The sequence below is a fragment of the Salvelinus alpinus genome, chromosome 3, assembly GCF_045679555.1.
Source record: "Salvelinus alpinus chromosome 3, SLU_Salpinus.1, whole genome shotgun sequence".
NCBI lineage: Eukaryota > Metazoa > Chordata > Actinopteri > Salmoniformes > Salmonidae > Salvelinus > Salvelinus alpinus.
In genome coordinates this window covers 2,115,949-2,188,037 of record NC_092088.1, presented here as the reverse complement: position 1 = coordinate 2,188,037, position 72,089 = coordinate 2,115,949, and the positions used below count along the sequence as shown (strand labels likewise).

The 72,089-nt window shown below is 44.9% G+C and overlaps 2 protein-coding genes across 8 annotated transcripts in view; one reads left to right on the top strand and one right to left on the bottom strand.

Annotated features, from left to right (window-relative positions):
- Positions 1-1,464, top strand: part of gpr137ba (G protein-coupled receptor 137Ba) — a 22,975-nt gene extending 21,511 nt beyond the window's left edge. For all 4 annotated transcript variants that reach the window (XR_011673975.1, XM_071391264.1, XM_071391263.1 and 1 more), the window contains one exon: positions 721-1,464. Coding sequence is in view for 3 of the 4 variants with exons in the window: in XM_071391263.1 (XP_071247364.1) it covers positions 721-790 (70 nt within the window). In the remaining variant the exon portion in view is untranslated. The remainder of the gene's footprint in view (positions 1-720) is intronic.
- Positions 1,465-17,541: 16,077 nt separating this feature from the next.
- egln1a (egl-9 family hypoxia-inducible factor 1a) lies at positions 17,542-67,918 on the bottom strand. Of its 4 annotated transcripts, none has more exons than XM_071391259.1 (5): positions 66,796-67,917; positions 33,912-34,031; positions 23,057-23,229; positions 20,027-20,094; positions 17,542-19,002 (listed from the first exon to the last, which is right to left on the bottom strand). In XM_071391259.1, the coding sequence occupies exons 1-5, from the start codon at positions 67,549-67,551 to the stop codon at positions 18,947-18,949; spliced, it is 1,173 nt and encodes a 390-aa protein (XP_071247360.1). In that variant the 5' UTR covers positions 67,552-67,917; the 3' UTR covers positions 17,542-18,946. The 4 variants fall into 4 exon arrangements, with proteins under 4 accessions (XP_071247360.1, XP_071247361.1, XP_071247363.1 ...); XM_071391260.1 differs by having other exon boundaries at positions 23,057-23,193; XM_071391262.1 differs by having other exon boundaries at positions 23,057-23,099.
- Between the last annotated feature and the right edge of the window lie 4,171 nt (positions 67,919-72,089).

The window sequence follows — 72,089 nt, the reverse complement described above, 5'->3', positions numbered from 1 at the left end:
TGGTCAGAGCGTTGGGCGGCAGGTAGCCTAGTGGTTAGAGCGTTGGGAGTGGGTCTAGGATTTCTGGGATAATGCTGTTTGTGTGAGCCATGACCAGCCTTTCAAAGCACTTCATGGCTACAGATGTGAGTGCTACGGGTCTATAGTCATTTAGGCAGGTTACCTTGGTGTTCTTGGGCACAGGGACTATGGTGTTCTGCTTGAAACATGTTGGTATTACAGACTGGGTCAGCCAGTTGACCAGCACATGCTCTGAGTACACATCCTGGTAATCCGTCTGGCCCTGTGGCCTTGTGAATGTTTAAAGGTCTTACTCACATTGGCTATGGAGCGCGTGATCACACAGTCACACACCAGGGACATTAAAAACACAGACAACCAGGTAAACACAAATACACACATGCCGCTGTCAGGTATTACACGTTTTAATATCGAAGTGAGGACCATGACATGCCAGTGGAGAAGCAAGGACCGGGCTTTCCAATAGAGCTAGATACATACTGACACCGCAGCTCAAATAGTAGAAGTTCTGATCCTAGATCAGAACTCCACCTGTCCGTGTTTTTCATCTTACAGGGCAGAACTGATCCTAGATCAGAACTCCACCTGTCCGTGTTTTTCATCTTACAGGGCAGAACTGATCCTAGATCAGAACTCCTACTGTGAGACTTTGTGAATATGGGCCCAGGAATGTAATGTTTATTTTGTCTTTGTCCTCAGTTTGACAGCAGACAGCTATGACTGCAGCAGCAGCACAGCCCCGCCCCTAGAGGAGCTCAACCCTTATTGAAGACTTCCTTTTGGTCCTGAACCTTATTTAAGAGCTCTGATTTGTTCCGGAACTTTTACAAGAGCTCCTATTGGTCCGGAGCTCTTTTTGAAGTCTTCCTGATGGCCCTGTCTCTTTTTTTTTTGCACACGCCTACACTGATGACCTCACACCCGAGGGCCTCGGATCGAGACACGGGGGTGAATATCATCATGGATTTTATTCATTCTATTTTCTACTATTTTGATAAATAAAGTCTTTAGTAAAAAAGTTCATACATATTTTCTAAAGGGCAGTAAGTATTGAGATGATGGTCTTAGGGGGCATACATAACTTTCACAAACAAATAGGAATATGTATAAAGGTTTATAATCAAGGTGTACAACATTGGCAGCTAAGAGCTGAATTGCACTTTACAGTCCATCTGAATATGCATTACCTTAATCCACTATTTTAAAAACATGTTTACTGTTTAGAAGCCAACATGACGTATAAGATAACTCCTATACAGGTGTTTCCTAATCTTGTATGTAATATGTATCCATTTGTATTCTCAATGTCTCCTTTTCATGTTTTTAACACAAGCCGCTAAAATGGTTGACAGGCATTAGGGAGGAGATGTACTGTACATGTGTTCTGGTCTTTACAATCCTCTCTCACATTGGAGTCTCCATAATAAAAACAATTTTATAAAACACATTGATTGTGCTTTAGGACAGTGTGGTGGAACATTCTAATTCTATAGGTGGAACACATTCTCGTTCTATAGGTGCAATACATTCTAATTCTATATGTGGAACACATTCTAATTCTATAGGTGGAACACATTCTAATTCTATATGTGCAATACATTGTAATTCTATATGTGGAACACATTCTAATTCTATAGGTGGAACACATTCTCGTTCTATAGGTGCAATACATTCTAATTCTATATGTGGAACACATTCTAATTCTATAGGTGGAACACATTCTAATTCTATATGTGCAATACATTGTAATTCTATATGTGGAACACATTCTAATTCTATAGGTGGAACATATTCTAATTATATAGGTGCAACACATTCTAATTCTATATGTGGAACACATTATAATTCTATAGGTGGAAGATTCTAATTCTATAGGTGGAACATTCTAAATCTATAGGTGGAACATTCTAATTCTATAGGTGGAACATTCTAAATATATAGGGGGAACACATTCTAATTCTATAGGTGGAACATTCTAATTCTATAGGTGGAACATTCTAATTCTATAGGTGGAACATTCTAATTCTATAGGTGGAACACATTCTACTTCTATAGGTGGAACATTCTAATTCTATAGGTGGAACACATTCTAATTCTATAGGTGGAACATTCTAATTCTATAGGTGGAACACTTTCTGATTCTATAGATGGAACACTTTCTGATTCTATAGATGGAACACTTTCTGATTCTATAGATGGAACACTTTCTGATTCTATAGATGGAACACTTTCTGATTCTATAGATGGAACACTTTCTGATTCTATAGATGGAACACTTTCTGATTCTATAGATGGAACACTTTCTGATTCTATAGATGGAACACTTTCTGATTCTATAGATGGAACACTTTCTGATTCTATAGATGGAACACTTTCTGATTCTATAGATGGAACACTTTCTGATTCTATAGATGGAACACATTCTGATTCTATAGATGGAACACTTTCTGATTCTATAGATGGAACACTTTCTGATTCTATAGATGGAACACTTTCTGATTCTATAGATGGAACACTTTCTGATTCTATAGATGGAACACTTTCTGATTCTATAGATGGAACACTTTCTGATTCTATAGATGGAACACATTCTGATTCTATAGATGGAACACTTTCTGATTCTATAGATGGAACACTTTCTGATTCTATAGATGGAACACTTTCTGATTCTATAGATGGAACACTTTCTGATTCTATAGATGGAACACTTTCTGATTCTATAGATGGAACACTTTCTGATTCTATAGATGGAACACATTCTGATTCTATAGATGGAACACTTTCTGATTCTATAGGTTAAAGATATTTTTGTCTGTCTTCAAGACCCTACCAGCAACAGTCTGTGATAGCCACTGCTGGGAATCTGCACTCCGAGAGCCAGTCGTAAAGCAAACCACTGAATACAGTCCATACATGTGGTCAGATAGGAATCTGTCTCTTCAGCTCTTTCCCAAGGATCATAGTCTGTTTGGAAAGACATTTATTTCTGATAAAGTCAGCATATTGTCGCTACATTTCTGCATGATGTCTGACCAATGAATCGACAGCAAAATGGATCAAGTGTAACGGACAATCAATCCATCAAGTCCTTTACAGAAGTACAACATTCATACTAGTCTGGAATTGTAATTGGCATTAACAATACAACTGTAATTGGCCTTAACAACACAGTTGTAATTGGCATTAACAATACAAATGTAATTGGCCTTAACAATACAAATGTAATTGGCCTTAACAATACAAATGTAATTGGCATTAACAATACAAATGTAATTGGCATTAACAATACAGTTGTAATTGGCCTTAACAATACAAATGTAATTGGCCTTAACAATACAAATGTAATTGGCATTAACAATACAAATGTAATTGGCATTAACAATACAGTTGTAATTGGCATTAACAATACAAATGTAATTGGCCTTAACAATACAAATGTAATTGGCCTTAACAACACAGTTGTAATTGGCCTTAACAATACAAATGTAATTGGCATTAACAATACAAATGTAATTGGCATTAACAATACAGTTGTAATTGGCATTAACAATACAAATGTAATTGGCCTTAACAACACAGTTGTAATTGGCATTAACAACACAGTTGTAATTGGCATTAACAGCACAGTTGTAATTGGCCTTAACAATACAGTTGTAATTGGCATTAACAATACAAATGTAATTGGCCTTAACAATACATGAAATGTTCAGATTGAGAATACTTTGAATGGTTGTAGTAAATAGTGCTGGCAGTAATGACATTGACTGTAACGTGTGAGATGGTTAACTGTTAAGTCTGGTGGATAAATAGAGTATTATTGTTTCACCTAGCAACAACCCTGAACAACAAGCCTGATGTGGAATACGACAGTTCATGTCTCCACCGTGAAGAGCCTGTAGATAGAGGACAGACCAACACAGAGGACTGGCTGCACACAGATGACAACAGTAGCTGATACAACAGCTCCCTGTTGACTATGTCAGCCCAGAGCAGTGCTGCCATCTGCAGGCTGGAGTTAAAGGTGACTATGTCAGCCCAGAGCAGTGCTGCCATCTACAGGCTGGAGTTAAAGGTGACTATGTCAGCCCAGAGCAGTGCTGCCATCTACAGGCTGGAGTTAAAGGTGACTATGTCAGCCTAGAGCAGTGCTGCCATCTGCAGGCTGGAGTTAAAGGTGACTATGTCAGCCCAGAGCAGTGCTGCCATCTACAGGCTGGAGTTAAAGGTGACTATGTCAGCCCAGAGCAGTGCTGCCATCTACAGGCTGGAGTTAAAGGTGACTATGTCAGCCTAGAGCAGTGCTGCCATCTGCAGGCTGGAGTTAAAGGTGACTATGTCAGCCCAGAGCAGTGCTGCCATCTGCAGGCTGGAGTTAAAGGTGACTATGTCAGCCCAGAGCAGTGCTGCCATCTACAGGCTGGAGTTAAAGGTGACTATGTCAGCCCAGAGCAGTGCTGCCATCTACAGGCTGGAGTCTATCAGTCAAATTCAACATACGTTTCATCAAAAGTCTCATAATCATTTAATATTTATTATAATTTGACAGTGTACAAACAATTATTGTAAATCCTGGCAAGGAGTGAGGGTTAGAGAGAGGGAGGAGAAGGAGGGATAGAGAGAGGGAGGGGGTAGGGAGAGGAGGGAGGGATAGAAAGAGGGAGGGAGAGAGAGAGGGAGGGAGAGGGAGAGAGAAGGAGAAGGAGGGAGGGATAGAGAGAGGGGGAGGGAGGGATAGAGGGAGGGGGAGGCATAGAGAGAAAGAGGGAAGAGGTGACTTCTAGTACACATTAAGATAAGGGAAGAGGTGACTTCTAGTACATATTAAGATAAGGGAAGAGGTGACTTCTAGTACATATTAAATTAAGGGAAGAGGTGACTTCTAGTACATATTAAATTAAGGGAAGAGGTGACTTCTAGTACATATTAAGATAAGGGAAGAGGTGACTTCTAGTACATATTAAATTAAGGGAAGAGGTGACTTCTAGTACATATTAAGATAAGGGAAGAGGTGACTTCTAGTACACATTAAGATAAGGGAGGAGGTGACTTCTAGTACATATTAAGATAAGGGAAGAGGTGACTTCTAGTACATATTAAGATAAGGGAAGAGGTGACTTCTAGTACACATTAAGATAAGGGAAGAGGTGACTTCTAGTACATATTAAGATAAGGGAAGAGGTGACTTCTAGTACATATTAAGATAAGGGAAGAGGTGACTTCTGGTACATATTAAGATAAGGGAAGAGGTGACTTCTGGTACATATTAAGATAAGGGAAGAGGTGACTTCTAGTACATATTAAGATAAGGGAAGAGGTGACTTCTAGTACATATTAAGATAAGGGAAGAGGTGACTTCTGGTACATATTAAGATAAAGGAAGAGGTGACTTCTGGTACATATTAAGATAAGGGAAGAGGTGACTTCTAGTACATATTAAGATAAGGGAAGAGGTGACTTCTAGTACATATTAAGATAAGGGAAGAGGTGACTTCTGGTACATATTAAGATAAGGGAAGAGGTGACTTCTAGTACATATTAAGATAAGGGAAGAGGTGACTTCTAGTACATATTAAGATGAAGGGAAGAGGTGACTTCTGGTACATATGTGAGAAGAGGTGGAATAACGGAGGATGTAGTAAGGCATTTGGATACATATCACATTCTACTAAGGTAGGATAGACAACCACATATCACAGTCATTACATTACAACTAAGGTAGGATAGACAACCACATATCACAGTCATTACATTCTACTAAGGTAGGATAGACAACCACATATCACAGTCATTACATTCTACTAAGGTAGGATAGACAACCACATATCACAGTCATTACATTCAACTAAGGTAGGATAGACAACCATATATCACAGTCATTACATTACAACTAAGGTAGGATAGACAACCACATATCACAGTCATTACATTACAACTAAGGTAGGATAGACAACCACATATCACAGTCATTACATTACAACTAAGGTAGGATAGACAACCACATATCACAGTCATTACATTCAACTAAGGTAGGATAGACAACCACATATCACAGTCATTACATTCAACTAAGGTAGGATAGACAACCACATATCACAGTCATTACATTACAACTAAGGTAGGATAGACAACCACATACAGTGGGGAGAACAAGTATTTGATACACTGCCGATTTTGCAGGTTTTCCTACTTACAAAGCATGTAGAGGTCTGTCATTTTTATCATAGGTACACTTCAACTGTGAGAGACGGAATCTAAAACAAAAATCCAGAAAATCACATTGTATGATTTTTAAGTAATTAATTTGCATTTTATTGCATGACATAAGTATTTGATCACCTACCAACCAGTAAGAATTCCGGCTCTCACAGACCTGTTAGTTTTTCTTTAAGAAGCCCTCCTGTTCTCCACTCATTACCTGTATTAACTGCACCTGTTTGAACTCGTTACCTGTATAAAAGACACCTGTCCACACACTCAATCAAACAGACTCCAACCTCTCCACAATGGCCAAGACCAGAGAGCTGTGTAAGGACATCAGGGATAAATTGTAGACCTGTACAAGGCTGGGATGGGCTACAGGACAATAGCCAAGCAGCTTGGTGAGAAGGCAACAACTGTTGGCACAATTATTAGAAAATGGAAGAAGTTCAAGATGACGGTCAATCACCCTCGGTCTGGGGCTCCATGCAAGATCTCACCTCGTGGGGCATCAATGATCATGAGGAATGTGAGGGATCAGCCCAGAACTACACGGCAGGACCTGGTCAATGACCTGAAGAGAGCTGGGACCACAGTCTCAAAGAAAACCATTAGTAACACACTACGCCGTCATGGATTAAAATCCTGCAGCGCACGCAAGGTCCCCCTGCTCAAGCCAGCGCATGTCCAGGCCCGTCTGAAGTTTGCCAATGACCATCTGGATGATCCAGAGGAGGAATGGGAGAAGGTCATGTGGTCTGATGAGACAAAAATAGAGCTTTTTGCTCTAAACTCCACTCGCCGTGTTTGGAGGAATAGAAGGATGAGTACAACCCCAAGAACACCATCCCAACCGTGAAGCATGGAGGTGGAAACATCATTCTTTGGGGATGCTTTTCTGCAAAGGGGACAGGACGACTGCACCGTATTGAGGGGAGGATGGATGGGGCCATGTATCGCGAGATCTTGACCAACAACCTCCTTCCCTCAGTAAGAGCATTGAAGATGGGTCGTGGCTGGGTCTTCCAGCATGACAACGACCCGAAACACACAGCCAGGGCAACTAAGGAGTGGCTCCGTAAGAAGCATCTCAAGGTCCTGGAGTGGCCTAGCCAGTCTCCAGACCTGAACCCAATAGAAAATCTTTGGAGGGAGCCGAAAGTCCGTATTGCCCAGCGACAGCCCCGAAACCTGAAGGATCTGGAGAAGGTCTGTATGGAGGAGTGGGCCAAAATCCCTGCTGCAGTGTGTGCAAACCTGGTCAAGAACTACAGGAAACGTATGATCTCTGTAATTGCAAACTAAGGTTTCTGTACCAAATATTCAGTTCTGCTTTTCTGATGTATCAAATACTTATGTCATGCAATAAAATGCAAATTAATTACTTAAAAATCATACAATGTGATTTTCTGGATTTTTGTTTTAGATTCCTTCTCTCACAGTTGAAGTGTACCTATGATAAAAATAACAGACCTCTACATGCTTTGTAAGTAGGAAAACCTGCAAAATTGTCAGTGTATCAAATACTTGTTCTCCCCACTGTATGTCATTACATGACAACTAAGGTGACTTACATTACATCTAAAGTAATTACATCTCCTCTTCACAGCGAGACCCTCCTCAACATGACTCTGTGTCTCCGGTTCTTCTCTGACCTCAGTAAGACCCAGTCCCTCTTCTCTCTGGCTACCAGAGCCCACAGCGAGGACTTCCTCCAGTACAAGCCCAGAGGTGGAGTCTACCAAGTAATATAATATTAATAATAATAATAATAATATATCATTATAATAATAGTTATAATATAAATAATAATAGTAATAATATATAATATAAATAATAATGGTAATGCATATCATAATAATAATAATTATAGTAATATATAATAATAGTAATAATAATACTTCATAGAATGTAATATAAATAATAAGAATATTAATAATTATAATATATAATAATGTATAATAATAGTAATGCATGGAATATATAACAATAATAATAATATTATAGTATAATACACTGAGTATACAAAACATTAGGAACACCTTAATATCGAGTTGCATCCCCTTTTGCCCTCAGAACAGCCTCAATTCGCCAGGGCATGGACTCTACAAGGTGTCAAAAGCATTCCACATGAATGCTGGCCCAAGTTGACAACAATGCTTCCCACAGCAGCGTTGCACTTCTTGACACACTCAAAAAGGTGCGCCTAGCACCTACTACCATACCCTGTTCAAAGGCACTCAAATCTTTTTTCTTGACAGGTAATATAATAATAATAATAATATACTAATATATAATTATAATAATAGTTAATAATAGTAATAATGTATAATACAATTAATTATAAATGGCACACATACACAATCCAGGCCTCTATTGTCTCAATGCTTAAAAATCCTTCTTTAGCCTCTACGGGATGTCCCCCTGCTGGAAGGTTGAGCTAACGTGCGCTAATGTGATTAGCATGACGTTGTAAGTAACAAGAACATTTCTCAGGACATAGACATGTCTTATATGGGCTGAAAGCTTACATTCTTGTTAATCTAACTGCACTGTCCAATTTACAGTAGCTATTACAGTGAAAAAATACCATGCTATTGTTTGAGGAGAGTGCACAACAACAAAAAACATTTATCACGGAAACTGGTTTGATACATTCACCTCTGAAGGTAAATAATGTACTTACATTCAGTAATCTGGCTCTGATGTGTCATCCTGAGGGTCCCAGAGATAAAATGTAGCATAGTTTTGTATGATAAAATAAATTTTTATATTAAAATGTAGGAACTGGTTTCTACAGTTTGAACACCTGCTGCGTCGTATATGTACAATCATGCATGCGTACATTTCGGTACGTACATGCACCAGGGAGCTGACTTCTGGGGCCTGCCTGACCCCCTGGCCTGCTGGACCTGGGACTCCTCCACGGGGGGGACCCGGCTGGTGTTCTTTTTAAATGGAAAGAGGGGGAAGCAGAATGCAGCAGAATAATCTACAGTTTTTTTACGGGGTAGATCAGCTTTGATATTGCAGATAGATTGTATATCATTTTTTGTAAGTATTTGTAATATTATTTTTAATATATATATTTTTTTATATATTTTTGATCTTTATTATTTTCACCTAATCCTACCACCCCTCTTCTAATTGGAGTAAACTAATTAAATATATTTTCCTTCTTTATTTGTTTCCCCTAATCCTACCATCCATCCCCTAATTGGATTAAACTAATGGACAACAATACTTAGCTTTCTACATACTATATACATTTTACTGACAGTATATTTTACATGAGTTATCTTTTGTTTGTTTTTAGTCCCGGCCTTCAGCTACCCTCAACCAATGTTCCCTCGAATTGTTTTCCGTCACTGAGCAAATTTCAGGTCACAAACGTTGTTTCCAGCATTTACTGTGAACACTGAGGCTGTACCCACTTTCAAAATTACAGTTTTAACCGTGGCCAAGTAGGCTACTGTAACTAGTTGATCATAATGCCTACCATCAAAAACAATGGAGAAAATGCATCACATAACATGGTAATTTTAACATTCAGCCTACAATCAGCAGCCAATGTGTGGTGTTTCAATGTAGGCCTACGTTCCACGAGGCTTTTGGAAAACAACATGCAGGGCATTAACCTGTTTATCCACTTGTCAAGGAGGTGACGGAAAATGTGTTTGATGCAAGAAACCACTTTACAAAATAAAATGCATTTTTATTCCCATACCGTTATTACAGAAAATCAGACAAATTATGCTACCCTCTGCCTATTGGCTACTTAGCTTATTCAAGCCTGTCTCAAAATACAACACTGCCCCTTTAAGACAAGAAAAAGTGTGAATGGCACAGATCCATATATGACAATGGTCTATTTGCATATAGGCCTACTGCAGCTCTGATTGGTTATACACAACAGAATCTCTTGCATAGTTTTTTCCCTTCAGTATATTGCATTGAAATTGGCTAATATTGCAATTGATTCCATCACAATTGCCACAGTAAAGGGAAACATTAATAGTGTTAACTAACAGGGAAAACTCCAGAAAGTTGAGTGAAGTTGAATCTCACGCCTCTCTCCATGGGCTGATATCCTTCTCCACTATGAGTGGCAGTCCCGGGGGAGCTGCGAGGCAGTCCCGGGGGAGCTGCGAGGCAGTCCCGGGGGAGCTGCGAGGCAGTCCCGGGCTACTGCACGTCTGCGTAGGCCCGCAGTTTAGAGGGAGCATTGCCCTCAACCTCTTCCATCTATCTCTGAAGACCATCCAGTTTTGATTTCTAGCTCCCATATATTTTTCCACTGTTCTGTGATGTTTCACAAAGGTTCTGAACCTTTCTATTCTCATAGTTTCTACAGATTGTAAATTAGAAATTAGACCAAAAACAAGCTACATAAAAAACAATCTACACCATGCATGTGTCTGGCCTCTTTCAGCTACTCCCTGTTCCTCATCGCCCCTGGTCCCATATTTCCCTGGATTTTGTCACTGGGCTTCCTCCGTCAGACGGCAACACCATCCTGACGGTGCAACTTCCGGCGCCGAAAAGAGATGGCCGCCTCGCTTCGCGTTCCTTGGAAAATATGCAGTATTTTGCTTTTTTCTGGTACATAGACGGGCACATCGCGCTCCACTCCCTAGCATACTACTCGCCAATGTCCAGTCTCTTGACAATAAGGTTGATGAAATCCGAGCACGGGTAGCATTCCAGAGAGACATCAGGGATTGCAACGTGCTCTGCTTCACGGAAACATGGCTAACTCAAGAGACGCTAACGGAGTCGGTGCAGCCAGCTGGTTTCTTCATGCATCGCGCCGACAGAAACAAACATCTTTCTGGTAAGAAGAGGGGCGGGGGGGTATGCCTTATGATTAACGAGACGTGGTGTGATCATCATAACAACACACAGGAACTCAAGTCATTCTGTTCACCTGATCTAGAACTCCTCACAATAAAATGTCGACCGCATTATCTACCAAGGGAATTCTCTTCAATCATAATCACAGCCGTATATATTCCCCCCCAAGCAGACACATCGATGGCCCTGAACGAACTTTATCTGACTCTTTGTAAACTGGAAACCACACACCCTGAGGCTGCATTCATCGTAGCTGGGGATTTTAACAAGGCTAATCTAAAAACAAAACTCCCTAAATTCTATCAGCATATCGATTGTGCTACCAGGGCTGGGAAAACCCTAGATCATTGTTATACTAATTTCCGCGACGCATATAAGGCCCTCCCCCGCCCCCCTTTCGGAAAAGCTGACCACGACTCCATTTTGTTGATTCCAGCCTACAAACAGAAACTCAAACAACAAGCTCCCGCGCTCAGGTCTGTTCAACGCTGGTCCGACCAATCTGAATCCACGCTTCAAGACTGCTTCGATCACGCGGATTGGAATATGTTCCGCATCGCGTCCAACAACAATATTGACGAATATGCTGATTCGGTGAGCGAGTTCATTAGGAAGTGCATTGACGATGTCGTACCCACAGCAACGATTAAAACATTCCCAAACCAGAAACCGTGGATTGACGGCAGCATTCGCGTGAAACTGAAAGCGCGAACCACTGCTTTTAACCAGGGCAAGGTGACCGGAAGCATGACCGAATACAAACAGTGTAGCTATTCTCTCCGCAAGGCAATCAAACAGGCTAAGTCCCAGTACAGAGACAAAATCGAGTCGCAATTCAACAGCTCAGACACAAGAGGTATGTGGCAGGGTCTACAGTCAATCACGGATTACAAAAAGAAAACCAGCCCCGTCGCGGACCAGGATGTCTTGCTCCCAGACAGGCTAAACAACTTTTTTGCCCGCTTTGAGGACAATACAGTGCCACTGACACGGCCCCCTACCAAAACCTGCGGGCTCTCCTTCACTGCAGCCGAGGTGAGTAAAACATTTAAACGTGTTAACCCTCGCAAGGCTGCAGGCCCAGACGGCATTCCCAGCCGCGTCCTCAGAGCATGCGCAGACCAGCTGGCTGGTGTGTTTACGGACATATTCAATCAATCCTTATCCCAGTCTGCTGTTCCCACATGCTTCAAGAGGGCCACCATTGTTCCTGTTCCCAAGAAAGCTAAGGTAACTGAGCTAAACGACTACCGCCCCGTAGCACTCACTTCCGTCATCATGAAGTGCTTTGAGAGACTAGTCAAGGACCATATCACCTCCACCCTACCGGACACCCTAGACCCACTCCAATTTGCTTACCGACCCAATAGGTCCACAGACGACGCAATCGCAACCACACTGCACACTGCCCTAACCCATCTGGACAAGAGGAATACCCATGTGAGAATGCTGTTCATCGATTACAGCTCAGCATTCAACACCATAGTACCCTCCAAACTCGTCATCAAGCTCGAGACCCTGGGTCTCGACCCCGCCCTGTGCAACTGGGTCCTGGACTTCCTGACGGGCCGCCCCCAGGTGGTGAGGGTAGGTAACAACATCTCCACCCCGCTGATCCTCAACACTGGGGCCCCACAAGGGTGCGTTCTGAGCCCTCTCCTGTACTCCCTGTTCACCCACGACTGCGTGGCCATGCACGCCTCCAACTCAATCATCAAGTTTGCGGATGACACTACAGTGGTAGGCTTGATTACCAACAACGACGAGACGGCCTACAGGGAGGAGGTGAGGGCCCTCGGAGTGTGGTGTCAGGAAAATAACCTCACACTCAACGTCAACAAAACAAAGGAGATGATTGTGGACTTCAGGAAACAGCAGAGGGAGCACCCCCCTATCCACATCGACGGGTCAGTAGTGGAGAAGGTGGAAAGTTTTAAGTTCCTCGGTGTACACATCACGGACAAACTGAATTGGTCCACCCACACAGACAGCGTTGTGAAGAAGGCGCAGCAGCGCCTCTTCAACCTCAGGAGGCTGAAGAAATTCGGCTTGTCACCAAAAGCACTCACAAACTTCTACAGATGCACAATCGAGAGCATCCTGTCGGGCTGTATCACCGCCTGGTACGGAAACTGCTCCGCCCACAACCGTAAGGCTCTCCAGAGGGTAGTGAGGTCTGCAGAACGCATCACCGGGGGCAAACTACCTGCCCTCCAGGACACCTACACCACCCGATGTCACAGGAAGGCCATAAAGATCATCAAGGACAACAACCACCCAAGCCACTGCCTGTTCACCCCGCTATCATCCAGAAGGCGAGGTCAGTACAGGTGCATCAAAGCAGGGACCGAGAGACTGAAAAACAGCTTCTATCTCAAGGCCATCAGACTGTTAAACAGCCACCACTAACATTTAGCGGCCGCTGCCAACATACTGACTCAACTCCAGCCACTTTAAAAATGGGAATTGATGGAAATTATGTAAAAATGTACCACTAGCCACTTTAAACAATGCCACTTAATATAATGTTTACATACCCTACATTACCCATCTCATATGTATATACTGTACTCTATATCATCTACTGCATCTTGCCATCTTTATGTAATACATGTACCACTAGCCACTTTAAACTATGCCACTTTATGTTTACATACCCTACAGTACTCATCTCATATGTATATACCGTACTCTATACCATCTACTGCATCTGCCATGCCGTTCTGTACCACCACTCATTCATATATCTTTATGTACATATTCTTTATCCCTTTACACTTGTGTGTGTGTGTAAGGTAGTAGTTGTGGAATTGTTAGGTTAGATTACTTGTTGGTTATTACTGCATTGTCGGAACTAGAAGCACAAGCATTTCGCTACACTCGCATTAACATCTGCTAACCATGTGTATGTGACTAATAAAATTTGATTTGATTTGATTTTGATTTAGATAGGTTCTCCATGGCCGCCCACTTCGCCTCCTGAGGGTTCGACCACAGGCCAGTGGTTTCCAGTACCTGGTTGACTGGGAGTGTTATGGCCCGGAGGAGAGGTGCTGGGTTCCCGCTAAAAACATCCTGGACCCGGCCCTCATCGCTGATTTTCACCGCCGACACCCCAGTCAGCCAGGTATGCGCCCAGGTAGGATGCCAGGTGAGAGGGGGGTGCTGTCACGCTCTGATCGGTTTCACCTGTCTTTGTGATTTTCTCCACCCCCCTCCAGGTGTCACCTGTTTCCCTCATTGGTCCCTGGGTATTCATTCCTGTGTTTCCTGTTTGTCTGTTGCCAGTTCGTCTTGTTTTGTCAAGTCAACCAGCGTGTTACTCCGTGCTCCTGCTTTTTCAGTTTCTCTGTTTTTGCTAGTCCTCCCAGTTTTGACCCTTGCCTGCCTTGACCCTGTACCTGCCTTCCTGACCATACTGCTTGCCCTGACCTCGAGCGTGCCTGCCACTCTGTGCCTCCTGGACTCTGACCTTGTTATGATATTTTGCCTGTCCACGACCTGTCTCTTGCCTGCCCCTTGAATTATAATAAATATCAGAGACTCGAACCATCTGCCTCCCGTGTCTGCATCTGGGTCTCGCCGTGTGCCCTTATAATTATACTGTATTAACTATACTAGACCATGTATTATATTAACTATACTAGACCATGTATTATATTAACTATACTAGACCATGTATTATATTAACTATACTAGACCATGTATTATATTAACTATACTAGAAATGAGATATGGACCGAACATCCACTTTTGACAAAAAAGTGCTTCATAAAAATATTGTTTTTGTTGTTGAGTAATTTGATGTAAAATGTGTTGTATAATATTAAAGTGCTGTTTACTGTTTAAATCTTAATTAAATCTGTTTACACTATTTGACTGTACTGTACATCTCTGGAACTCAAAATGGCTTCACATTTAAAACTGTATTTATTAAGGATCCCCATTAGTTCCTGCCAAGGCAGCAGCTACTCTTCCTGGGGTATATAATGGATCCCCATTAGTTCCTGCCAAGGCAGCAGCTACTCTTCCTGGGGTTTATTATGGTCCCATTAGTTTCTGCCAAGGCAGCAGCTACTCTTCCTGGGGTGTATTATGGATCCCCATTAGTTCCTGCCAAGGCAGCAGCTACTCTTCCTGGGGTTTATTATGTGGGGTATGAATGGGTGTCTGAGCTGTGTACCAGTAGTTTAAACAGACAGCTCGGTGCATTCAACATGTCAATACCTCTCATAAATAAAAGTAGTGATGAAGACAATCTCTCCTCCACTTTCAGCCAGGAGAGATTGACATGCATCGTATTAATATTCACTCTCTGTGGACATCCAAGGGCCAGCTGTGCTGCCCTGTTGTGAGCCAATTGCAATTTTCCTAAGTCCCTTTTTGTGGCACCTGACCACACGACTGAACAGTAGTCCAGGTGTGACAAAACTCGGGCCTGTAGGACCTCCCTTGTTGATAGTGCTGTTAAGAAGGTAGAAACTAGGGCCTGTAGGACCTGCCTTGTTGATAGTGTTGTTAAGAAGGTAGAAACTAGGGCCTGTAGGACCTGCCTTGTTGATAGTGCTGTTAAGAAGGTAGAAACTAGGGCCTGTAGGACCTGCCTTGTTGATAGTGTTGTTAAGAAGGTAGAAACTAGGGCCTGTAGGACCTGCCTTGTTGATAGTGTTGTTAAGAAGGTAGAAACTAGGGCCTGTAGGACCTGCCTTGTTGATAGTGCTGTTAAGAAGGTAGAAACTAGGGCCTGTAGGACCTGCCTTGTTGATAGTGTTGTTAAGAAGGTAGAAACTAGGGCCTGTAGGACCTGCCTTGTTGATAGTGTTGTTAAGAAGGTAGAAACTAGGGTCTGTAGGACCTGCCTTGTTGATAGTGTTGTTAAGAAGGTAGAAACTAGGGCCTGTAGGACCTGCCTTGTTGATAGTGCTGTTAAGAAGGCAGAGCAGCGCTTTATTATGGACAGACTTATCCCCATTTTAGCTACTGTTGAATCAATATGTTTTGACCATGACAGTTTACAATCCAGGGTTACTCCAAGCAGTTTAGTCACCTCAACTTGCTCAATTTCCACATTATTTATTACAAGATTTAGTTGAGGTTTAGGGTTTAGTGAATGATTTGTCCCAAATACAATGCTTTTAATTTTTGAAATATTTAGGACTAACTTATTCCTTGCCACCCACTCTGACACTAACTGCAGCTCTTTGTTGAGTGTTGCAGTCATTTCATTCTCTGGGGTAGCAGGCGTGTATAGTGTTGAGTCATCTGTATACATAGACAATCTGGCATTACTCAAAGCCAGTGGCATGTCATTAGTAAAGATGAAAAAAAGGTGGGGGCCTAGACAGCTGCCCTGGGGAATGCCTGATTCTACCAGGATTCTGTTGGAGAGGCTTTCATTAAATAACACCCCACAGAGGGTGAATTCTCCCAATTCTGTTAAACAGGTAACTCTTTATCCACAATATAGCAGGGGGTGTATAACACATATGTTTTTCCAGCAGCAGACTATGATCGATAATGTCAAAAGGGGCTCCTGAGTGGCGCAGCGGTCTAAGGCACTGCATCTCAGTGCTAGAGGCATCACTACAGATCCTGGTTCGATTCCAGGCTGTATCACAACCGTCCGTGAATGGGAGTCCCATAGGAGGGCGCAGCGTGGTTAGGGTTTGGCCGGGGTGGGCCGTCATTGTAAATAAGAATTTGTTCTTAAACTGACTTGCATAGTTAAATAAAGGTTAAAAAAAGCCGCACTGAAGTAATTTGTGTAAGTGCTGTGCTTGTTGAATGTCCTTCCCTATTAGCGTGCTGAAAGTTTGTCAATTTGTTTACAAACACCATTTTTTCTCAAACACCATACTGAGGGTTGGTAACAGGCTGATTGGTCGGCTATTTGAGCCAGTAAAGGAGGCTTTACTATTCTCAGGTGGCATAATTACTTTTTCTTTCCTCCAGGCCTGAGGGGACACACTTTCTAGTAGGCTTAAATTTAAAATATGGCAAATAGGAGTGGAAATATCGTCCGCTATTATCCTCAGTACATTAAACTACATTAAAACTGTTAGTTGGTATTGGTGAACTCGATTAGTTCACATAAAAGCAATCGTCCTTTCATCCCTCTAAACAAATGACATCTTTCATTCCATGATTGTGATGGAACGGACTACAGTATGTTCCCAGAAAGTCAGTGAGCGCAAGTCTTGATTCTACCTGTAGTTGGCAGAACGGGACAACTAAAGGAACTCCTACAGGTACAGTATATCATCAACCAAGCATCATTTGTTACATATCAAAAGAAAAAAAGAGAAAGAGGGAGAGAGCGAGAGAAGAGAGCGAGAGAAGAGAGCGAGAGAAGAGAGCGAGAGAAGAGGGAGAGCAAGAGATGTGGGAGAGAGCGAGAGAAGCAGCACGTGAGATAGGCACTTCACTGTGCAGCAGTGACTGAAGACTACATAAAACATGAGACAAAAATACTGTTTTAATTTTTTTAATTTATTGAGATCTCTCCTCATGTTATCAAAAACCTTTTAAATTAAGATCTCTCCTCACGTTATCAAAAACATTTAAAAATGAGATCTCTTCATGTTATCAAAAACATTTAAAAATTAGATCTCTCCTCATGTTATCAAAAACCTTTTTAATTGAGACCTCTCCTCATTTTATTAAAAATCCTCCACAAGCGCATTGAACAAAAAGCTTAAAACAGCTTATTCCATATAAACAGCATCAACACAACAAGTGTATGCAAAACACTGTGGGTCCATACTTACGAACTCTGAACGAACCCTCTGCTTAAACCTTTTAAAACTAAGTTAGCTGTCCCAATTAGAAGCCTTGCTACCGAGACGCACTCGCAATACAGTTAACTCAGAGTTCATCAGTATGGACTCTGTACCTTTAAGGAATCAACCACAATACCAGAACATGGTAAAAGACAACAGAATGACAGTCTCTCAGGGTCGGTTGGATCCTGAAGCTCAACACCAGAACATGGTAAAAGACAACAGAATGACAGTCTCTCAGGGTCGGTTGGATCCTGAAGCTCAATACCAGAACATGGTAAAAGACAACAGAATGACAGTCTCTCAGGGTCGGTTGGATCCTGAAGCTCAATACCAGAACATGGTAAAAGACAACAGAATGACAGTCTCTCAGGGTCGGTTGGATCCTGAAGCTCAACACCAGAACATGGTAAAAGACAACAGAATGACAGTCTCTCAGGGTCGGTTGGTTCCTGAAGCTCAACACCAGAACATGGTAAAAGACAACAGAATGACAGTCTCTCAGGGTCGGTTGGATCCTGAAGCTCAAAGCGTTCTCTAAATGTCAGCTTTTATCTCAGCATTGTCTTCACCAAAAATGCCACAGACTTTGTACCAAATGGAACTGTTTTCCCTACATAGTGCACTACATTTGACCAGGGCCCATAGCTTAGTCCTGGAATAAAAAGCTATATCAATGGATATTCTCCATTGAGCATGTATTTTGGTCACTAGTGCACTACGTGGGAAATAGGGTCCCCTTTGGGCCACAAACAGAGAAGGGACAGTCTCTCCTTGCAGTACTGTGACGTCATGACATTCAAGGTCAGTTGAGAAATCAGTCCACACGTAGAGCTCCAGAAAACGTGAAGAACAAGAAATCATCTTCCACACACCCTCTCTCTCTCTTGCAGTCTGTCGTTCTGCCACATACGCACACACACCCTGTCTCTCTTGGTTTAGGCCTCTCCCTCTCTCAGGGCTTAGCACTTCTTGGCTGGTAGATGGGGTGTCTCCTCTCCCCTCTCCTCTCTCCCCTCTGCTCTCCTCCTCTCTCCCCTCCTCTCCTCTCCTCTCTTCTCTCTTCGCCTCCGCTCTTCTCTCCTCCTCTCCCACTAGCTGAGGTCTGATGGTTTGTTCAGTTCCACCTTCACTCCTTTCTCTCCAGCTCCTGGAAACACACAGAGACACAGACACACACAGAGAGACAGACACACACAGAGACACAGACAAAGACAGACACACAGAGAGACACAGACACACACAGAGACAGACACACACAGAGACACAGACACACACAGAGAGACAGACACACACAGAGACAGACACACAGAGAGACACAGAGAGTCAGACATAGAGTAGAGGCTGACAGTGGGATGATTCTCCTAGGTTTGTGGAAAGGTGTTTAACATAAAACTTGAATTAAACGCAGAGTCTCAAACAGCCGCCTGTCCTTTTTAAAAGCTGGGCATCGGCACACATTTCAGCAATAAACGGCTGTTTCAAATAAACACCGGGTCTAAATAAATTGTTTACCAGGTTACCATGGACACAACTATTATATTTCCACAGTCATGTGCATTAAAAACATTTGTAAAATAATTCTGTCATCGTCGCCATGGCGCCACCAAAAAGAAAACACCACATCAAATTCATGGCTGTATCGATAGACAGCCTAGTCTTTGTAAGTCTGATCTGCGATAGATGTGTTATTATAATGTTAATACTGGGAACAATAAACAGTGTGTTGGTCTTTTCAACATTTTATTGAGAAAAACCTGTGTACATTAAGGAAATAGAAGCCTGGCTCAAATAGAAGCCTGTCTCTAAATAAGAGCCTGGCTCAAATAGAAGCCTGTCTCTAAATAAGAGCCTGGCTCAAATAGAAGCCTGTCTCTAAAATAAGCGCCTGGCTCAAATAGAAGCCTGTCTCTAAAATAAGCGCCTGGCTCAAATAGAAGCCTGTCTCTAAATAAGAGCCTGGCTCAAATAGAAGCCTGTCTCTAAATAAGAGCCTGGCTCAAATAGAAGCCTGTCTCAAATAGAAGCCTGTCTCTAATAAGCGCCTGGCTCAAATAGAAGCCTGTCTCTAAATAAGTGCCTATTGTGTTCAGTCATTGAAGTAAATAAACGCCTGGGCAATTAATTAAAGTTTTACGGTACATACAGTGATATGCTCATAGTAAAAGGTTTACCTGTTAAGTATTTCTCTTTAGCCCTGGCTCGTTCATCAGCATCAAAATACCAGACTGTGATGGCATACCTGGAGAGAGAAGAAGAGGGCAGAATTGACATCTCTGGGAGCGAGACACCAGAGATAATAGACCAAGTTCTGGACAGGTGAGACAGGTGATACAGGTGAGACAAGTGATATAGGTTATACAGGTGAGGGTGTGTTATAAGCTGTTTGCGAGTTGAGGGTGGCTGAGGGTTGAGCGTGTGTTATAAGATCAGTTATAAAGGTGTGTTATAAGATCAGTTATAAAGGTGTGTTATAAGGTGTGTTATAAGATCAGTTATAAAGGTGTGTTATAAAGATGTGTTATAAAGGTGTGTTATAAGATCAGTTATAAAGGTGTGTTATAAGGTGTGTTATAATAACAGTTATAAAGGTGTGTCATAAAGATGTGTTATAAGGTGTGTTATAAAGGTGTGTTATAAAGGTGTGTTATAAGGAGGATTGAGGGTTTCTGTTCTGGACAGGTTAAAGGACAGTGGTTGTAAGTCGCTGCTCAGGTTGTTATTTTATTAAAAGCCTCTTAAGAATCGTCCCCTTTATAAAAAATATTGCCTAAAATGACCCAAATCCCACGGTGGCCCACTGATCCTGTAGAGGTTAATTTGCCACTATAGGGGGTGCTGTTTCAACTTCGACATTTATCGTTCCAAATTAAACTGCCTCGTACTCAATTCTTGCTCGTACAATATGCATATTATTATTACTATTGGATAGAAAACACTCTCTAGTTTCTAAAACCGTTTGAATTATTTCTCTGAGTGAAACAGAAGTCATTCTGCAGCTCACTTCCTGTCAAGAAGTGAGATTTCTGAAATTGAGGTCTCTGTTCCAGGGTCGGTTTATAAATTCCCTTATAAGGTATGGGGCTACATGCACTGCATACGCCTTCCCCTAGATGTCAGTAAGCGGTGAGACTTTGAATGGAGCGGATAGCACCATCTGGGGGAGTATAAAACCTCTTGGAACGGAAGTATCGACCTTTTCGACGAGGCGCCTGACGCAGCAGGGACACCGGCATGGCTTCTTCAAAAGCTTTCGGTTTAGCAGTTCTATATCTCCGGCTCTGATTTAATTAGTTTTTTGTCTTAAAAACTTCATAAGGTAGTTCATTTAAACCGACTTATAGCAGTTTATAGCAGTTTATTGCGATTTTCCTGGATTTCTTTGTGATGCGCTTTCACGAGTTGGACACCTCTCCAGTGGGTGGCTAACGTTAGCGGCTATTTCGACCGGACAAGAGGACATCTTTCAACCCAAAGACGATTGTTCTGGAGAAAGGACACCTTGCCCAAGATTCTGATGGAAGCTCAGCTAATAGTAAGCAGTCTTTATGCTGTTAATTCGTACTTATGTTGACAAATGTCAAATAATAATTCCGCCATGAATTATGGTGCGGTCTCGCTTTAGCGCACGCTGTATTGCGCAGTAACGTTAATTTTAAAAATCTAACACAGCGATTGCATTAAGAACTAATTTATCTTTCATTTGCTGTCCAACTTGTATTTTTTAGTCAAGTTTATGAATAGTTTTCGATTAGATTAGGTGCCTCTCCAAGATGGCGCCGGTCAGATTGCTTGATGTTTTGGCCACTATTCACATTGTATAACCACGATTTGTGCCGCTAAAAATTCACATTTTCGAACAAACTCTATATGCATTGTGTAATATGATGTTATAGGACTGTCATCTGAAGAATTCTGAGAAGGTTAGTGAAAAAATTAATATATTTTGGTGGTTTATAGTTATCGCTATGTTTGGCTTGAATCAATGCTGTTGTGATGTTTGCTATTGTGGTAAACTAATATAACGCTATATTGTGTTTTCGCTGTAAAACACTTAGAAAATCTGAAATATTGTCTGGATTCACAAGATCTGTGTCTTTCAATTGCTGTATTTTTAAGAAATGTTTTATGATGAGTAATTAGATAATACACGTTGCTCTCTGTAGTTATTCTAGTCGCTTTGGTGAGAGTTGTGATGGTGGCTGCAATGGTAAACTATGATTTATACCTGAAATATGCACATTTTTCTAAAAAAACATATGCTATACAATAAATATGTTATCAGACTGTCATCTGATGAAGTTGTTTCTTGGTTAGTGGCTATATATATATCTTTATTTGGTCGAAATTGTGATAGCTACTGATGGAGTAAAAAACTGGTGGAGTAAAACAAGTGGTGTCTTTTGCTAACGTGGTTAGCTAATAGATTTACATATTGTGTCTTCCCTGTAAAACATTTTAAAAATCAGAAATGATGGCTGGATTCACAAGATGTGTATCTTTCATCTGGTGTCTTGGACTTGTGATTTAATGATATTTAGATGCTAGTATTTACTTGTGACGCTATGCTAGGCTATGCTAGTCAGCTTTTTTACTGATGGGGGTGCTCCCGGATCCGGGTTTGGGAGGAATTAGAGGTTAATTAATACGGTTAACCTGACCAAGTTGTTATTTTAGTCAGTTTAACCTGACCTGGTTGTTATTTTAGTCAGTTTAACCTGACCAGGTTGTTATTTTAGTCAGTTTAACCTGACCAGGTTATTATTTTAGTCAGTTTAACCTGACCAGGTTGTTATTTTAGTCAGTTTAACCTGACCAGGTTGTTATTTTAGTCAGTTTAACCTGACCAGGTTGTTATTTTAGTCAGTTTAACCTGACCAGGTTGTTATTTTAGTCAGTTTAACCTGACCAGGTTGTTATTTTAGTCAGTTTAACCTGACCAGGTTGTTATTTTAGTCAGTTTAACCTGACCAGGTTGTTATTTTAGTCAGTTTAACATGACCAGGTTGTTATTTTAGTCAGTTTAACCTGACCAGGTTGTTATTTTAGTCAGTTTAACCTGACCAGGTTGTTATTTTAGTCAGTTTAACCTGACCAGGTTGTTATTTTAGTCAGTTTAACATGACCAGGTTGTTATTTTAGTCAGTTTAACCTGACCAGGTTGTTATTTTAGTCAGTTTAACTTGACCAGGTAAGGCACTAACCTGATAGCGTGGGCGGGCTGGACCTCGTGTGGGTTCCGTCTGTCTGACCAGAAAAACAGCAACCGGTCAAACTTAGGCTCGATGTCGGCGAACTGAGCTTTACCCTCTGGGAAGATACGCAGAACCCCCCCATGTTCCTGGAACAACAGATCAATCAGAACACCCCCATGTTCCTGGAACAACAGATCAATCAGAACACCCCCATGTTCCTGGAAGAACAAATCAATCAGAATATCCCCATGTTCCTAGAACATATCAATCAATCAATCAGAATATCCCCATGTTCCTAGAACATATCAATCAATCAATCAATCAATCAGAATATCCCCATGTTCCTAGAACATATCAATCAGAATATCCCCATGTTCCTAGAACAAATCAATCAATCAATCAGAATATTCCCATGTTCCTAGAACATATCAATCAATCAATCAGAATATCCCCATGTTCCTAGAACATATCAATCAATCAATCAGAATATCCCCATGTTCCTAGAACATATCAATCAATCAGAATATCCCCATGTTCCTAGAACATATTAATCAATCAGAATATTCCCATGTTCCTAGAACATATTAATCAATCAATCAGAATATCCCCATGTTCCTAGAACATATTAATCAATCAATCAGAATATCCCCATGTTCCTAGAACAAATCAATCAATCAATCAGAATATCCCCATGTTCCTAGAACATATCAATCAATCAGAATATCCCCATGTTCCTAGAACATATCAATCAATCAGAATATCCCCATGTTAACTAGAACATATCAATTAATCAATCAGAATATCCCCATGTTCCTAGAACATATTAATCAATCAATCAGAATATCCCCATGTTCCTAGAACATATCAATCAATCAGAATATCCCCATGTTCCTAGAACATATTAATCAATCAGAATATTCCCATGTTCCTAGAACACATCAATCAATCAATCAGAATATCCCCATGTTCCTAGAACATATCAATCAATCAGAATATCCCCATGTTAACTAGAACATATCAATTAATCAATCAGAATATCCCCATGTTCCTAGAACATATCAATCAATCAATCAGAATATCCCCATGTTTCTAGAACATATCAATCAATCAATCAGAATATCCCCATGTTCCTAGAACATATCAATCAATCAATCAGAATATTCCCATGTTCCTAGAACAGAACAAAATAATATACCCAAAGATGTGAGAACAGACCACAACAATAGAACGACAGATCTAGTACTCTGCTATAGCTATTTAAGAAAGAAATGGGTTTGACTACAAGGTCAACAGACAGATCATAGCAGCACTGAGAACATCAACTGTTTGAACGGATGAGAAGGCCATTTAAAGTACATATGTCTGAATCAGTTACAAACATGGAACTAGAAAAGACAAGAAAAGGACCGTTCCACCTCTGTGTTCCAAATGGCTCCCTAGTCCCTTAAGAATGAACTATTGTTGACCAAGAAGTGACAGTCTAGGGAATAGGGTGCCATTTGGGACATTTAAGTGGAGGAGGGTTAAGGGAGGAGAGCTGTGGATAGGAAGCGGCGTGGGAACGGTCTTTCCTGGTGAGCAATCAGAAGAAGAATCTAACAGGAAAAGAGTTCTTTTGGATAAAGGAATCCGGAGACTCGCAGTCAACCTTTCACATCTACGATATGATAGGCTGCTCTCTACACACATGTAAAATACTACGATATGATAGGCTGCTCTCTACACACATGTAAAATACTACGATATGATAGGCTGCTCTCTACACACATGTAAAATACTACGATATGATAGGCTGCTCTCTACACACATGTAAAATACTACGATATGATAGGCTGCTCTCTACACGCATGTTAACCTGTTATGGCTGAAAGAGCAGCATTGAGTAACCTGGAAAGAGGTGGCCATTTCAAACGGCCTCGTTCTCAATTCTTGCTCGTACAATATGCATAGTATTATTAGTATTGGATAGAAAACACTCTCTAGTTTCTAAAAACGTTTGAATTATGTCTCTAAGTGAAACAGAACTCTTTTTACAGCTCATTTCCTATCCGGAAGTGAGATTTCCAAAAAGCGAAGTGTCTCTTCAAGAGCTTGTCTATAAAAGGTCATGTCACTTAGGACTGTAGAAACACGTCATACACCTTCCTCTGGGTGTCATGCGGAAGTGAGAGCAGAAATCAGTTGATTATCTCTTTCAGAGAATGCATACACCCTCTTGGAGTGAGAGGACCGTCATTATTTTTTTTTTCTGAGGCGCGAATTTGGACCTGGACTCTCCACCTGGAAAACGGTCGTTATAGATGAATATGACCCCTGGCTTCGATTTTTTTTGATACATGTCACAATATCATCCTAAAGTATGTTTTTTCAATATAGTTTAATTATATTATTGAAATTTATTCGTTTGAAGACGAAGGAGAGGTTAGCGCAGTAAGGCCAGTGTGCTTGCTAATTCAAGAGGGAAATAGTTCTTCTGGATCCAAATAAAGACGGTTCTGAACAAAAGACCCCTTGTACAACATTCTGAATGAAGATCAACAAAGATAAGGACCCAATTTGGGATGCTATTTCATATATATCTGTCAAACTGTGCTATGCTACCGTTTGCTTTGTTGTGATGTGAGCTATTGTAGTAAGCTAATATGACGATATATTGTGTTTTCGCTGTAAAACACTTAAAAAAATCGGAAATATTGGCTTTATTCACAAGATCTTAGTCTTTCATTAGCTATCCACCATATATTTTTCTGAAATGTTTTATGATGAGTAATTGGGTAGTTGACGTTGGTGTCTGTAATTACTATGGCTGCTTCAGTGCGATTTCTGACTGTAGCTATGATGGTAGCAGTAATGTAAAACGGATTTATAGCTCAAATATGCAATTTTTTTGAACAAAACATAGATTTATTGTGTAACATGTTATAGGACTGTCATCTGAGGTAGTGTTTTCTAGGTTATTTAGGTTGGTTCTAGGTTAGTTAGGTTGGCTTGTGCATGCTACTTGCATCCATTCATTTGTTTTATCTAAGGTCGTTTACGGCCGCTGATGAGTTTACCTGGATGAACATGTTTTGAATAATAATTTTGTATCGATTGGGAAGACAAGTAAGAAGCAAGATGAGTGTTTCAATCGGCGATAAAATCGAGGTGAGTTGTCGACCTAGCTAACCCGCAGCTAATACAGTACAATTAGCTAGCAAGCGAACGTCAGTTGTCTACAACCGTTACCAACTTTGCATAATTCGTAGTCAGCAACGCAGACGAGTAACTTTTATTTAGCTAGCTGGTGGCTAAAACTAGTAGCACTGGCTACTACAGCCGAGTTGTTGTTGACTATTTTGACTGAGACATGTCCCCTGCGATTTACCGCAACGGTTTATTGTTGCCAGGTGACCGGTACCACAACGCCTGCTCATTAGCGGGAAGAGAGCCGGGATAATTAAAGGTTTTGGTTGGCTATATGACAGAGACAGGTGTTTTGATGTTTTACTTCTGACGGTTGGCTAGCCATAACGACCAAATGGTAACGTTAACATTAGCCACAGTTGTTGTAGTCTAGTACTCAGTCACTGTATGTCTAGTCACTGGGTTCACTTCCGGGTTGGAGCGAGCGGTCGCATTCGCGCTTTGGTCCGCAGGTAGTATAACTTTTCATTACATTTCATTACATTCAATTATAGTACAACGGTTTGATTTGTCTAATCTTAGCAATTTCTTCTTAGCTAGCTACATAGCCGTCTTTGTATCAAAAATAATTGCGTAATTATCGTATTACGTCGTCCTAACGCAGTCTACACTGCTATCTGCCCAGCAGCTAGCCAGCTAGCAAACGTCCACCGTCTACCGAATAGCAGCACTGTAGCAACTATTACACTCAACTGAACGACTTGATTAGTGTAGTGTTAGCTAGCTACATAGTTGTCTTTGCTGTCTTCGTATCCAAGATAATTGTGTAGTTTAGAGTGTGTAGTTTTAGAGTGATTATCTTAATTTACCGAGGTTAGCTAGCCAGCTATTTGTCGTCCTTAACATAGGAGACACTGCTAGCTAGCCAACAGCTAGCCAACGTCTACCGAATAGAACTTCCGCACTCAACAACCCGGTCGCATTCCGCTTCGCTCCACAGGTAGTATCACATTTTCATTTCATTTCATTACAGTACAACGGTTTGATTTGTTTGATCGTAGCTAGCTACACAGCTAGCTACATAGCCGTCTTTGTATCAAAGATAATTGTGTAGTCTAGAGCGATTTTCTAGGTTAGCTAGCCAGCTACTGTCGTTCTTTTAACGCAACGTAACGTAATCAACACTGCTAGCTAGCCAGCTAGCCCCCGAATAGCAGCACTGTAGAAACTATTACACTCAACGGAACGACTTGATTAGTGTAGTGTCAACAACGCAGCCACTGCCAGCTAGCCTACAAAGTCAACAACGCAGCCACTGCCAGCTAGCCTACTTCAGCAGTACTGTATCATCTTAATCATTCTAGTCAATAAGATTCTTGCTACGTAAGCTTAACTTTCTGAACATTCGAGACGCGTAGTCCACTTGTCATTCCAATCTCCTTTGCATTAGCGTAGTCTCTTCTGTAGCCTGTCAACTATGTGTCTGTCTATCCCTGTTCTCTCCTCTCTGCACAGACCATACAAACGCTCCACACCGCGTGGCCGCGGCCACCCTAATCTGGTGGTCCCAGCGCGCACGACCCACGTGGAGTTCCAGGTCTCCGGTAGCCTCTGGAACTGCCGATCTGCGGCCAACAAGGCAGAGTTCATCTCAGCCTATGCCTCCCTCCAGTCCCTCGACTTCTTGGCACTGACGGAAACATGGATCACCACAGATAACACTGCTACTCCTACTGCTCTCTCTTCGTCCGCCCACGTGTTCTCGCACACCCCGAGAGCTTCTGGTCAGCGGGGTGGTGGCACCGGGATCCTCATCTCTCCCAAGTGGTCATTCTCTCTTTCTCCCCTTACCCATCTGTCTATCGCCTCCTTTGAATTCCATGCTGTCACAGTTACCAGCCCTTTCAAGCTTAACATCCTTATCATTTATCGCCCTCCAGGTTCCCTCGGAGAGTTCATCAATGAGCTTGATGCCTTGATAAGCTCCTTTCCTGAGGACGGCTCACCTCTCACAGTTCTGGGCGACTTTAACCTCCCCACGTCTACCTTTGACTCATTCCTCTCTGCCTCCTTCTTTCCACTCCTCTCCTCTTTTGACCTCACCCTCTCACCTTCCCCCCCTACTCACAAGGCAGGCAATACGCTCGACCTCATCTTTACTAGATGCTGTTCTTCCACTAACCTCATTGCAACTCCCCTCCAAGTCTCCGACCACTACCTTGTATCCTTTTCCCTCTCGCTCTCATCCAACACTTCCCACACTGCCCCTACTCGGATGGTATCGCGCCGTCCCAACCTTCGCTCTCTCTCCCCCGCTACCCTCTCCTCTTCCATCCTATCATCTCTTCCCTCTGCTCAAACCTTCTCCAACCTATCTCCTGATTCTGCCTCCTCAACCCTCCTCTCCTCCCTTTCTGCATCCTTTGATTCTCTATGTCCCCTATCCTCCAGGCCGGCTCGGTCCTCCCCTCCCGCTCCGTGGCTCGACGACTCATTGCGAGCTCACAGAACAGGGCTCCGGGCAGCCGAGCGGAAATGGAGGAAAACTCGCCTCCCTGCGGACCTGGCATCCTTTCACTCCCTCCTCTCTACATTTTCCTCTTCTGTCTCTGCTGCTAAAGCCACTTTCTACCACTCTAAATTCCAAGCATCTGCCTCTAACCCTAGGAAGCTCTTTGCCACCTTCTCCTCCCTCCTGAATCCTCCTCCCCCTCCCCCCCCTCCTCCCTCTCTGCAGATGACTTCGTCAACCATTTTGAAAAGAAGGTCGACGACATCCGATCCTCGTTTGCTAAGTCAAACGACACCGCTGGTTCTGCTCACACTGCCCTACCCTGTGCTCTGACCTCTTTCTCCCCTCTCTCTCCAGATGAAATCTCGCGTCTTGTGACGGCCGGCCGCCCAACAACCTGCCCGCTTGACCCTATCCCCTCCTCTCTTCTCCAGACCATTTCCGGAGACCTTCTCCCTTACCTCACCTCGCTCATCAACTCATCCCTGACCGCTGGCTACGTCCCTTCCGTCTTCAAGAGAGCGAGAGTTGCACCCCTTCTGAAAAAACCTACACTCGATCCCTCCGATATCAACAACTACAGACCAGTATCCCTTCTTTCTTTTCTCTCCAAAACTCTTGAACGTGCCGTCCTTGGCCAGCTCTCCCGCTATCTCTCTCAGAATGACCTTCTTGATCCAAATCAGTCAGGTTTCAAGACTAGTCATTCAACTGAGACTGCTCTTCTCTGTATCACGGAGGCGCTCCGCACTGCTAAAGCTAACTCTCTCTCCTCTGCTCTCATCCTTCTAGACCTATCGGCTGCCTTCGATACTGTGAACCATCAGATCCTCCTCTCCACCCTCTCCGAGTTGGGCATCTCCGGCGCGGCCCACGCTTGGATTGCGTCCTACCTGACAGGTCGCTCCTACCAGGTGGCGTGGCGAGAATCTGTCTCCTCACCACGTGCTCTCACCACTGGTGTCCCCCAGGGCTCTGTTCTAGGCCCTCTCCTATTCTCGCTATACACCAAGTCACTTGGCTCTGTCATAACCTCACATGGTCTCTCCTATCATTGCTATGCAGACGACACACAACTAATCTTCTCCTTTCCCCCTTCTGATGACCAGGTGGCGAATCGCATCTCTGCATGTCTGGCAGACATATCAGTGTGGATGACGGATCACCACCTCAAGCTGAACCTCGGCAAGACGGAGCTGCTCTTCCTCCCGGGGAAGGACTGCCCGTTCCATGATCTCGCCATCACGGTTGACAACTCCATTGTGTCCTCCTCCCAGAGCGCTAAGAACCTTGGCGTGATCCTGGACAACACCCTGTCGTTCTCAACTAACATCAAGGCGGTGGCCCGTTCCTGTAGGTTCATGCTCTACAACATCCGCAGAGTACGACCCTGCCTCACACAGGAAGCGGCGCAGGTCCTAATCCAGGCACTTGTCATCTCCCGTCTGGATTACTGCAACTCGCTGTTGGCTGGGCTCCCTGCCTGTGCCATTAAACCCCTACAACTCATCCAGAACGCCGCAGCCCGTCTGGTGTTCAACCTTCCCAAGTTCTCTCACGTCACCCCGCTCCTCCGCTCTCTCCACTGGCTTCCAGTTGAAGCTCGCATCCGCTACAAGACCATGGTGCTTGCCTACGGAGCTGTGAGGGGAACGGCACCTCAGTACCTCCAGGCTCTGATCAGGCCCTACACCCAAACAAGGGCACTGCGTTCATCCACCTCTGGCCTGCTCGCCTCCCTACCACTGAGGAAGTACAGTTCCCGCTCAGCCCAGTCAAAACTGTTCGCTGCTCTGGCCCCCCAATGGTGGAACAAACTCCCTCACGACGCCAGGACAGCGGAGTCAATCACCACCTTCCGGAGACACCTGAAACCCCACCTCTTTAAGGAATACCTAGGATAGGATAAAGTAATCCTTCTCAAAACCCCCCCCCCCCCTTAAAAGATTTAGATGCACTATTGTAAAGTGGCTGTTCCACTGGATGTCATAAGGTGAATGCACCAATTTGTAAGTCGCTCTGGATAAGAGCGTCTGCTAAATGACTTAAATGTAAATGTAAATCCTACTTGTGCTGTGAAAAATGGCTGTCCTCTTTTTTATTTGGTGGTGAACTAACAAAAATATATGTGGTGTTTTCTCTGTAAAACATTTAAAAAATCGGACATGTTGGCTGGATTCACAAGATGTTTATCTTTCAAATGCTGTATTGGACTTGTTAATGTGTGAAAGTTAAATATAAAAAAAAAATTGATTTTGAATTTCGCGCCCTGCACTTGAGCTGGATGTTGTCATAGGTGTACCGGCGTCGGGCTTGCAGCCTTAACAAGTTTTAATACTACGATATGATAGGCTGCTCTCTACACACATGTAAAATACTACGATATGATAGGCTGCTCTCTACACGCATGTAAAATACTACGATATGATAGGCTGCTCTCTACACACATGTAAAATACTATGATATGATAGGCTGCTCTCTACACACATGTAAAATACTACGATATGATAGGCTGCTCTCTACACGCATGTAAAATACTACGATATGATAGGCTGCTCTCTACACGCATGTTAACATCTACGATATGATAGGCTGCTCTCTACACGCATGTAAAATACTACGATATGATAGGCTGCTCTCTACACGCATGTAAAATACTACGATATGATAGGCTGCTCTCTACACACATGTAAAATACTACGATATGATAGGCTGCTCTCTACACGCATGTAAAATACTACGATATGATAGGCTGTTCTCTACACACATGTAAAATACTACGATATGATAGGCTGCTCTCTACACGCATGTAAAATACTACGATACGATAGGCTGCTCTCTACACGCATGTAAAATACTACGATATGATAGGCTGCTCTCTACATACATGTAAAATACTACGATATGATAGGCTGCTCTCTACACACATGTAAAATACTACGACATGATAGGCTGCTCTCTACACACATGTAAAATACTACGATATGATAGGCTGCTCTCTACACACATGTAAAATACTACGATATGATAGGCTGCTCTCTACACACATGTAAAATACTACGATATGATAGGCTGCTCTCTACACACATGTAAAATACTACGATATGATAGGCTGCTCTCTACACACATGTAAAATACTACGATATGATAGGCTGCTCTCTACACACATGTACAATACTACGATATGATAGGCTGCTCTCTACACACATGTAAAATACTACGATATGATAGGCTGCTCTCTACACACATGTAAAATACTACGATATGATAGGCTGCTCTCTACACACATGTAAAATACTACGATATGATAGGCTGCTCTCTACACACATGTAAAATACTACGATATGATAGGCTGCTCTCGACACACATGTAAAATACTACGATATGATAGGCTGCACTCTACACACATGTAAAATACTACGATATGATAGGCTGCTCTCTACACGCATGTAAAATACTACGATATGATAGGCTGCTCTCTACACGCATGTAAAATACTACGATATGATAGGCTGCTCTCTACACGCATGTAAAATACTACGATATGATAGGCTGCACTCTACACACATGTAAAATACTACGATATGATAGGCTGCTCTCTACACACATGTAAAATACTACGATATGATAGGCTGCTCTCTACACGCATGTAAAATACTACGATATGATAGGCTGCTCTCTACACGCATGTAAAATACTACGATATGATAGGCTGCTCTCTACACGCATGTAAAATACTACGATATGATAGGCTGCTCTCTACACGCATGTAAAATACTACGATATGATAGGCTGCTCTCTACACACATGTAAAATACTACGATATGATAGGTTGCTCTCTACACGCATGTAAAATACTACGATATGATAGGCTGCTCTCTACACACATGTAAAATACTACGATATGATAGGCTGCTCTCTACACACATGTAAAATACTACGATATGATAGGCTGCTCTCTACACACATGTAAAATACTACGATATGATAGGCTGATCTCTACACACATGTAAAATACTACGATATGATAGGCTGCACTCTACACACATGTAAAATACTACGATATGATAGGCTGCTCTCTACACACATGTAAAATACTACGATATGATAGGCTGCTCTCTACATACATGTAAAATACTACGATATGATAGGCTGCTCTCTACACACATGTAAAATACTACGACATGATAGGCTGCTCTCTACACACATGTAAAATACTACGATATGATAGGCTGCTCTCTACACACATGTAAAATACTACGATATGATAGGCTGCTCTCTACACACATGTAAAATACTACGATATGATAGGCTGCTCTCTACACACATGTAAAATACTACGATATGATAGGCTGCTCTCTACACACATGTAAAATACTACGATATGATAGGCTGCTCTCTACACACATGTACAATACTACGATATGATAGGCTGCTCTCTACACACATGTAAAATACTACGATATGATAGGCTGCTCTCTACACACATGTAAAATACTACGATATGATAGGCTGCTCTCGACACACATGTAAAATACTACGATATGATAGGCTGCACTCTACACACATGTATAATACTACGATATGATAGGCTGCTCTCGACACACATGTTAATACCACGATATGATAGGCTGTTCTCTACACACGCATGTTACAAACACACAATATGATAGGCTGCTCTCTACACACATCTAGAGATCAATAAACACCAGACACCAGACCACAAAGTAGAGACCCATAAACACCAGATACCACAGACTACAAACTAGAGACCCATAAACACCAGACACCACAGACTACAAACTAGAGACCCAGAAACACCAGACACCACAGACTACAAACTAGAGACCCAGAAACACCAGACACCACAGACTACAAACTAGAGACCCAGAAACACCAGACACCACAGACTACAAACTAGAGGCCCAGAAACACCAGACACCACAGACTACAAACTAGAGACCCAGAAACACCAGACACCACAGACTACAAACTAGAGACCCAGAAACACCAGACACCACAGACTACAAACTACAGACCCAGAAACACCAGACAGTCCCATTCAGGATGCCAGGCATATGTCCTAACACACCCTATTCCCTACTTGGCTCTGGTCAAACCCAAAGGATCTTGTCCACCCTCTGTAGACAGTAATATTTAATACCTTGGTATCTCAGTCTCTGTGCTACAGGGTTCATATCAGGATAACTGTAGACAGTGACATACCTTGGTGTCCCAGTCTTTATTCAGGTAGTATATACAGGTGACACATCGCCCGTCTCCGTTCGGGTTGTCCACATGGCGTACGTATCCGGTCCCGTTGCCTGGGTAACACGCCACCATCGCCTAGACAACAGAACAGAATGATGATTACACCAGAAGGAGAAGGTCCTGACCCTCTTAAGAACGTGATACCATTACTCATGACAACATTAACTGTCCACACCCTAACAGGTAGACAGACACCACACCCTAACAGGTAGCCTGAATAACACAGGAAGACACCACACCCTAACAGGTAGACTGAATAACACAGGTAGACACCACACCCTAACAGGTAGACTGAATAACACAGGTAGACACCACACCCTAACAGGTAGACACCACCCCCTAACAGGTAGACACCACACCCTAACAGGTAGACACAACACCCTAACAGGTAGACACCACACCCTAACAGGTAGACTGAATAACACAGGTAGACACCACCCCCTAACAGGTAGACACCACACCCTAACAGGTAGACACCACACCCTAACAGGTAGACACCACACCCTAACAGGTAGACACCACACCGTAACAGGTAGACACCACACCCTAACAGGTAGACTGAATAACACAGGTAGACACCACACCCTAACAGGTAGACTGAATAACACAGGTAGACACCACCCCCTAACAGGTAGACACCACACCCTAACAGGTAGACTGAATAACACAGGTAGACACCACACCCTAACAAGTAGACACCACACCCTAACAGGTAGACTGAATAACACAGGTAGACACCACACCCTAACAGGTAGACTGAATAACACAGGTAGACACCACACCCTAACAGGTAGACACCACACCCTAACAGGTAGACTGAATAACACAGGTAGACACCACACCCTAACAGGTAGACACCACACCCTAACAGGTAGACACCACCCCCTAACAGGTAGACTGAATAACACAGGTAGACACCACACCCTAACAGGTAGACTGAATAACACAGGTAGACACCACCCCCTAACAGGTAGACTGAATAACACAGGTAGACACCACACCCTAACAGGTAGCCTGAATAACACAGGTAGACACCACACCCTAACAGGTACCCTGAATAACACAGGTAGACACCACACCCTAACAGGTAGACACCACACCCTAACAGGTAGCCTGAATAACACAGGTATACACCACACCCTAACAGGTACCCTGAATAACACAGGTAGACACCACACCCTAACAGGTAGACACCACACCCTAACAGGTACCCTGAATAACACAGGTAGACACCACACCCTAACAGGTAGACACCACACCCTAACAGGTAGACTGAATAACACAGGTAGACACCACACCCTAACAGGTAGCCTGAATAACACAGGTAGACACCACACCCTAACAGGTAGCCTGAATAACACAGGTAGACACCACACCCTAACAGGTAGACGGAATAACACAGGTAGACACCACACCCTAACAGGTAGACACCACACCCTAACAGGTAGACACCACACCCTAACAGGTAGACTGAATAACACAGGTAGACACCACACCCTAGCAGGTAGCCTGAATAACACAAGTAGACACCACACCCTAACAGGTAGACTGAATAACACAGGTAGACACCACACCCTAACAGGTAGACACCACACCCTAACAGGTAGACACCACCCCCTAACAGGTAGACACCACCCCCTAACAGGTAGACACCACACCCTAACAGGTAGACACAACACCCTAACAGGTAGACACCACACCCTAACAGGTAGACTGAATAACACAGGTAGACACCACCCCCTAACAGGTAGACACCACACCCTAACAGGTAGACACCACACCCTAACAGGTAGCCTGAATAACACAGGTATACACCACACCCTAACAGGTACCCTGAATAACACAGGTAGACACCACACCCTAACAGGTAGACACCACACCCTAACAGGTACCCTGAATAACACAGGTAAACACCACACCCTAACAGGTAGACACCACACCCTAACAGGTAGACTGAATAACACAGGTAGACACCACACCCTAACAGGTAGCCTGAATAACACAGGTAGACACCACACCCTAACAGGTAGCCTGAATAACACAGGTAGACACCACACCCTAACAGGTAGACTGAATAACACAGGTAGACACCACACCCTAACAGGTAGACACCACACCCTAACAGGTAGACACCACACCCTAACAGGTAGACTGAATAACACAGGTAGACACCACACCCTAGCAGGTAGCCTGAATAACACAGGTAGACACCACACCCTAACAGGTAGACTGAATAACACAGGTAGACACCACACCCTAACAGGTAGACACCACCCCCTAACAGGTAGACACCACCCCCTAACAGGTAGACACCACACCCTAACAGGTAGACACCACACCCTAACAGGTAGACACCACCCCCTAACAGGTAGACTGAATAACACAGGTAGACACCACCCCCTAACAGGTACCCTGAATAACACAGGTAGACACCACACCCTAACAGGTAGACTGAATAACACAGGTAGACACCACACCCTAACAGGTAGACTGAATAACACAGGTAGACACCACACCCTAACAGGTAAACACCACACCCTAACAGGTAGACTGAATAACACAGGTAGACACCACACCCTAACAGGTAGACACCACACCCTAACAGGTAGACACCACACCCTAACAGGTAGCCTGAATAACACAGGTAGACACCACCCCCTAACAGGTAGCCTGAATAACACAGGTAGACACCACACCCTAACAGGTAGCCTGAATAACACAGGTAGACACCACACCCTAACAGGTAGCCTGAATAACACAGGTAGACACCACACCCTAACAGGTAGACTGAATAACACAGGTAGACACCACACCATAACAGGTAGACACCACACCCTAACAGGTAGACTGAATAACACAGGTAGACACCACACCCTAACAGGTAGACTGAATAACACAGGTAGACACCACACCCTAACAGGTAGACACCACACCCTAACAGGTAGACTGAATAACACAGGTAGACACCACACCCTAACAGGTAGACTGAATAACACAGGTAGACACCACACCCTAACAGGTAGACACCACACCCTAACAGGTAGACTGAATAACACAGGTAGACACCACACCCTAACAGGTAGACACCACACCCTAACAGGTAGACACCACCCCCTAACAGGTAGACTGAATAACACAGGTAGACACCACACCCTAACAGGTAGACTGAATAACACAGGTAGACACCACCCCCTAACAGGTAGACTGAATAACACAGGTAGACACCACACCCTAACAGGTAGCCTGAATAACACAGGTAGACACCACACCCTAACAGGTACCCTGAATAACACAGGTAGACACCACACCCTAACAGGTAGACACCACACCCTAACAGGTAGCCTGAATAACACAGGTATACACCACACCCTAACAGGTACCCTGAATAACACAGGTAGACACCACACCCTAACAGGTAGACACCACACCCTAACAGGTACCCTGAATAACACAGGTAGACACCACACCCTAACAGGTAGACACCACACCCTAACAGGTAGACTGAATAACACAGGTAGACACCACACCCTAACAGGTAGCCTGAATAACACAGGTAGACACCACACCCTACAGGTAGCCTGAATAACACAGGTAGACACCACACCCTAACAGGTAGACGGAATAACACAGGTAGACACCACACCCTAACAGGTAGACACCACACCCTAACAGGTAGACACCACACCCTAACAGGTAGACTGAATAACACAGGTAGACACCACACCCTAGCAGGTAGCCTGAATAACACAGGTAGACACCACACCCTAACAGGTAGACTGAATAACACAGGTAGACACCACACCCTAACAGGTAGACACCACACCCTAACAGGTAGACACCACCCCCTAACAGGTAGACACCACACCCTAACAGGTAGACACAACACCCTAACAGGTAGACACCACACCCTAACAGGTAGACTGAATAACACAGGTAGACACCACCCCCTAACAGGTAGACACCACACCCTAACAGGTAGACACCACACCCTAACAGGTAGCCTGAATAACACAGGTATACACCACACCCTAACAGGTAGACACCACACCCTAACAGGTACCCTGAATAACACAGGTAAACACCACACCCTAACAGGTAGACACCACACCCTAACAGGTAGACTGAATAACACAGGTAGACACCACACCCTAACAGGTAGCCTGAATAACACAGGTAGACACCACACCCTAACAGGTAGCCTGAATAACACAGGTAGACACCACACCCTAACAGGTAGACTGAATAACACAGGTAGACACCACACCCTAACAGGTAGACACCACACCCTAACAGGTAGACACCACACCCTAACAGGTAGACTGAATAACACAGGTAGACACCACACCCTAGCAGGTAGCCTGAATAACACAGGTAGACACCACACCCTAACAGGTAGACTGAATAACACAGGTAGACACCACACCCTAACAGGTAGACACCACCCCCTAACAGGTAGACACCACCCCCTAACAGGTAGACACCACACCCTAACAGGTAGACACCACACCCTAACAGGTAGACACCACCCCCTAACAGGTAGACTGAATAACACAGGTAGACACCACCCCCTAACAGGTACCCTGAATAACACAGGTAGACACCACACCCTAACAGGTAGACTGAATAACACAGGTAGACACCACACCCTAACAGGTAGACTGAATAACACAGGTAGACACCACACCCTAACAGGTAAACACCACACCCTAACAGGTAGACTGAATAACACAGGTAGACACCACACCCTAACAGGTAGACACCACACGCTAACAGGTAGACACCACACCCTAACAGGTAGCCTGAATAACACAGGTAGACACCACCCCCTAACAGGTAGCCTGAATAACACAGGTAGACACCACACCCTAACAGGTAGCCTGAATAACACAGGTAGACACCACACCCTAACAGGTAGCCTGAATAACACAGGTAGACACCACACCCTAACAGGTAGACTGAATAACACAGGTAGACACCACACCCTAACAGGTAGACACCACACCCTAACAGGTAGACACCACACCCTAACAGGTAGCCTGAATAACACAGGTAGACACCACACCCTAACAGGTAGCCTGAATAACACAGGTAGACACCACCCCCTAACAGGTAGACACCACACGCTAACAGGTAGACAACACACCCTAACAGGTAGACACCACACCCTAACAGGTACCCTGAATAACACAGGTAGACACCACACCCTAACAGGTAGCCTGAATAACACAGGTAGACACCACACCCTAACAGGTAGCCTGAATAACACAGGTAGACACCACACCCTAACAGGTAGACTGAATAACACAGGTAGACACCACACCCTAACAGGTAGACTGAATAACACAGGTAGACACCACACCCTAACAGGTAGACACCACACCCTAACAGGTAGCCTGAATAACACAGGTAGACACCACCCCCTAACAGGTAGACACCACACCCTAACAGGTAGACACCACACCCTAACAGGTAGACTGAATAACACAGGTAGACACCACACCCTAACAGGTAGACTGAATAACACAGGTAGACACCACCCCCTAACAGGTAGACTGAATAACACAGGTAGACACCACACCCTAACAGGTAGCCTGAATAACACAGGTAGACACCACACCCTAACAGGTACCCTGAATAACACAGGTAGACACCACACCCTAACAGGTAGACACCACACCCTAACAGGTAGCCTGAATAACACAGGTATACACCACACCCTAACAGGTACCCTGAATAACACAGGTAGACACCACACCCTAACAGGTAGACACCACACCCTAACAGGTACCCTGAATAACACAGGTAGACACCACACCCTAACAGGTAGACACCACACCCTAACAGGTAGACTGAATAACACAGGTAGACACCACACCCTAACAGGTAGCCTGAATAACACAGGTAGACACCACACCCTAACAGGTAGCCTGAATAACACAGGTAGACACCACACCCTAACAGGTAGACTGAATAACACAGGTAGACACCACACCCTAACAGGTAGACACCACACCCTAACAGGTAGACACCACACCCTAACAGGTAGACTGAATAACACAGGTAGACACCACACCCTAGCAGGTAGCCTGAATAACACAGGTAGACACCACACCCTAACAGGTAGACTGAATAACACAGGTAGACACCACACCCTAACAGGTAGACAGCACACCCTAACAGGTAGACACCACCCCCTAACAGGTAGACACCACCCCCTAACAGGTAGACACCACACCCTAACAGGTAGACACAACACCCTAACAGGTAGACACCACACCCTAACAGGTAGACTGAATAACACAGGTAGACACCACCCCCTAACAGGTAGACACCACACCCTAACAGGTAGACACCACACCCTAACAGGTAGCCTGAATAACACAGGTATACACCACACCCTAACAGGTACCCTGAATAACACAGGTAGACACCACACCCTAACAGGTAGACACCACACCCTAACAGGTACCCTGAATAACACAGGTAGACACCACACCCTAACAGGTAGACACCACACCCTAACAGGTAGACACCACACCCTAACAGGTAGACTGAATAACACAGGTAGACACCACACCCTAACAGGTAGCCTGAATAACACAGGTAGACACCACACCCTAACAGGTAGCCTGAATAACACAGGTAGACACCACACCCTAACAGGTAGACTGAATAACACAGGTAGACACCACACCCTAACAGGTAGACACCACACCCTAACAGGTAGACACCACACCCTAACAGGTAGACACCACACCCTAACAGGTAGACACCACCCCCTAACAGGTAGACTGAATAACACAGGTAGACACCACACCCTAGCAGGTAGCCTGAATAACACAGGTAGACACCACACCCTAACAGGTAGACTGAATAACACAGGTAGACACCACACCCTAACAGGTAGACACCACCCCCTAACAGGTAGACACCACCCCCTAACAGGTAGACACCACACCCTAACAGGTAGACACCACACCCTAACAGGTAGACACCACCCCCTAACAGGTAGACTGAATAACACAGGTAGACACCACCCCCTAACAGGTACCCTGAATAACACAGGTAGACACCACACCCTAAAAGGTAGACTGAATAACACAGGTAGACACCACACCCTAACAGGTAGACTGAATAACACAGGTAGACACCACACCCTAACAGGTAAACACCACACCCTAACAGGTAGACTGAATAACACAGGTAGACACCACACCCTAACAGGTAGACACCACACCCTAACAGGTAGACACCACACCCTAACAGGTAGACACCACACCCTAACAGGTAGCCTGAATAACACAGGTAGACACCACCCCCTAACAGGTAGCCTGAATAACACAGGTAGACACCACACCCTAACAGGTAGCCTGAATAACACAGGTAGACACCACACCCTAACAGGTAGCCTGAATAACACAGGTAGACACCACACCCTAACAGGTAGACTGAATAACACAGGTAGACACCACACCCTAACAGGTAGACACCACACCCTAACAGGTAGCCTGAATAACACAGGTAGACACCACACCCTAACAGGTAGCCTGAATAACACAGGTAGACACCACCCCCTAACAGGTAGACACCACACGCTAACAGGTAGACACCACACCCTAACAGGTAGACACCACACCCTAACAGGTACCCTGAATAACACAGGTAGACACCACACCCTAACAGGTAGCCTGAATAACACAGGTAGACACCACACCCTAACAGGTAGCCTGAATAACACAGGTAGACACCACACCCTAACAGGTAGACACCACACCCTAACAGGTACCCTGAATAACACAGGTAAACACCACACCCTAACAGGTAGACACCACACCCTAACAGGTAGACTGAATAACACAGGTAGACACCACACCCTAACAGGTAGCCTGAATAACACAGGTAGACACCACACCCTAACAGGTACCCTGAATAACACAGGTAGACACCACACCCTAACAGGTAGACTGAATAACACAGGTAGACACCACACCCTAACAGGTAGACACCACACCCTAACAGGTAGACACCACACCCTAACAGGTAGACTGAATAACACAGGTAGACACCACACCCTAACAGGTAGCCTGAATAACACAGGTAGACACCACACCCTAACAGGTAGCCTGAATAACACAGGTAGACACCACACCCTAACAGGTAGACTGAATAACACAGGTAGACACCACACCCTAACAGGTAGACACCACACCCTAACAGGTAGACACCACACCCTAACAGGTAGACTGAATAACACAGGTAGACACCACACCCTAGCAGGTAGCCTGAATAACACAGGTAGACACCACACCCTAACAGGTAGACTGAATAACACAGGTAGACACCACACCCTAACAGGTAGACACCACACCCTAACAGGTAGCCTGAATAACACAGGTATACACCACACCCTAACAGGTACCCTGAATAACACAGGTAGACACCACACCCTAACAGGTAGACACCACACCCTAACAGGTACCCTGAATAACACAGGTAAACACCACACCCTAACAGGTAGACACCACACCCTAACAGGTAGACTGAATAACACAGGTAGACACCACACCCTAACAAGTAGCCTGAATAACACAGGTAGACACCACACCCTAACAGGTAGCCTGAATAACACAGGTAGACACCACACCCTAACAGGTAGACTGAATAACACAGGTAGACACCACACCCTAACAGGTAGACACCACACCCTAACAGGTAGACACCACACCCTAACAGGTAGACTGAATAACACAGGTAGACACCACACCCTAGCAGGTAGCCTGAATAACACAGGTAGACACCACACCCTAACAGGTAGACTGAATAACACAGGTAGACACCACACCCTAACAGGTAGACACCACCCCCTAACAGGTAGACACCACCCCCTAACAGGTAGACACCACACCCTAACAGGTAGACACCACACCCTAACAGGTAGACACCACCCCCTAACAGGTAGACTGAATAACACAGGTAGACACCACACCCTAACAGGTAGACTGAATAACACAGGTAGACACCACACCCTAACAGGTAGACTGAATAACACAGGTAGACACCACACCCTAACAGGTAAACACCACACCCTAACAGGTAGACTGAATAACACAGGTAGACACCACACCCTAACAGGTAGACACCACACCCTAACAGGTAGACACCACACCCTAACAGGTAGCCTGAATAACACAGGTAGACACCACCCCCTAACAGGTAGCCTGAATAACACAGGTAGACACCACACCCTAACAGGTAGCCTGAATAACACAGGTAGACACCACACCCTAACAGGTAGCCTGAATAACACAGGTAGACACCACACCCTAACAGGTAGACTGAATAACACAGGTAGACACCACACCGTAACAGGTAGACACCACACCCTAACAGGTAGACTGAATAACACAGGTAGACACCACACCCTAACAGGTAGACTGAATAACACAGGTAGACACCACCCCCTAACAGGTAGACACCACACCCTAACAGGTAGACTGAATAACACAGGTAGACACCACACCCTAACAGGTAGACACCACACCCTAACAGGTAGACTGAATAACACAGGTAGACACCACACCCTAACAGGTAGACTGAATAACACAGGTAGACACCACACCCTAACAGGTAGACACCACACCCTAACAGGTAGACTGAATAACACAGGTAGACACCACACCCTAACAGGTAGACACCACACCCTAACAGGTAGCCTGAATAACACAGGTATACACCACACCCTAACAGGTACCCTGAATAACACAGGTAGACACCACACCCTAACAGGTAGCCTGAATAACACAGGTAGACACCACACCCTAACAGGTACCCTGAATAACACAGGTAGACACCACACCCTAACAGGTAGACACCACACCCTAACAGGTAGCCTGAATAACACAGGTATACACCACACCCTAACAGGTACCCTGAATAACACAGGTAGACACCACACCCTAACAGGTAGACACCACACCCTAACAGGTACCCTGAATAACACAGGTAGACACCACACCCTAACAGGTAGACACCACACCCTAACAGGTAGACTGAATAACACAGGTAGACACCACACCCTAACAGGTAGCCTGAATAACACAGGTAGACACCACACCCTACAGGTAGCCTGAATAACACAGGTAGACACCACACCCTAACAGGTAGACGGAATAACACAGGTAGACACCACACCCTAACAGGTAGACACCACACCCTAACAGGTAGACACCACACCCTAACAGGTAGACTGAATAACACAGGTAGACACCACACCCTAGCAGGTAGCCTGAATAACACAGGTAGACACCACACCCTAACAGGTAGACTGAATAACACAGGTAGACACCACACCCTAACAGGTAGACACCACACCCTAACAGGTAGACACCACCCCCTAACAGGTAGACACCACACCCTAACAGGTAGACACAACACCCTAACAGGTAGACACCACACCCTAACAGGTAGACTGAATAACACAGGTAGACACCACCCCCTAACAGGTAGACACCACACCCTAACAGGTAGACACCACACCCTAACAGGTAGCCTGAATAACACAGGTATACACCACACCCTAACAGGTAGACACCACACCCTAACAGGTACCCTGAATAACACAGGTAGACACCACACCCTAACAGGTAGCCTGAATAACACAGGTAGACACCACACCCTAACAGGTAGCCTGAATAACACAGGTAGACACCACACCCTAACAGGTAGACTGAATAACACAGGTAGACACCACACCCTAACAGGTAGACACCACACCCTAACAGGTAGACACCACACCCTAACAGGTAGACTGAATAACACAGGTAGACACCACACCCTAGCAGGTAGCCTGAATAACACAGGTAGACACCACACCCTAACAGGTAGACTGAATAACACAGGTAGACACCACACCCTAACAGGTAGACACCACCCCCTAACAGGTAGACACCACCCCCTAACAGGTAGACACCACACCCTAACAGGTAGACACCACACCCTAACAGGTAGACACCACCCCCTAACAGGTAGACTGAATAACACAGGTAGACACCACCCCCTAACAGGTACCCTGAATAACACAGGTAGACACCACACCCTAACAGGTAGACTGAATAACACAGGTAGACACCACACCCTAACAGGTAGACTGAATAACACAGGTAGACACCACACCCTAACAGGTAAACACCACACCCTAACAGGTAGACTGAATAACACAGGTAGACACCACACCCTAACAGGTAGACACCACACCCTAACAGGTAGACACCACACCCTAACAGGTAGCCTGAATAACACAGGTAGACACCACCCCCTAACAGGTAGCCTGAATAACACAGGTAGACACCACACCCTAACAGGTAGCCTGAATAACACAGGTAGACACCACACCCTAACAGGTAGCCTGAATAACACAGGTAGACACCACACCCTAACAGGTAGACTGAATAACACAGGTAGACACCACACCCTAACAGGTAGACACCACACCCTAACAGGTAGACACCACACCCTAACAGGTAGCCTGAATAACACAGGTAGACACCACACCCTAACAGGTAGCCTGAATAACACAGGTAGACACCACCCCCTAACAGGTAGACACCACACGCTAACAGGTAGACACCACACCCTAACAGGTAGACACCACACCCTAACAGGTACCCTGAATAACACAGGTAGACACCACACCCTAACAGGTAGCCTGAATAACACAGGTAGACACCACACCCTAACAGGTAGCCTGAATAACACAGGTAGACACCACACCCTAACAGGTAGACTGAATAACACAGGTAGACACCACACCCTAACAGGTAGACTGAATAACACAGGTAGACACCACACCCTAACAGGTAGACACCACACCCTAACAGGTAGCCTGAATAACACAGGTAGACACCACCCCCTAACAGGTAGACACCACACCCTAACAGGTAGACACCACACCCTAACAGGTAGACTGAATAACACAGGTAGACACCACACCCTAACAGGTAGACACCACACCCTAACAGGTAGACACCACACCCTAACAGGTAGACACCACCCCCTAACAGGTAGACTGAATAACACAGGTAGACACCACACCCTAACAGGTAGACTGAATAACACAGGTAGACACCACCCCCTAACAGGTAGACTGAATAACACAGGTAGACACCACACCCTAACAGGTAGCCTGAATAACACAGGTAGACACCACACCCTAACAGGTACCCTGAATAACACAGGTAGACACCACACCCTAACAGGTAGACACCACACCCTAACAGGTAGCCTGAATAACACAGGTATACACCACACCCTAACAGGTACCCTGAATAACACAGGTAGACACCACACCCTAACAGGTAGACACCACACCCTAACAGGTACCCTGAATAACACAGGTAGACACCACACCCTAACAGGTAGACACCACACCCTAACAGGTAGACTGAATAACACAGGTAGACACCACACCCTAACAGGTAGCCTGAATAACACAGGTAGACACCACACCCTAACAGGTAGCCTGAATAACACAGGTAGACACCACACCCTAACAGGTAGACTGAATAACACAGGTAGACACCACACCCTAACAGGTAGACACCACACCCTAACAGGTAGACACCACACCCTAACAGGTAGACTGAATAACACAGGTAGACACCACACCCTAGCAGGTAGCCTGAATAACACAGGTAGACACCACACCCTAACAGGTAGACTGAATAACACAGGTAGACACCACACCCTAACAGGTAGACAGCACACCCTAACAGGTAGACACCACCCCCTAACAGGTAGACACCACCCCCTAACAGGTAGACACCACACCCTAACAGGTAGACACAACACCCTAACAGGTAGACACCACACCCTAACAGGTAGACTGAATAACACAGGTAGACACCACCCCCTAACAGGTAGACACCACACCCTAACAGGTAGACACCACACCCTAACAGGTAGCCTGAATAACACAGGTATACACCACACCCTAAAAGGTACCCTGAATAACACAGGTAGACACCACACCCTAACAGGTAGACACCACACCCTAACAGGTACCCTGAATAACACAGGTAGACACCACACCCTAACAGGTAGACACCACACCCGAACAGGTAGACTGAATAACACAGGTAGACACCACACCCTAAGAGGTAGCCTGAATAACACAGGTAGACACCACACCCTAACAGGTAGCCTGAATAACACAGGTAGACACCACACCCTAACAGGTAGACTGAATAACACAGGTAGACACCACACCCTAACAGGTAGACACCACACCCTAACAGGTAGACTGAATAACACAGGTAGACACCACACCCTAACAGGTAGCCTGAATAACACAGGTAGACACCACACCCTAACAGGTAGACTGAATAACACAGGTAGACACCACACCCTAACAGGTAGACACCACACCCTAACAGGTAGACACCACACCCTAACAGGTAGACTGAATAACACAGGTAGACACCACACCCTAGCAGGTAGCCTGAATAACACAGGTAGACACCACACCCTAACAGGTAGACTGAATAACACAGGTAGACACCACACCCTAACAGGTAGACAGCACACCCTAACAGGTAGACACCACCCCCTAACAGGTAGACACCACCCCCTAACAGGTAGACACCACACCCTAACAGGTAGACACAACACCCTAACAGGTAGACACCACACCCTAACAGGTAGACTGAATAACACAGGTAGACACCACCCCCTAACAGGTAGACACCACACCCTAACAGGTAGACACCACACCCTAACAGGTAGCCTGAATAACACAGGTATACACCACACCCTAAAAGGTACCCTGAATAACACAGGTAGACACCACACCCTAACAGGTAGACACCACACCCTAACAGGTACCCTGAATAACACAGGTAGACACCACACCCTAACAGGTAGACACCACACCCTAACAGGTAGACTGAATAACACAGGTAGACACCACACCCTAACAGGTAGCCTGAATAACACAGGTAGACACCACACCCTAACAGGTAGCCTGAATAACACAGGTAGACACCACACCCTAACAGGTAGACTGAATAACACAGGTAGACACCACACCCTAACAGGTAGACACCACACCCTAACAGGTAGACACCACACCCTAACAGGTAGACTGAATAACACAGGTAGACACCACACCCTAGCAGGTAGCCTGAATAACACAGGTAGACACCACACCCTAACAGGTAGACTGAATAACACAGGTAGACACCACACCCTAACAGGTAGACACCACCCCCTAACAGGTAGACACCACCCCCTAACAGGTAGACACCACACCCTAACAGGTAGACACCACACCCTAACAGGTAGACACCACCCCCTAACAGGTAGACTGAATAACACAGGTAGACACCACCCCCTAACAGGTACCCTGAATAACACAGGTAGACACCACACCCTAAAAGGTAGACTGAATAACACAGGTAGACACCACACCCTAACAGGTAGACTGAATAACACAGGTAGACACCACACCCTAACAGGTAAACACCACACCCTAACAGGTAGACTGAATAACACAGGTAGACACCACACCCTAACAGGTAGACACCACACCCTAACAGGTAGACACCACACCCTAACAGGTAGACACCACACCCTAACAGGTAGCCTGAATAACACAGGTAGACACCACCCCCTAACAGGTAGCCTGAATAACACAGGTAGACACCACACCCTAACAGGTAGCCTGAATAACACAGGTAGACACCACACCCTAACAGGTAGCCTGAATAACACAGGTAGACACCACACCCTAACAGGTAGACTGAATAACACAGGTAGACACCACACCCTAACAGGTAGACACCACACCCTAACAGGTAGACACCACACCCTAACAGGTAGCCTGAATAACACAGGTAGACACCACCCCCTAACAGGTAGACACCACACGCTAACAGGTAGACACCACACCCTAACAGGTAGACACCACACCCTAACAGGTACCCTGAATAACACAGGTAGACACCACACCCTAACAGGTAGCCTGAATAACACAGGTAGACACCACACCCTAACAGGTAGCCTGAATAACACAGGTAGACACCACACCCTAACAGGTAGACTGAATAACACAGGTAGACACCACACCCTAACAGGTAGACACCACACCCTAACAGGTAGACACCACACCCTAACAGGTAGACACCACACCCTAACAGGTAGACACCACACCCTAACAGGTAGACACCACCCCCTAACAGGTAGACACCACACCCTAACAGGTAGACACCACACCCTAACAGGTAGACACCACACCCTAACAGGTAGACACCACACCCTAACAGGTAGACACCACCCCCTAACAGGTAGACACCACACCCTAACAGGTAGACACCACACCCTAACAGGTAGACACCACACCCTAACAGGTAGACACGTATCTAGCGGCTACTGGAGGTTACTGACCTAACCCCGGTTCTATGAACCAAGCGCAATTTGTACAATTTTATTTCATATTTTCTCTCGAAACCCCATTTTCAAATCAGGCGACTCCTAGTTTGGGAAACACTGTCGTAGGGTAAGAGTAGGAGGATACATATGCAAATAAAACATAACTGGTCATTGGTCAGAATAATCCGATCAGATTGTGATGTCATGCTGTGGGCTGAAAACTCCAACCCACCTGAACAGGCTGAAATTGCAGGCGTTCATTATTATTATATTTTTTAAACCTCTTCCACTAAAAGGGCATTGGTATTTCAAACTCATAGTGTGGAAATATAAAATAAATAAATGGAAATCACATTTTTGACTGCACTGCCCCTTTCACAAATGAGTCAATATACATGTGCCTATACCGCCAATCCACATTTCTGGACACGGGGGGGGGGGGGGGGGGTATATGAAAAAGACACTGCAGGACTATTCAGATTCTTGATAAACACTATTCTTATCTTTAAAATAAAACAGTACTGTCATGTATGAGCAATGCACTTCAGTGTTAACACTCAGTGTCCAGTTCATTAGGTACAACCATCTAGTACCAGGTCAGACCCCTTTTGGCTCCAGAACAGCCTGAATTCTTCGGGGCATGGAAACATTGCTCGATTGGTATCAAGGGACCTAACGTGTGCCAGGAAAACCTTCCCCACACCATTACACCAGAGCCACCAGCCGATGATACCAGGCAGGATGGGGCCATGGACATGCTGTGTACGCCAAATCCTGACGCAACAGGAATCCGGGATTCGTCGGACCAGGCAATGTTTTTCCACTCCTCAGTTGTCCAGTGTTGGTGATCGGCATGGCGACTGTAGCTGATTCTTCTTGTTTTCAGCTGATCTTGCCATTCTCCTTCGACCTCTCTCATCAATCGGGGAGAAGGGCCTTGGTCAGGGAGGTGACCAAGAACCCGATGGTCACTCTGACAGAGCTCCAGAGTTCCTCTGTGGAGATGGGAGAACCTTCCAGAAGAACAACCATCTCTGCAGCACTCCACCAATCAGGCCTTTATGGTAGAGTGGCCAGACGCAAGCCACTCCTCAGTAAAAGGCACATGACAGCCTGCTTGGAGTTTGCCAAAAGGCACCTAAAGACTCTCAGATCATGAGAAACAAGATTCTCTGGTCAGATGAAACCAAGATTGAACTATTTGGCCTGAATGCAAAGCATCACGTGTTGAGGAAACCTGGCATCATCCCTACGGTGCAGCATGGTGGTGGCAGCATTATGCTGTGGGATGTTTTTCAGCGGCAGGGACTTGGAGAGTGTTCAGGATCGAGGGAAAGATGAACGGAGCAAAGTACAGAGAGATCTTTGATGAAAACCTACTCCAGAATGCTCAGGACCTCAGACTGGGGCGAAGGTTCACCTTCCAACAGGACAACGACCCTAAGCACACAGCCAAGACAACGCAGGAGTGGCTTCGGGACAAGTCTCAATGTCCTTGAGTGGCCCAGCCAGAGCCCGGACTTGAACCCGATCTAACATCTCTGGAGACACCTGAAAATAGCTGTGCATCGACGCTCCCCATCCAACCTGACAGAGCTTGAGAGGATCTGCGGAGAAGAATGGGAGAAACTCCCCAAATACAGGTGTGCCAAGCTTGTAGTGTCCTACCCATGAAGACTCAAGGCTGTAATCGCTGCCAAAGGTGCTTCAACAAAGTACTGAGTAAAGAGTCTGAATACTTATGTTCTTTTTGCTTTGTCATTATGGGGTTTAATTTTAAAATAAGTGTGTAATGTAACAAAATGTGGAAAAAGTCAAGGGGTCTGAATACTTTCTGAAAGCACTGTACCTAATAAACCGGCCACTGAGTATTTTAGAAGCTAATTTTAGCTAGAACTCGTGATTTTCAAGATATCAACAAACGTCATTAAAAGTCTGAAGACATTTAACAACTAGCACAGAAGATGAGGTGATTCTGAAGCGAAGATACGACACATCAACAACTGTCACGGATATCATAACGCTGAAAAACCAAACCGACAGTGAAAAGAGAGAAACCAATTACGGACCACAGAAACATCGATGAACGAGAACGTGTCATGACGATCCAATGCATGTTCTACAAAAAAGTTTTCCTAAAAAAACATCAGGGATGTTACATCGCCTGTCCCCTATCTTCACTAGACTGTAAACAAAACAGGACCCGTCCATCTGTATGGTTCATGAACGTCTCATCTTCAGAAGTAGTACTGGGGGACAGCTGTGAGTCGAAAAACAACCTCTGTGAGCCCTTTCTTAAACAAATGAAACATGATTGACTGAAAAGCCTTTGAGACTGTGCATCCTACTCTGTAACGGTCAAAATTCATACAATTTCTTACAAATACTTCTTTTAATAAAGCCTGAACTCCAACATATAGACCTAAAGTATAATTATGAACATGGTTTCATTTGGAAAACGACACACTTCATTTGTAGATGCTCAGGTTGACCTTTCTACGAAACGGCTCATATACATGCATGGCTTTTTCCGTGTAAGTTATTCTCTATCTGGGAGGATGACTAGTGGCTAGGCCAGCCTCCGTCACACTGCAGCACGCTCCGCATGGCACGTAGCAGAACCATTAAAACATACTCCCTCTGGAGCGGGTCCAGGAGTCAGAGTTCAACCCAGTTCATTATCTCCCTCCCTCCCTCTTCCTCCTCCTCCTCATACAGCTTTTCGCTCTCCCGCTCTGTGGGCCTGTAGAACTCCTACAGCACAACGAGGTGTACATGTGAGACGTGCAGAGAGCCGTTGTTGACATGGATAACTGGTTGTCTTGGTTACCTGGTAGTCCTGTAGATTACAACAGAGTGGTGACAGACACACTCAGGGTGAGGAGACGGCTCCCAGCGTCAATGCCTTCAGTCCCTTTGCCAGATCGACAAAAACAAAATGAAACATATTCTAAACATCCGTAACTGTTTAACTTTAAGACTTTCCGAGCAGACATGCCTAAATATCTGATGTTTTAACCTTTTTTAACACTTAAACCAGTGTTTTTAAAACCAGATATATGAGCCTTGTGAGATGGCCTAGGCTACATCAACAGATGGGATCGGATCGCTTTACAAATACAGGAAAAGAAAGATTTACACGATTAGTCTCGGTGTGTTACGAGCCCAGGGAGTTTAGTCTGCTGTGTTATAATGCCATGGTAATAATACCGTTTCTATGATGTTGATGGAACTGGATAGAAGAACATGGGACTAACCCGTTTCTGATCTAACCGCTCAGCGCAGACAGACGAGGTGCTGCATGGAGACTGACCCAGTCTCTGGTCCAGCTAAGGAACATTCTGAACTCTGTCTGCATTGTACACGTGGCTTCTTCTGGGTTAAACTAGGTGCATATGTTTCATATACAATATCATGCCATTCCACCAGGATTTATGGGCGAAGTTACGTCCAAATCCTCCAATATCGTGTTTGTTTTTAACACACTACAGTTGATCTATTAAACGTAACCAATGCCGTACTGAGGTACACTACATCTACAGCAGTATGTGAAGACCCCTTGAAATGAGTGGAGCCTCACTACGTCAGCCACAGCCGTTGCTGACAGGGGTATAATATCGAGCACAGAGCCATGCAATCTCCATAGACACATCTGGGGTTTGGCGGATGCCAGGAGAACACTACCTGCTCGAATGCATAGTGCCAACTGTAAAGTTTGGTGGAGGAGGAATAATGGTCTGGGGCTGTTTTTCATGGTTCGGGCTAGGCCCCTTTCAACGTGACAACGCCCCCGTGGACAAAAGCGAGGTCCATACAGAAATGGTTTGTCGAGATCGGTGTGGAAGAACTTGACTGGCCTGCTGAGAGTGACCTCAGCCCTATCGAACACCTTTGGGATGAATTGGAAGGCCGACTGTGAGCCAGGTCTAGTCGCCCAACATCAGAAGCCGACGTCACTAATGCTCTTAGAAATCTCTCTCTCCTCTCAGTGTATTCATCTCTCTCTCTCTCCTCTCTGTCTATTCATCTCTCTCTCTCTCCTCTCTGTCTATTCATCTCTCTCTCTCTCCTCTCTGTGTATTCATCTCTCTCTCTCTCCTCTCAGTGTATTCATCTCTCTCTCTCCTCTCAGTGTATTCATCTCTCTCTCTCCTCTCAGTGTATTCATCTCTCTCTCTCCTCTCAGTGTATTCATCTTTCTCTCCTCTCAGTGTATTCATCTCTCTCTCTCTCCTCTCAGTGTATTCATCTTTCTCTCCTCTCAGTGTATTCATCTCTCTCTCTCTCCTCTCAGTGTATTCATCTTTCTCTCTCTCCTCTCAGTGTGTATTCATCTCTCTCTCCTCTCAGTGTATTCATCTCTCTCTCTCCTCTCAGTGTATTCATCTCTCTCTCTCTCCTCTCAGTGTATTCATCTCTCTCTCTCTCCTCTCAGTGTATTCATCTCTCTCTCTCCTCTCAGTGTATTCATCTCTCTCTCTCTCCTCTCTGTGTATTCATCTCTCTCTCCTCTCAGTGTATTCATCTCTCTCTCTCCTCTCAGTGTATTCATCTCTCTCTCTCCTCTCAGTGTATTCATCTCTCTCTCCTCTCAGTGTATTCATCTCTCTCTCTCCTCTCAGTGTATTCATCTCTCTCTCTCCTCTCAGTGTATTCACCTCTCTCTCTCCTCTCAGTGTATTCACCTCTCTCTCTCCTCTCAGTGTATTCATCTCTCTCTCTTTCCTCTCAGTTCTATTCATCTCTCTCTCCTCTCTGTGTATTCATGTCTCTCTCTCCTCTCAGTGTATTCATCTCTCTCTCTTTCCTCTCAGTTCTATTCATCTCTCTCTCCTCTGTGTATTCATCTCTCTCTCCTCTTAGTGTATTCATCTCTCTCTCCTCTCAGTGTATTCATCTCTCTCTTTCCTCTCAGTGTATTCACCTCTCTCTCTCCTCTCAGTGTATTCACCTCTCTCTCTCCTCTCAGTGTATTCATCTCTCCCTTTCCTCTCAGTGTATTCATCTCTCTCTCTCTCCTCTCAGTGTATTCATCTCTCTCTCTTTCCTCTCAGTTCTATTCATCTCTCTCTCCTCTTAGTGTATTCATCTCTCTCTCCTCTCAGTGTATTCATCTCTCTCTCTTTCCTCTCAGTTCTATTCATCTCTCTCTCCTCTCAGTGTATTCATCTCTCTCTCTTTCCTCTCAGTGTATTCATCTCTCTCTCCTCTCCGTGTATTCATGTCTCTCTCCTCTCAGTGTATTCATCTCTCTCTCCTCTCCGTGTATTCATGTCTCTCTCCTCTCCGTGTATTCATCTCTCTCTCCTCTCAGTGTATTCATCTCTCTCTCTCCTCTCAGTGTATTCATCTCTCTCTCCTCTCTGTGTATTCATGTCTCTCTCCTCTCAGTGTATTCATCTCTCTCTCCTCTGTGTATTAATCTCTCTCTCTCTCTCCTCAGTGTATTCATCTCTCTCTCTGTGTATTCATCTCTCTCTCTCTCCTCTCAGTGTATTCATCTCTCTCTCTGTGTATTCATCTCTCTCTCTCTCCTCTCAGTGTATTCATCTCTCTCTCCTCTCAGTGTATTCATCTCTCTCTCCTCTCAGTGTATTCATCTCTCTCTCCTCTCAGTGTATTCATCTCTCTCTCATCTCAGTGTATTCATCTCTCTCTCATCTCAGTGTATTCATCTCTCTCTCCTCTCAGTGTATTCATCTCTCTCTCCTCTCAGTGTATTAATCTCTCTCTCCTCTCAGTGTATTCATCTCTCTCTCATCTCAGTGTATTCATCTCTCTCTCCTCTCAGTGTATTAATCTCTCTCTCCTCTCAGTGTATTCATCTCTCTCTCTCCTCAGTGTATTCATCTCTCTCTCTCTGTGTATTCATCTCTCTCTCTCTCCTCTCTGTGTATTCATCTCTCTCTCATCTCAGTGTATTCATCTCTCTCTCCTCTCAGTGTATTAATCTCTCTCTCCTCTCAGTGTATTCATCTCTCTCTCTCCTCAGTGTATTCATCTCTCTCTCAGTGTATTCATCCCTCTCTCTCCTCTCAGTCTATTCATCTCTCTCTCTCCTCTCAGTGTATTCATCTCTCTCTCTCTCTCTCCTCTTAGTGTATTCATCTCTCTCTCTCCTCTCAGTGTATTCATCTCTCTCTCTCTCCTCTCAGTGTATTCATCTCTCTCTCTCCTCTCAGTGTATTCATCTCTCTCTCTCTCCTCTGTGTATTCATCTCTCTCCTCTCAGTGTATTCATCTCTCTCTCCTCTCAGTGTATTCATCTCTCTCTCCTCTCAGTGTATTCATCTCTCTCTCCTCTCAGTGTATTCATCTCTCTCTCCTCTCAGTGTATTCATCTCTCTCTCTCTCCTCTGTGTATTCATCTCTCTCTCCTCTCAGTGTATTCATCTCTCTCTCTCTCCTCTCAGTGTATTCATCTCTCTCTCTCTCCTCTCAGTGTATTCATCTTTCTCTCCTCTCAGTGTATTCACCTCTCTCTCTTTCCTCTCAGTGTATTCATCTCTCTCTCTCCTCTCAGTGTATTCACCTCTCTCTCTCCTCTCAGTGTATTCATCTCTCTCTCTCTCCTCTCAGTGTATTCATCTTTCTCTCCTCTCAGTGTATTCATCGCTCTCTCTCTCCTCTCAGTGTATTCATCTCTCTCTCTTTCCTCTCAGTGTATTCATCTCTCTCTCTTTCCTCTCAGTGTATTCATCTCTCTCTCCTCTCAGTGTATTCATCTCTCTCTCTCTCCTCTCAGTGTATTCATCTCTCTCTCCTCTCAGTGTATTCATCTCTCTCTCTCTCCTCTGTGTATTCATCTCTCTCTCTCTCCTCTCAGTGTATTCATCTCTCTCTCTCTCCTCTCAGTGTATTCATCTCTCTCTCTCTCCTCTCAGTGTATTCATCTCTCTCTCTCCTCTCAGTGTATTCATCTCTCTCTCTCTCCTCAGTGTATTCATCTCTCTCTCTCTCCTCTCAGTGTATTCATCTCTCTCTCCTCTCAGTGTATTCATCTCTCTCTCTCTCCTCTCAGTGTATTCATCTCTCTCTCTCTCCTCTCAGTGTATTCATCTCTCTCTCCTCTCAGTGTATTCATCTCTCTCTCTCTCTCTCCTCTCAGTGTATTCATCTCTCTCTCTCCTCTCTGTGTATTCATCTCTCTCTCCTCTCAGTGTATTCATCTCTCTCTCTCCTCTCTGTGTATTCATCTCTCTCTCCTCTCAGTGTATTCATCTCTCTCTCTCCTCTCAGTGTATTCATCTCTCTCTCTCTCCTCTCAGTGTATTCATCTCTCTCTCCTCTCAGTGTATTCATCTCTCTCTCTCTCTCCTCTCAGTGTATTCATCTCTCTCTCTCCTCTCAGTGTATTCATCTCTCTCTCCTCTCTGTGTATTCATCTCTCTCTCCTCTCAGTGTATTCATCTCAATTCAATTCAATTCAATTGACTTTATTGACATGGCAAGTTATTACTACTTACATTGTCAAAGTATACATATCGAAAAATTTAAATAAAATATATATGTATATATATACACAAAATATATATATATATTTATATATAAATAAATGGTGGGATTAACAGCAATAATAATAGTAGTAGTGGACATGGGATTACCATTAATAACAGCTACAACAACAATATTAATCAGAACAACAATACATTAAAGCAACAGTAGTAGACCAGTGTCAACATGACTGAGACACATGACCTGGTACGAAAGACAAAACAAAACTAAGCTAAATGGGAAATATTATCAACATTACTTTGCATTTTTCACTGGCTGTCCCTCATCTCTCCTCTGTCTATTCATCTCTCTCTCTCTCCTCTCAGTGTATTCATCTCTCTCTCTCTCCTCTCTGTGTATTCATGTCTCTCCTCTCAGTGTATTCATCTCTCTCTCCTCTCAGTGTATTCATCTCTCTCTCTCTCCTCTCTGTGTATTCATCTCTCGCTCTCCTCTCAGTGTATTCATCTCTCTCTCTTTCCTCTCAATGTAGGCTGCTTGTTTATATAGATATTTCTTATGCATTTTATCTTATTTTTCTTCTTGAAAAACGCATAATTCTATATTAACGCGACCCCAGCTGCCCGCCTATCTTCTCTCAGCCTTTGGTCTGTACGGTGTTGAAGGTGGCCCAGGACACTGATATGTTTATGGTTAGGGGAAAGGAAGCTGATCCTAGATCTGTACTAGGGGAAATGTCACCCAAGAGAACTCTGGAGTTGTACAGAGGTCTACCCACTGCAACCTAGCACCATCCTGGGGCAGGGCTGAAGAGCACCATCCTGAGGCGGGGCTGAAGAGCACCATCCTGAGGCGGGGCTGAAGAGCACCATCCTGGGGCGGGGCTGAAGAGCACCATCCTGAGGCGGGGCTGAAGAGCACCATGCTGAGCCAGGCTGAACAACACCATCCTGAGGCGGGGCCGAAGAGCACCATCCTGAGGCGGGGCTGAAGAGCACCATGCTGAGCCAGGCTGAACAACACCATCCTGAGGCGGGGCCGAAGAGCACCATCCTGCGGCGGGGCTGAAGAGCACCATCCTGAGGCGGGGCTGAAGAGCACCATGCTGAGCCAGGCTGAATAACACCATCCTGAGGGGGGGGCTGAACAGCACCATCCTGAGGGGGGGCTGAACAGCACCATCCTGAGCCAGGCTGAAGAGCACCATCCTGAGGCGGGGCTGAAGAGCACCATGCTGAGCCAGGCTGAACAACACCATCCTGAGGCAGGGCCGAAGAGCACCATCCTGCGGCGGGGCTGAAGAGTACCATCCTGAGGCGGGGCTGAAGAGCACCATGCTGAGCCAGGCTGAATAACACCATCCTGAGGGGGGGCTGAACAGCACCATCCTGAGCCAGGCTGAAGAGCACCATCCTGAGCCGGGCTGAACAGCACCATCCTGAGGGGGGGCTGAACAGCACCATCCTGAGCCAGGCTGAACAGCACCATCCTGAGACGGGGCTGAACAGTACCATCCTGAGGGGGGGCTGAACAGCACCATCCTGAGACGGGGCTAAACAGCACCATCCTGAGCCAGGCTGAACAGCACCATCCTGAGCCGGGGCTGAACAGCACCATCCTGAGACGGGGCTGAACAGCACCATCCTGAGCCAGGCTGAACAGCACCATCCTGAGACGGGGCTAAACAGCACCATCCTGAGGCGGGGCTGAACAGCACCATCCTGAGACGGGGCTAAACAGCACCATCCTGAGGCGGGGCTAAACAGCACCATCCTGAGGCGGGGCTGAACAGCACCATCCTGAGCCGGGGCTGAACAGCACCATCCTGAGACGGGGCTAAACAGCACCATGCTGAGCCAGGCTGAACAGCACCATCCTGAGGGGGGGGGGGGCTGAACAGCAACTTCCTGAGGGGAGGCTGAACAGCACCATCCTGAGGCGGGGCTGAACAGCACCATCCTGAGACGGGGCTGAACAGCACCATCCTGAGACGGGCTGAACAGCACCATCCTGAGGGGGGGGGGGGGCTGAACAGCAACTTCCTGAGGGGAGGCTGAACAGCACCATCCTGATGCGGGGCTGAACAGAGACCATCCTGATCCAGGCTGAAGAGCACCATCCTGAGGGGGGCTGAACAGCACCATCCTGGGGCGGGGCTGAACAGCACCATCCTGAGCCAGGCAGAAGAGCACCATCCTGAGGCGGGGCTGAACAGCACCATCCTGAGCCGGGGCTGAACAGCACCATCCTGAGCCGGGGCTGAACAGCACCATCCTGAGCCGGGGCTGAACAGCACCATCCTGAGGGGGGGCTAAACAGCACCATCCTGAGGCGGGGCTGAACAGCACCATCCTGAGCCGGGGCTGAACAGCACCATCCTGAGCCGGGGCTGAACAGCACCATCCTGAGCCGGGGCTGAACAGCACCATCCTGAGGCGGGGCTGAACAGCACCATCCTGAGGCGGGGCTGAACAGCACCATCCTGAGACGGGGCTGAACAGCACCATCCTGAGGGGGGGCTGAACAGCACCATCCTGAGACGGGGCTGAACAGCACCATCCTGAGACGGGGCTGAACAGCACCATCCTGAGGCGGGGCTGATCAGCACCATCCTGAGCCAGGCTGCCAATTACAACAGATCAGTTCTGCACCGTCAGCATCGTTATACAAACGATAACAGATGACCTCAGAACACAAGCATGTGACATCATTTCAGGGACACTAGAGCAAGTTGCTGGGGAACTACTCGGTTGTGTCCCAAATACCATCCTAGTTCCTAACCTATAGTAGTGTATAAAATGGAACACAGCCAATCAGTAGAATGTCATTACTCTAGAGCTCAGGTCGATTCAGAAATTATTTGTCGAGATCGGAGTGGAAGAACTTGACTGTCCTGCACAGAGCCCTGACCTCAACCCCATCGAACAACTTTGGGATGAATTGGAACGCCAACTGCGAGCCAGGCCTAATCTCCCAACATCAGTGCCCGACCTCACTAATGCTCTTGGGGGTGAAGCAAGTCCCTGCAGCTATGTTCCAACATCTAGTGGAAAGCCTTCCCAGAAGAGTGGAGGCTGTTATAGCAGCAATATTCCAACATCTAGTGGAAAGCCTTCCCAGAAGAGTGGAGGCTGTTATAGCAGCAATGTTCCAACATCTAGTGGAAAGCCTTCCCAGAAGAGTGGAGGCTGTTATAGCAGCAATGTTCCAACATCTAGTGGAAAGCCTTCCCAGAAGAGTGGAGGCTGTTACAGCAGCAATGTTCCAACATCTAGTGGAAAGCCTTCCCAGAAGAGTGGAGGTTGTTATAGCAGCAATGTTCCAACATCTAGTGGAAAGCCTTCCCAGAAGAGTGGAGGCTGTTATAGCAGCAATGTTCCAACATCTAGTGGAAAGCCTTCCCAGAAGAGTGGAGGCTGTTATAGCAGCAATGTTCCAACATCTAGTGGAAAGCCTTCCCAGAAGAGTGGAGGCTGTTATAGCAGCAATGTTCCAACATCTAGTGGAAAGCCTTCCCAGAAGAGTGGAGGCTGTTATAGCAGCAATGTTCCAACATCTAGTGGAAAGCCTTCCCAGAAGAGTGGAGGCTGTTATAGCAGCAATGTCCCAACATCTAGTGGAAAACCTTCCCAGAAGAGTGGAGGCTGTTATAGCAGCAATGTTCCAACATCTAGTGGAAAGCCTTCCCAGAAGAGTGGAGGTTGTTATAGCAGCAATGTTCCAACATCTAGTGGAAAGCCTTCCCAGAAGAGTGGAGGCTGTTATAGCAGCAATGTTCCAACATCTAGTGGAAAGCCTTCCCAGAAGAGTGGAGGCTGTTATAGCAGCAATGTTCCAACATCTAGTGGAAAGCCTTCCCAGAAGAGTGGAGGCTGTTATAGCAGCAATGTTCCAACATCTAGTGGAAAGCCTTCCCAGAAGAGTGGAGGCTGTTATAGCAGCAATGTTCCAATATCTAGTGGAAAGCCTTCCCAGAAGAGTGGAGGCTGTTATAGCAGCAATGTTCCAACATCTAGTGGAAAGCCTTCCCAGAAGAGTGGATGCTGTTATAGCAGCAATGTTCCAACATCTAGTGGAAAGCCTTCCCAGAAGAGTGGAGGCTGTTATAGCAGCAATGTTCCAACATCTAGTGGAAAGCCTTCCCAGAAGAGTGGAGGCTGTTATAGCAGCAAAGGGGGGACCAACTCCATATTAATACCCATGATTTTGGAATGAGATGTTCAACAGGCAGGTGTCCACATACTTTTGGTCATTAGTGGATGTTTACTGCAGTCTAACCTCCTGGTTGAATTGATTTCTGGACCTGTTGCCAGGGTGTGTGATTGTCAACAGTCTATGTTTCCATGCTGTACTGAATGGAATAGTCCTATAGGCTTACTACAGGCTACATGACGACTACAGGCTACATGACGCTACATGACGACTACAGGCTACATGACGACTACAGGCTACATGACGACTACAGGCTACATGACGACTACAGGCTACATGACGACTACAGGCTACATGACGACTACAGGCTACATGGACTACAGGCTACATGACGACTACAGGCTACATGACGACTACAGGCTACATGCCGACTACATGCCGACTACAGGCTATATGACGACTACAGGCTATATGAAGACTACAGGCTATATGACGACTACAGGCTATATGAAGACTACATGCTACATGCCGACTACAGGCTACATGCCGACTACAGGCTACATGCCGACTACAGGCTACATGCCGACTACAGGCTAAATGGACCACAGGCTACATGACGACTACATGACGACTACAGGCTATATGACGACTACAGGCTATATGACGACTACAGGCTACATGCCGACTACAGGCTACATGCCGACTACAGGCTACATGCCGACTACATGCCGACTACAGGCTAAATGGACTACAGGCTACATGACGACTACAGGCTACATGACGACTACAGGCTACATGACGACTACAGGCTACATGACAACTACAGGCTACATGACAACTACAGGCTACATGCCGACTACATGCCGACTACAGGCTAAATGGACTACAGGCTATATGACGACTACAGGCTACATGACGACTACAGCCTACATGACGACTACAGGCTACATGCCGACTACATGCCGACTACAGGCTAAATGGACTACAGGCTACATGACGACTACAGGCTACATGACGCTATATGAAGACTACAGGCTATATGCCGACTACAGGCTACATGACGACTACAGGCTACATGCCGACTACAGGCTGTATGCCGACTACAGGCTGTATGCCGACTACAGGCTGTATGCCGACTACAGGCTACATGACGACTACAGGCTAAATGATGCTATATGACAACTACAGGCTGTATGCCGACTACAGGCTAAATGATGCTATATGACAACTACAGGCTGTATGCCGACTACAGGCTAAATGATGCTATATGACAACTACAGGCTGTATGCCGACTACAGGCTAAATGATGCTATATGACAACTACAGGCGGTCATGCTGTTGTAACCACACCTCGTGTGCATACCAAACGGTCATGCTGTTGTAACCACACCTCGTGTGCATACCAAACGGTCATGCTGTTGTAACCACACCTCGTGTGCATACCAAACGGTCATGCTGTTGTAACCACACCTCGTGTGTATACCAAACGGTCATGCTGTTGTAACCACACCTCGTGTGCATACCAAACGGTCATGCTGTTGTAACCACACCTCGTGTGCATACCAAATGGTCATGCTGCTGTAACCACACCTTGTGTGTATACCAAACGGTCATGCTGTTGTAACCACACCTCGTGTGCATACCAAACGGTCATGCTGTTGTAACCACACCTCGTGTGCATACCAAATGGTCATGCTGCTGTAACCACACCTTGTGTGTATACCAAACGGTCATGCTGTTGTAACCACACCTCGTGTGCATACCAAACGGTCATGCTGTTGTAACCACACCTCGTGTGCATACCAAATGGTCATGCTGCTGTAACCACACCTTGTGTGCATACCAAATGGTCATGCTGTTGTAACCACACCTCGTGTGCATAACAAACAGTCATGCTGCTGTAACCACACCTCGTGTGCATACCAAACAGTCATGCTGTGTGCATACCAAACAAATACCTTGTGTGCATACCAAACAGTCATGCTGCTGTAACCACACCTCGTGTGCATACCAAACAGTCATGCTGCTGTAACCACACCTTGTGTGTATACCAAACAGTCATGCTGCTGTAACCACACCTCGTGTGCATAACAAACAGTCATGCTGCTGTAACCACACCTCGTGTGCATACCAAACAGTCATGCTGTGTGCATACCAAACAAATACCTTGTGTGCATACCAAACGGTCATGCTGTTGTAACCACACCTCGTGTGCATACCAAATGGTCATGCTGCTGTAACCACACCTTGTGTGTATACCAAACGGTCATGCTGTTGTAACCACACCTCGTGTGCATACCAAATGGTCATGCTGTTGTAACCACACCTCGTGTGCATACCAAATGGTCATGCTGTTGTAACCACACCTCGTGTGCATACCAAACAGTCATGCTGCTGTAACCACACCTCGTGTGCATACCAAACAGTCATGCTGTGTGCATACCAAACAAATACCTTGTGTGCATACCAAACAGTCATGCTGCTGTAACCACACCTCGTGTGCATACCAAACAGTCATGCTGCTGTAACCACACCTTGTGTGTATACCAAACAGTCATGCTGCTGTAACCACACCTCGTGTGCATAACAAACAGTCATGCTGCTGTAACCACACCTCGTGTGCATACCAAACAGTCATGCTGTGTGCATACCAAACAAATACCTTGTGTGCATACCAAACAGTCATGCTGCTGTAACCACACCTCGTGTGCATACCAAACAGTCATGCTGCTGTAACCACACCTCGTGTGTATACCAAACGGTCATGCTGTTGTAACCACACCTCGTGTGCATACCAAATGGTCATGCTGTTGTAACCACACCTCGTGTGCATACCAAATGGTCATGCTGCTGTAACCACACCTTGTGTGTATACCAAACGGTCATGCTGTTGTAACCACACCTCGTGTGCATACCAAATGGTCATGCTGCTGTAACCACACCTTGTGTGTATACCAAACGGTCATGCTGTTGTAACCACACCTCGTGTGCATACCAAACGGTCATGCTGTTGTAACCACACCTCGTGTGCATACCAAATGGTCATGCTGCTGTAACCACACCTTGTGTGTATACCAAACGGTCATGCTGTTGTAACCACACCTCGTGTGCATACCAAACGGTCATGCTGTTGTAACCACACCTCGTGTGCATACCAAATGGTCATGCTGCTGTAACCACACCTTGTGTGTATACCAAACGGTCATGCTGTTGTAACCACACCTCGTGTGCATACCAAATGGTCATGCTGCTGTAACCACACCTTGTGTGTATACCAAACGGTCATGCTGTTGTAACCACACCTCGTGTGCATACCAAATGGTCATGCTGCTGTAACCACACCTTGTGTGTATACCAAACGGTCATGCAGTTGTAACCACACCTCGTGTGCATACCAAACGGTCATGCTGTTGTAACCACACCTCGTGTGCATACCAAATAGTCATGCTGCTGTAACCACACCTTGTGTGTATACCAAACGGTCATGCTGTTGTAACCACACCTCGTGTGCATACCAAACGGTCATGCTGTTGTAACCACACCTCGTGTGCATACCAAATGGTCATGCTGCTGTAACCACACCTTGTGTGTATACCAAACGGTCATGCTGTTGTAACCACACCTCGTGTGCATACCAAATGGTCATGCTGCTGTAACCACACCTTGTGTGTATACCAAACGGTCATGCTGTTGTAACCACACCTCGTGTGCATACCAAATGGTCATGCTGCTGTAACCACACCTTGTGTGTATACCAAACGGTCATGCTGTTGTAACCACACCTCGTGTGCATACCAAATGGTCATGCTGCTGTAACCACACCTTGTGTGTATACCAAACGGTCATGCTGTTGTAACCACACCTCGTGTGCATACCAAACGGTCATGCTGTTGTAACCACACCTCGTGTGCATACCAAATGGTCATGCTGTTGTAACCACACCTCGTGTGTATACCAAACGGTCATGCTGTTGTAACCACACCTCGTGTGCATACCAAATGGTCATGCTGCTGTAACCACACCTTGTGTGTATACCAAACGGTCATGCTGTTGTAACCACACCTCGTGTGCATACCAAATGGTCATGCTGTTGTAACCACACCTCGTGTGCATAACAAACAGTCATGCTGCTGTAACCACACCTCGTGTGCATACCAAACAGTCATGCTGTGTGCATACCAAACAAATACCTTGTGTGCATACCAAACAGTCATGCTGCTGTAACCACACCTCGTGTGCATACCAAACAGTCATGCTGCTGTAACCACACCTTGTGTGTATACCAAACAGTCATGCTGCTGTAACCACACCTCGTGTGCATAACAAACAGTCATGCTGCTGTAACCACACCTCGTGTGCATACCAAACAGTCATGCTGTGTGCATACCAAACAAATACCTTGTGTGCATACCAAACGGTCATGCTGTTGTAACCACACCTCGTGTGCATACCAAATGGTCATGCTGTTGTAACCACACCTCGTGTGCATACCAAATGGTCATGCTGTTGTAACCACACCTCGTGTGCATACCAAACAGTCATGCTGCTGTAACCACACCTCGTGTGCATACCAAACAGTCATGCTGTGTGCATACCAAACAAATACCTTGTGTGCATACCAAACAGTCATGCTGCTGTAACCACACCTCGTGTGCATACCAAACAGTCATGCTGCTGTAACCACACCTCGTGTGTATACCAAACAGTCATGCTGCTGTAACCACACCTCGTGTGCATAACAAACAGTCATGCTGCTGTAACCACACCTCGTGTGCATACCAAACAGTCATGCTGCTGTAACCACACCTCGTGTGTATACCAAACAGTCATGCTGCTGTAACCACACCTCGTGTGCATACCAAACAGTCATGCTGCTGTAACCACACCTCGTGTGTATACCAAACAGTCATGCTGCTGTAACCACACCTCGTGTGCATACCAAACAGTCATGCTGCTGTAACCACACCTCGTGTGCATACCAAACAGTCATGCTGCTGTAACCACACCTCGTGTGCATACCAAACAGGCATGCTGTTGTAACCACACCTCGTGTGCATACCAAACAGTCATGCTGCTGTAACCACACCTCGTGTGCATACCAAACAGTCATGCTGCTGTAACCACACCTCGTGTGCATACCAAACAGCACCCTATATAGTGGATTACATTTGACCAGGGTCTATAGGGCTCTATGGTGGCAGGGAGCATAGCGGGTAAGAGCTTTGGGCCAGTTGCTGGTTCGAATCCCTGAATGGACTAGGTGAAAAAAATATGCCGATGTGCCCATGAGCAAGGCACCTAAACGGTAATGGATAAGAGTGTCTGCTAAAAAGATCCATTATAATGTAAAGGGCCATTTGGGACACAGCCTCGACCATTGCATTTCATATGGGCCAAGATAACGATTATAAATACCCAGGTTTAAAGATGCACTATGCTGAAATCACTGCCATTTCCTGGTTGCTAAAATTCTAATAGTTCGACTAATTTCAGTTGATGTGACAAAACAAGCAGGTATAGTGTAGAGAATCATTGTACCATTTAAACAAAACCGCTGTGAAATAAATTGAACATAAGCAAAAAATATTGTATTTTCAGCTGTTTGACAGTGGGGTACAAAACCGAAAGTAGAAAACGCAAAAACGACACGTAAAGGTGTGAATAGAAATAACACACACACATAGAGCTACAGCATCTTATACTTGCTTTCAATGAGAATGACAGATCTATAACTTACAATTCTATGTGAATTTGTTCGGGTTGGACAAAACGTTTCATAATGCAGCTTTAACTTAACCTGGCTACTTACTTTAGTCCTTCCATTGATTGTAAAGTTTCCCAGCTGACCATTACAATGTCTGACCAGATCATCCATCCGGCTCATGAGGAAGCAGATCTTCTCACATCCGGGCTCTCGGCCCTCAATCCATGTGATCTTATCTCCCCTAATGTCTTTAGTGGAGTCCGTTTTCTGACTGACCAGCTGACCGTCGGTAAACTTCCCGGTTTCATGCAACAATTTGACGTCTTCCAAGATGGCCAGCCCCGTTTCCCCGCCGAGGAAGTTGTCAACGACACATATCCCATGCTTAATCATACACGGGACTATGTACTCAATGGCGAGATTCTGAGGCGTGGACCGGGTGGTGGTCTGTCCGTTGGGTTTGGTATTCGACCCGCCTGGCTTACCGACCGAGGAGCCAGCGCACTCTGCGTTAGTTATAAAACCTTTCATTCTAGTCTCTCCGCTCGGAGATGCGGTGTTTTCGGGTCTGACGCGTGTCTTTAGTTGTGGTGACGGTAGTGTCTGTCCCTCTATCCCCCCAGACGGTGCCTGAGGTTCAGCAGACTTCTGTTTTGAAATCTGCGTTTTTTCCTCGGATTCTTTACAATTCACCTTGTGCATTTTCCAGTGCTGCTTCTGGTGCTCCTTGCTGCAGTAGAACGAGTTTCGGCACCGGCCGCACTTGAGGAGATTCTCCATTTTCCCACAAAGTTCACAATACTGTCTTTCTCGCTCCAGGTCCAGAGCAGTCTGAGCCGCAGTCTTAAGTTTAGTCTCCATGTCTGCAGTTGGAAGTAACGTTTAGCTAACTAGTGTGTTACGGTATTGAAATCCAACCAGTCACACGCGTCCTGTTAATGATTAGTTTGGAAGTGATCCACACACAGATCGAGCCCAGCCTGCCACGCCACACAGAGTGAAACGGAAAACCAGCTCCCGACGATTTAAGACCCGATAATTTCATCACACGTATTCCGTTGTTTACTTTGTTTTACACGGTAATAGGAGTTTAGGTGCGTTTGTGCCCAACATTTGGATAATTGCAGTCTTCGGGACGTCTTGTAGCGCGGAGCTAGCCATCGAGCAGACTGTGTAGCATAACACCGTCAGTGTTACGACGCCTTATCTCACCGGGGGCGTATTATTTACGCAGATTCTGTTGCAAAACGTTTCTTAAACGGAAGCGAACAAAACGGGGCGGGACATACCTGAATTTGTCCAATAGAAACTCTAGTTTTAGTAGCCAATTGGAATGATAACGATTACACCTCCGGGCTGCGTTTCGTATGTTTTTACGTTCTGAAACGGTGCTGTACTGAACGACCAGTTGAAAAACGGGTTGGGTTGGGGAACACAGTCGACATGGACACTTCCCTTTAAATACGTTACTCATTGCTTCAAGTCACACCTACCAAATGGCAGCAAACCTACCTCAAAGTATGTTCAAGAACGTTTAGGAGAAACGTCGTTAGATAGAAACCGTTTCACAACGTAGCAAACGTTCAAGCAAACTGAACGCACCTACGATGTCAGCAACGAAACCCTGGCAGCTGGTCCTCCTCCCTTTAAACCTGCAATGTGGAACTTTTTGGGAGACGAACAAATTCACATAGAAATATGAGTTATAGATGTGTCATTCATTGAAAGCAAATCTAAGAAGCCGTGTATCTGTTCTATGTGATCTATTTCTATACTTACATTTCTTAAGTTTCGTTTTTGCATCGTTTACTTTTGGTTTTTGTACAAGAGCTTCAAAAAGCTGAAAATACAATATTTTTGGTTATGGAAAATATATTTCACAGTGGTTTAGATGGTACAATGATTCTCTACACTATACCTGCTTGTTATGTCACATCAACTGAAATTAGGCGAACTATTAGAATCTTAGCAGCCAGGAAATGGCGGAGTGATTTCTCCATAGTGCATCTTTAAATCCAGCAGAAAAAGCGGGAGGATTTAATTCACAATTCGAAGATTAATTTGAGGAAAATAGTGTAGACACAAAAAAAAAGTAGTCTACACTTCTACAACATCTAAAAGCCTGACTTTGTTATGGGGCTGACACATTATATATTATATTAGCACATCTAAAAGCCTGACTTTGTTATGGGGATAACACATTATATATTATATTAGCACATCTAAAAGCCTGACTTTGTTATGGGGCTGACACATTATATATTATATTAGCACATCTAAAAGCCTGACTTTGTTATGGGGATAACACATTATATATTATATTAGCACATCTAAAAGCCTGACTTTGTTATGGGGATAACACATTATATATTATATTAGCACATCTAAAAGCCTGACTTTGTTATGGGGATAACACATTATATATTATATTAGCACATCTAAAAGCCTGACTTTGTTATGGGGATAACACATTATATATTATATTAGCACATCTAAAAGCCTGACTTTGTTATGGGGATAACACATTATATATTATATTAGCACATCTAAAAGCCTGACTTTGTTATGGGGATAACACATTATATATTCTATTAGCACATCTAAAAGCCTGACTTTGTTATGGGGATCATACATTATATATTATATTAGCACATCTAAAAGCCTGACTTTGTTATGGGGATCATACATTATATATTATATTCTACTGTTATTACTCCCATTTCATTATAAAAATGTAATTTAAAAATGATCTCATCCAGAGTTAGATCTTTCTATAAATAATAAATAATTGTCAACTGTAATCCCAACGCCGAGACTATAAAATAATAGAAATCATCTCCTCAATCTCATCATTTTTATAAGAATAGGCCTACATTGGGTAATAAAAACATAATTTTACATTTTGAAAGCTTACTGTGCATAGGAAAAATAAAGCTTTTTTTTGTTAAATCAAATCCAAGGTTATAGGTCACGTACACAGATTTGCAGATGTTATCGAAGGGGCAGCAAAATGCGAGTGTTTCTAGCAATACACACATAATACAACAAGAAAGTCATTAAGAAATAGCAGAGTCCGGAATATAAACATTAAACAAAAATACATTTAACATGCAACAATCTCAAAGATTTTAGTAAATTACAGTTCATACAAGGAAATCAGTAAATTGAAGAAAAAAAAAATGAGGCCTTAATTTAGAGATTTAACATGACTGGGATTACAGATATGCATCTGTTGGTCACAGATACCTTTAAAAAATTTAAATAAAGTAGATGCATGGATCAGAAAACCAGTCAGTATCTGGTGTGACCACCATTTTGCCTCATGCAGCGCGACACATCTCCTTCACATAGACTTGATCAGGCTGTTGATTGTGGCCTGTGGAATGTAGTCCCACTCCTCTTCAATGGCTGTGTGAAGTTGCTGGATGAAAGGCGGGAACTGGAACATGTCGTACATGTCGATCCAGAGCATCCCAAACATGCTCAAAGGGTGACATTGTGTTCGCTGTCCGTAGCTTAATCCTGCCCAATACCATAACCCGACCGCCACCATGGGCCACTCTGTTCACAACGTTGACATCAGCAAACCGCTCAACCACACAACGCCATACATCCGTGAAGAGCACACTTCTCCATCGTGCCAGTGGCCATCGAAGGTGAGCATTTGCCCACTGAAGTCGGTTTAAGACCCTGGTGAGGACGACGAGCACGCATCAGCTGTCCAGGTGGCTGGTCTCAGACGATACCGCAGGTGAAGAAGCCGGATGTGGAGGCCCTGGGCTGGCGTAATTACACGTGAGGCTGGTTGGACGTACTGCCAAATTCTCTAAAACTACGTTGGAGGCGGCTTATGGTAGAGAAATTAACATTAAATTCTCTAGAAACAGCTCTGGTGGACATTCCTGCAGTCAGCATGCCAATTGCACCCTCCCTCAAAACTTAAGACATCTGTGGCATTGTGTTGTGTGACAAAACTGCACATTCTAGAGTGGCCTTTTATTGTCCCCAGCACAAGATGCACCTGTGTACTGCTCATGCTGTTTAATCAGCTTCTTGATATGCAACACCTGCCAGGTGGATGGATTATCTTGGCAAAGGAGAAATGTTCACTAACAGGGATGTGAACAATTTTGTTCACAACATTTTAGAGAAATAAGATTATTTTGCGAATGGAACATTTCTGGGGGATCATTTATTTCAGCTCATGAAACATGGGACCAACACTTTACATGTTGCGTTTATATTTTTGTTCAAGTATATACATCAATAAAGCTGCCTCGGGAAGTTTTTAAAAAGGATCCAGCTCCGGGAAGTCGAATTTCTGGTGAGTGACCGTCACAGTTGGCCGGGTTTCCTCGGGACAGAGTTCCTGACGAGAGAGAGAAATCTGATCGGTCCAATCATAGAGGTTACAAAGTCCGGGCTTCGTTATGTACAGTAAGTCTACTATGTAACAGACACAGACTAAGATAAATGAGCAAATAAACACCAATATTATTATTATATACAGTACCAGTCAAAACGTTTCGACACACCTACTCATTCAAGGTTTTTTCTTTATTTGTACTTTTTTCTACATTGTATAATAATAGTGAAGACATCAACACTATGCAATAAGACATATGGAATCATGTAGTAACCAAAAAAGTGTTAAACAAATCAAAATATATTTTATATTTGAGATTCTTAAAAATAGCCACAGTTTGCCTTGATGACAGCTTTGCACACTCAGCATTCTCTCAACCAGCTTCACCTGGAATGCTTTTCCCAACAGTCTTGAAAGAGTTCCCACATTATGCTGATCACTTGCTGGCTGCTTTTCCTTCACTCTGCAGTCCAACTCCTCCCTAACCATCTCAATTGGGTTGAGGTCTGGTGATTGTGGAGGCCAGGTCATCTGATGCAGTGGTGTAAAGTACTTTAAAGTATTTTTTACTTAAGTACTACTTAAGTAGGTTTTTTTGGTATCTGTACTTTACTATTTATGTTTGACAACTTTTGCTTTTACTTCACTACATTCCTAAAAAAAGTAATGTACTTTTTACTCCATACATTTTCCGTGACAATCAAAGTACTAGTTATATTTTGAATGCTTAGCAGGACAGGAAAGGGTTCAATTCACACACTTATCAAGAGAACATCCCTGGTCATCTCTACTGCCTCCGATCTGGAGGACTCACTAAACAGAGAACATCCCTGGTCATCTCTACTGCCTCTAGTCTGGAGGACTCACTAAACAGAGAACATCCCTGGTCATCTCTACTGCCTCCGATCTGGAGGACTCACTAAACACAAGTGCTTCATTTGTAAATTATGAAAGCAACACGTTGACCTGGTTATTCGTCTTATTTCTGTCTGTGGCAGATGTTTCACCGTGCTTTGACCACTGAACTACTGTA

Excerpts from the sequence above, each read along its gene's own strand:
- egln1a (XM_071391259.1), bottom strand. The coding sequence starts at position 67,551 with ATGGAGACTAAACTTAAGACTGCGGCTCAGACTGCTCTGGACCTGGAG. Across the intron at positions 23,230-33,911 it reads ATAAAGACTGGGACACCAAG|GAACATGGGGGTGTTCTGAT; the intron begins GTATGTCACTGT and ends CTGTTGTTCCAG. Across the intron at positions 20,095-23,056 it reads CAGCCCGCCCACGCTATCAG|GTATGCCATCACAGTCTGGT; the intron begins GTTAGTGCCTTA and ends TTCTCTCTCCAG.